The sequence below is a fragment of the Electrophorus electricus genome, chromosome 17 (genome assembly GCF_013358815.1).
Source record: "Electrophorus electricus isolate fEleEle1 chromosome 17, fEleEle1.pri, whole genome shotgun sequence".
Taxonomy (NCBI): domain Eukaryota; kingdom Metazoa; phylum Chordata; class Actinopteri; order Gymnotiformes; family Gymnotidae; genus Electrophorus; species Electrophorus electricus.
The window spans coordinates 11969985-12032991 of NC_049551.1; the positions used below are offsets into that span (position 1 = coordinate 11969985).

Sequence of the window (63007 nt, forward strand, 5' to 3'; positions counted from 1 at the left end):
ATGTTGGTAATTTTACTGGGTATTGATGTGAGTAAGATAAGCAGGATACAGGGAGGAGTTACGTTGAACAGAAACATAGCACGCAGGATATTGTGTTTAAACATCTACGACACAGGGAGGGCGTGGCCAAATTGACAAACACACACAAGGAGATGTTCAGGAGGAGGGGCTGTACTGTAACAGGTATACCATAGTGTCTTAGCTTCCACAATGTCTGCCTATCCAGGCTATCAAAGGCATTTTCATAATCAGTAAGATTGATGTTTAAAGATATGTACTCTAGAGCCTGTTTCACTATTTCCAAAGTTGTAATCTGGTCAACACATGACTTTTAAAGCCAGCCTGGTTGTCTCTGAGAGCAGGGTCAACAAAGTATTTCACTCTGAGAAGTACATGATTTAAAAACTTTTCCTTGTATTGATGAGAATATTATGTCCAATGGGTCTGCTGGTATTTGTCTGTTTTAAGAGCTCCTTAAAATGTTCCAACCATCAATTCCTTTGACCCTTTTCATCCACTATAGCTTTCCCATCCTTTGTTTTCTCTGGTCTTTCTAGCTTCAAGACAACTTATTAATAGTGTGGTACATGTTCAAGTTTCCTTAGTAAGCTGCTTCTTCGGCCTGTTTTGTCAATGTTTATAATGCTTCTCTTTTGCCGGCCTTGCTATAGCCATGCTGATTTTGCTTTTCTAAGTTCTAAAGGTGGCAGTGAGGATTCACATGGTATGTACCACTGGCAAATGGTGGAAGTGGCGATATGGAGAAATCCTACCACTGGCTGAAAGACTGGTTGAAAGAGTGCATGGAGGCACTACTCATGTAAGCACAGGAACAATACAATATCAATAGGGGCTGGGATCTACCATGGCAAGCAGGACCCAAATTGTAGGCACTGCAAAGATGCCTCTGAGACAATCCAGCACATAAACATGGGATGCAAGATGCTAGCAGGCAGAGCATACATGGAATGCAATAACCAAGTTGCTGGCATAGTATACAAAACCATCTGTGCTGAGTACAGGCTGAAAGTCCCTAGGTCAAAGTGGAATATGGCCCTGAAGATGGTGGAGAATGACCAAGTTAATATCCTACTGGAATTCCTGATACAAATGGAGCAGATGCATAAAGATGAAGCAGACACATGATCACATCAACAACTACATCTAGATTTTTTTTGCGATTCTCCAAGACTTATCATTTGTGATTGAGAGACCCTCAAACCCCACAGAACTTGATCAAATGATAGAATGCTTAGAATCAGTATTCTGCTGCATACTCAATGATGTTGCTCCACTTAAGAATAAAAAAAAAAAATTATACCTTGATATAATGATCACATTAGCATTTTAAAACAAAATGCTCAAAAATAGAACACAATTGGTGCCAGACTAAACTTGGTCTTCCAGCTTGCATGGAAGGAGAGCCTCCTCAAGTGTAGAAAGGCACTTATTACCACTCGAATATCTTCTTAACCCTTATAGAAAATAAAAATAATCCTAGATTTCTATTTAGTACAATTCCACATCTAACTAGGAATAAAACTGACACCAATACTCATTACATCATCACACAGTAGTAATGAGTTCATGAATTTCTTTAATATGAAAATTAAGCACATTAGAGATAACATTAAGATAATTAATGACATCAGGTAGCTGCATAGAGGTCAGAACCAAGCCAAAAAGGACTCTAGAATCCTTTACACCTATCCAAGAGCCAGAACTTACATCTCTGATCTCGCACTCAATCTTCCACTTGCTTACTAGATTCACACTTTCTTAAGGAAATCCTTGGCTATTTTCCTAAATCATTCAAATTAGCAGTAATCTGAATGCAGCATTTGACACTATACACAGAAAATGTTGCAATCTAAAGCCCATTACCCTCTGAAACCTTTTAGCCCTGTCAGATGTGTGTGTGTGTGTACACACACACACATATTTTATTTATATATATATATATATATATATATAAATAACCACAGGACAAACTGCAACATTGGCATTAGTAAACGGTATTACCCCAGATTCAGAAACATGACCCTAGCAGTATTACCTGTGATGGGTACCACCTATCTATGTTCTGCAGGCTTACTTGATGGTCCATTTTTAGGCCACACCGTGTAAAAAAAAAATGAGGTATGGGCATTAGGCGCAGGACTGGGCAGATGCACAATAAATAATATAACAGGCACACTGTCTGTTTGCCCTGCGATCCTGGGCACTGGAGTATCTGCAGCCATCATGTGGGTATGCAGTAGGATGGCATACTCCAGCCTACCCACTTTGATTGATTGTTAGTCATACCCATCATCAATTTCCCTGGAAAGGATATTGTACCCCAGCATTAACTATCCCGTCTCTGGTCATATATACACATTCGCAGTTGACATCCGACAGGACTGAAAGGTCCGTAATTACTGGCATTGCTGAGGTAGATGAGATCTCTACTGCTGTCTTGCAGAACCGCCTAACCCTGGATCTCCTCTTGGTAAAGGAGGGTGGCATCTGCAAGGTAATTAATGAATCGTGTTGCTTTGACATCCCTTATTACATTACTGACATCATTTTGCACATGAAGACTGCTATTGCTGAGCCTCCACCCAACGATGATTCTTGGTTCAGTTGGTTAACCAACCTTGTCAGCCCTTGGGGATCTTGGCTCATAAACATGTTTTCCCGTACACCTGATTTATTGTGTTGATTCTTGTTTGTAAACCCTGTTTGTTACTGCTGTCTTCTTGCATAACTCACATTTCTACCTCTGTGATTAGCATGATTAATTTTGCCTGCATATGAGAGGCCTATATATTGATGTGATTCCTTTGGACTCAAAGGGGGGAGTGTTAGATACTAGAGTTACGAAGATCTAATTTCGTGAAGAATTTTGTCTCTCATAGCTGTTCCAGGGTGACGTGGATGAGTGGTAATGGGTAAGCATGTTTTTTGGAGATCTGGTTCAGGTTACGGTAGTCGATGCATGGACGAAGACCACCATCCTTCTTTACAAAAAAGAAGCCTGATGCCAGAGGGGAAGTGGAGGACTGGATGAACCCTTGTTTCAGTGCCTCTTCTACATACTGATCCATAGCGCTTTCTTCCTCTTGAGAGAGGGGGTAAATATGTGCCTTGGGCAAGGTGGCACCCTCCAGGAGTTCTATAGCGCAATCGTAGGAACAGTGAGGGGATAACTGTGTAGCTTTCTGTTTGCTAAAGTTATTGGCTAAGTCCTGGTATTCTTTAGGAAGGGAAAAATGATGCTCATAAGCAGGACTCTCTATAATTATGGAACAGAGTGTAAGTGTGGGTAAGGACAAACAGGTCTTTTGACAATAATCTGACCACTGTTTTATCTCCCTCTGAGGCCAGGCTATACTTGGGTTATGCTGCTCCAGCCAAGGAAGGCCTAGAATAACCGAGAAGGAGGACGATGGTAGGACCAGGAATGAGATCAGTTCTGAGTGGAGTGCACTGATGGTGAGTTTTATCAATGTGGTCCGGAGAGATATGATCCCAGCTCCTACGGGTGATCTGTCCAAAGTGGCCAGTCGAAGGGGCTTGAGTAATGGTTTGACCAGGATGTGCAAGTCCTCTATAACACGAGCGTGAAGGAAGTTGCCCTCTGTACTGCAATCCACTAGGGCTGTGAAAATAGATGAGTGAGTTTGAAATCCAATACAAACTGGTAACATAAAAGATTTTGCAACCATACAGAGTCTATGCAATGGCCCTACCTGGACTTAAGGAGTGGAAATCTTGTTCCCTCTCTGTTTATGAGAAACACTGCAACGTGGTTTGAGATGAAAATCCCTGATTACATGACTTGTTGATCCACAATACAGACAAAGACCTTCCTGGAACCGATGTCTCTGTTCTTCCTCAGATAAACAGGATGAATCTCAATGCATGTACTCCACTCTGGGTTCTTGTCTGAATTCATATCTCAGACTAGGGTGGGGGTAGGCGGACTGAGAATTACCGGTTATCCATGGTCTCCGTTCCTGAAGATGATTATCCAGGCATATGGCAAGAGCCATAAGTTGATTTAACTTGAGCTCAGCATCCCAGCACACCAGCTTGTGCAATACATCAGAATTCTGGCCATGTTGAAATTGTACAATCAATGCGACCCTATTCCATCCACTACCTGCAGCAATGGTGCAGAACTCACGAGCATAATCTGCTACCATCCGGTTGCCTCGTCGTAATTTTATGAGTAATTCTCCACTTGCTCTCCCTTCATGGGGGTGGTCGAAAACTGCTCTAAACATAGTGAAGAAATCCTCATACGTGGAGTGCTAGCCAAATCTAGTGCTTTATCTGAAAGACGTGAGGTAAGCAATGTAATTTTCTCTTGGCTAGAGCCGGGGGGGATTACTATTGAAGAATATGGAATGTTTGTAATATAAAACCTCAACATTTCTCAGGTTTACTTACTGGACAGGTGGGTTGAGCACTAGTAACCAGGGTAGATGAGACAGGTGTGGGGTTGAACTGGGTTGAATGAGCTGACATCTGTAGCTTGGACATAAGTTCTCTAAGACAATGACTTGGCTCAGACAAATGTGTTTGTTAGTCTGCCTGTTGTTGGTAAGGGCTTCCTTAATAGCTTCTGAATCTACCGTCTGCATGGGGGCGAAGTATTCTCGGGTCAGGCAAAAACAGACACTTGCGGATAGCAGGTTGGTTTAATCATTGTTCAGGGGTTGTGCAATAATCCAGTGTGATGACAAAAAGGGAAGTTAAAGGGATAATCCAAATAATAGAGATCTTAACAGTCCAAGTCAGAAACCAGAAGAGCAATCACAATATAACCAGGCAGACAATCCAAAAGGGGCAGGCCAAATACAACAACGAGGAATACTAAGAAAAGGTACAGTACACAAAAAGACAATCCAGAATAATGGTCAGTATGCTTCTAGAGACTATTGGCAATACTTTGCAAAGACTTAGAGTTAAAAACAGTTTTATATAATCCAATAATCAGGACATACAGGTGAATTCAATATTCTGGAGACACTGATCCGATTGGACGCCTCCGTTTGGTTGAGTCATTGACTGGGTGATGAATGGGTTGCTGGGTATTGTAGTCTGTCAGGGGATTTGGCCTTATGACAGAAAGGCTATCACTCTTTGGTGGTAGTAGAACTGTTTTGGCAATATGGGTAAATTTAGAAGAATATGTAACCATACTTTCTCTGAATTAAATAGACATTTAAATATAATTACAAATACAAGGACTGCAATATAGATTTATTAAAAACCAGTGCAGTAGGAGCTTTTCAAACTTGAGCTGGTGATGGCTAAGGGCCACCATTTAATTGGCAGTGGAATTTGTCAGCCCTGGAGTTCCCCTGCCCGGTGCATTTGCAGTTTTTCACTAGTGATAACCCCTGTTTTATCTGGCAGTCAAGTGCCATAATAAACTTCTGAATAACATGTATCTAGAAAAACATTTTGCACAATGCTTATTAAGATGTTTAAATATATTACTAATTGCCTATAATGTAATGATTCAAGTAAACTAGTTCAATCAAGTATTTATAAATGTAGTAAAAGTGAGTGTCTACACCAAAGCGCTTAAAAAAATACAAAAGTCTCTTTTTCTTTGGTTAGGGAGTGTTGGAATGTGTGAGCAGTGAAATACCGTAAAATCGCGCATGTGGGCGCATTTGGCTTTAAAGTGCAGATGATTTGACCGTGAATCGGTAAAACACAGATAGCTTGGCCTTTCAGGTACTGGACTGATATGAAGCTCATTTTGAGGAAAAAATACATGCAGGTATGCTTATTTATAGTTGTCAATTAGTCTTGAAAATTCACCGTAGATATTTTTTTTTTGAAACACTGAAAATAAAACAATACAAATATATAATGTTTGTTTATTTTGGTTTTTGCATACATTTGATTCAACAGAATTGGTACTTTACCAGTCTAATGTACGAAAAATTCTTGTCATAAACATTAATGTTCGTTGATCTTCGCATGTTTTCATGTATCGTTTTCGTTTTATAAGTCATTTACATTTACGGCATTAAGAGCAGACGCTCCTATCCAGAGCGACTTACAAAAGTGCTTTGTCATTTACTTATAGAATACATCCTAGTAGAGTAGGTTAGAGTCCAATATCTAGAATACTGTAGAAATACAGGGATCAGTGCTGATGCCTAGAAGTACAAAATACATAAGCTCTATCTTAGACAATGATAAGTGCAATAAACAATAAGTACTAGAGTTTGTTAGTCAACATCAGTGTAATAAACAATACAATAAGTACTACTTTCAGCCGGGTCAGTGCTCATATAAATATTCCATGAATATATGGGTCTTCAGTCTGCGTTTGAAGACTGCAAGGGACTCTGCTGTCTGGACAGCAAGCGGAAGTTCATTCCACCATCTACGAGCCAGGAGAGAGAATAGTCTTGATGCTTGGCTTCCATGAGACTTGAAGCATGGTATTGCAAGCCAAGCCGTACTTGAGGTTTGAATTAATCAAAGTACAGATTAGGCTTTGACCATTGAACTCATGTATGGAGAGGCTGGTCCATTTTTGACTTTGTAGCTTTTAAATTTGACGTGTGCAGCTACTGGAAGCCTCAGTTTTAGAGCAGACAGTGTTAATGCAAACGTTTGCTTTAGCTGCAGACTTTGCTTGTGGAGCTACATGAACACAGTGAGGACTACATGAACGAAAGACAAATTATTCAGATCACTTATTTTTTATTTCAGTTTACATACGGGCTGGTAGTTCTGTTGAAATGTAACGGTTTTAAATCGTATTTATAGCATCTGATGTCCAATATCAAATAGGCCCACTGCCTATGGTAGTATAACTTATTTTGCAAATTATAACAGTGGTCCTGGAATACAAAAGCCTGAATGATGGAAACTCTGCCTGAGGGTGGCAGTTATTAAATGCATAGTAATATAAACAAGAGCTGTGTACACCCTGCTTTCGGTATTTTAAAATGAATGTTAACCACTGGAACAAGAGAAGCTGAAATCTCCTAGCACTTAAACGCCTGCAGTCCTATCTGGGGCTGCCAGGTATGCATCCAGATCCTCCCTGGCACTAATACCATAGACTGTCCTTTGGCACCACCTGCAACTCATAATACCCTTATGACACAAACATGCCGTTGGTATCAGTATGTTGCCATGTGGGGTTTACAAAACCTTGCCATACTGGCACATAGTGGCTCATGGTTTACTTTTTATTTGCATGAAAATTATATGATGCAAAGCATTGACCTGTTATCAGGATGTTTACAATAAAAGTTTTCTCTCCTCTTTGCAAGTACCTACATCTTTGTTGCCTACAGGCTACAAGTAAAATTACTGAATGTTTAGCAATTTAATCCAAAAACATGCCAATGATGCATGCTGTTTATACACTTAAAATGTAAGCACCACTGTCACAATATCAGATTTTATTCCATAGACAGGACAGACTACAAACAGTTTACAATATCATTTTCATGCACTCAGACAAAGCAGTCTTTCAAATGAAACTCACGAGGTATTACATATTTTACTGCGGCACACTGATTCAAGGAAGGATAGCAGGAGAACACCCAAAATCCATGGCACATACAAATAAAATTAAACAATGGTGAATGTACATAACAAATAAATACTGTATTTATGAAATAAGTAAACATTATTCTGTTAATTAAGTGCAACATAAAAGTTTACATTTACACAATGAAACTCTTTCATAAAACTGTCCCAACAATGTTCAGCCAATAACCAAAGTACAAAGCCAGGTGAGCAATACAGAACGTGTAGAAAGTTTTTTTGTTTGTTTGTTTTCAAACCAACTAAACAAATAGTAATATTGCTCACTGAATTTTTAAAACCTTTAAAAGATGTATACAGCCCCAACATTTGCAAGTATTACTGAACATATGGCTTCTCTACATTATGATCTATGAAAAGGACAATCACAGGGTAGAACAAAATCATAGCATCTTGGTGGTAATACTTGTAACATTAAGAGGAACCACTGATGTTAGCTGGCACATTTGCCAGTCAGTGAGATTAGGTCATAAAGAATTTACATGCAGAGATTTTTTTTTTTTTTTTTCCAAATCTAAGACAGCAGTGCTAAAATTAGTGTTGTTTTCCAGCATACACTGTAGTCCAGATTTTATGATTGGCAACACATCCACTCTGTCCACAAAAGGACTAAAGGTTTCCTCTAGTAAACTAATTAGTCACAATGTTATTTTACACATAAGGCAGCACATCTTATTACTGCAGTGTTGCAACAATTTTCACAACAATCTTTACATTACGGTTTGGCTACAATGACATAATGACCAAAAGCAGAGAAACAGAAGCATGAAATACAGGATCAAGACTGAGAGGTCCAGGTGTGAGTAGCACAGGTTGAGAAATCTGAGGGGGGGGATTGAGAGAAGCGGTGTTGAGACCAGGAGAAGAGAGGCTCAGTGTTTGGAGTCTCGAGGATAGAACTCTGCCAGCATGTTCTGTGGAATTCTCTTCAGCATCTCTTTGGGGAAGATTCGCATGAGCTGCCAGCCGATGTCTAGAGTTTCATACACACTTCGGTTCTCATATGCACCTGCAGACCAAAGCAGCATAGTGACAGCCATACATCAGATGACAGCACTGATTAATTTTACATTACCTGTGCCATAATACACACAAATACAGCACTATGCAAAAGTTTTAGGCCACCCAAGAAATACGAAGCTTATCATCATCATGACAGCAAGTATTTTTGGATGTGAAACACTATATAGTCTAATTCATTAAACTCTAATGTGATGGACATTTATTGGAAATAAACAATACAAATTAAAAAGTAACAACAATTAGATCATTGACATTTTATGGTTAGGAGACAAAGTTTATTTCCCCCAAACATCTCCTTGAACTCTTTGAAGACAACCCTTACCTACAGATAAAAACAAAAACAAATCCCTCACAGACTGGGCAGAACAGATCCTAGCTTTCAACATACCAGAAGATGGGTAAGATTACCTGAAACAGCTTTTAAACATAATTTCCTTGAATGGTCTGAGATATTTAAACAATACTGTTCTTTATCACAGAATCTCATCAGAAGGTCTCTCACATGCTTATGCCACTTACCTTGAGATATGAAGTTCTTCTCAAACTTCTGGAGAAACTCCAGGTACAGTAGGTCGTCGGCAGTCAGGGCCTCCTCACCTACCACAGCCTTCATGGCTTGCACATCTTTCCCAATGGCATAGCAGGCGTACTGGCAATAAAGGAGTATCATATGGCCTTAGCATTGTTCTACAGCATGTCTCCCATGTAAAAGAGTATCATACAGCCATACCATTTTTCTACAGCATCTCTCCCATGTAAAGGAGTATCATATGGTCTGGCCTTAGCATTGGTGTACAGCATCTCTCCTGTGTTGCCCTGGGCTGTTTTAAGCAATTTATTTTTAGAAAACTGCAGCACTTCATCTTTACATACTGAAAACTATTACTGCTTTTAGGCAAAGGTTGCTGTGAAAGCCAAATGTCTCTTGGACTGTACTGTTCTGTGATAAAAAACTTCAATGCAGTTCAGCTTTACTGAACATTTAGAAAACAAGGAGTCGGCCTGTCAGGTTATTCTGCATGTGTACACCGCATATATAGAAAAGTAAGTGTGTGCATGGTTTTGGACAGAGGGTCTTTAGAGAAAGGTTTGGATAAGTCCAGGTTAAGCTGGACTCCTTATGTGGCTTTGTCGGCAGAAGTTAGTAAGCACTGTGAAACTGACTGCAGCAGCTTTAAAAGGGAAGTTCAACCAAAATGCAAAAATAATCTGACAGTTATTAAATATATTGTGGATGTTTTCTAGTTGTGTTTAACAGTTTTTGTATCACTATAAAGTTAAGATTTGTATTTAACCATTTTTTGTTTGGCAAAGGAAGATCAATTTATATTTCTATGCATGCTAACTGGCTTGTTAATGTTAATTTTTTTAAATCTTAAAAAAAAAAAAAGTAATACATTAAAAAACAATTTTCTTTGCAGCAAATTGTGTGATTGGAACAAGCTCACTGGTGGCATCGGCAACATAAAGGAGTGTCACTGTAGGTTGAGTAAATTTTCCATCAAGAACAAAATTAATTTTCACCTGGTCCCATTAAGAGAGCTTTGTGGAAATTATATCTAAAAACAATATGACCCCCTGAAAAGTGGTCAAACTGATATGGCATGACAACTCCACGTTTAAAGTGACCCATAATCAGAATTCACCTCATAGTCATACTCTTCAGCAAATCTAAATATTTATATGAATATTGTTTGCCTAGCAACTTGGTGAATATTATTTACTGTGTAAGCACAACACATCGAGGAAGCAGCATGAATATAGTAACTAAAGTGCAAAACTGCTAATGTTTTTGCTAAATTTCTGACAAGATAATTAGCTTCAAGATGTATTTGTGTCCCAAGACATGTGTATAACTTCTGTAATAAGCTTTTTTTTTTTTAATTAACCTTAAAAATGTATTTAAGTAATTGATGTAAATACTGTCTGAGGTGCTGAGAAATCATGCAATACATAATTAGAAGGTCTCAAATGTGAAATAAGTCAATGTGAAAAAGTTGAACTTTGTTTTTGTTCCCCTACAAACTTAAAGTAGCATTAAACAATGGAAGAAAAATATGACAAAATAATTCTAATAGAAACTGTGTCTACAGTACTAAACATTTAAAAGCCTGTAGTCCAGGCTTGAAGTCTTGCTGCCACAAAACTCACCAGCTGGTTGGACACATCCGAGTGGTCCTTTCTCGTCATCCCCTCACCAATGGCTGACTTCATGAGTCGAGAGAGAGAAGGTAGAACATTGATGGGGGGGTAAATCTGCACACAGAACACTTTATATTAGCACATAATAGTGATCATTCATCTATGAAATAAATGAGCATGTGGCCCAAATTGTGGCATCTTGAAACATCATGAGAGATCATGGATGTATACCTAGTTGAAGGACATGGCCGTGGTTTCCATGGGGAATAAACCACAACTTTATCCAAGGGATCTGTCCCCATGACTGCTGGCCAAAAGGCTAACGTAAGTTGCTTTGGCTAAATGCTTCAAGCACCTACAAATGTAACAGGTGTTGACACTGACCTGTCTGTTGTGAAGCTGTCTATCAACATAGATCTGTCCCTCTGTGATGTAACCAGTCAAATCAGGAATAGGATGTGTAATATCTGTGGGAAGATGTAAAAGAGCTCACATTTTAAATTAGACTCCTTTACTGTCACTGCACAGAGTACATTGAAATTGAGTACCAATACTGATGGTGAACTCACACATAGCAAGCAACAATTAAAAACAGAAACAACTGTTCAAGTGTCTAATTCAAATTTTAAATAAATAAATAAATAAATAAATTTTATATATATATATATATATATATATATATATATATATATATATATATATATATATATATATATATATACACACACACAAAAATAAATACATCTATCTATGATAGATAGATAGATAGATAGATAGATAGATATAGATTTTTATATCTATCTATCTATCTAAGAGAGAGAGAGAGAAAGGTGTTTAGGAATGTATAAATAATATATAGGTCTTATTGAATCATTTCTAAAATATAACTATAAGCTGTGCAGATAATCACAGGTCCCAAACTGTCAGAGTCCATATTTGCGGTGCCAGTTCTTGAATGGCCCTGGGGTTGAAGCGGTTATTAAGTCCATTTGTCCATATATGATATGATGGGCATTTAGTGTCTGCCAGAGAACAGCAGGTCAGATAAAAAGAGTGTTTACAGGGAAAACAGATTTAACATTGCATTATACATATTACATTGCATTATACAATAAGCCAAACTTGATTAATAACATAAAACATAAGGGAGTATAGAGATTCTGTGTCCTTTCAGAATGATTTGTGTACAGAGCAGATCTATGTATGTATGTATGTATGTATGTATGTATGTATGTACACACATATATGCATACAGAGCAGATACAGATGCAGATGTATGTATGTATGTATACATACATACACACACAGCTCTGGAAAAAAAAATGAGACCGCTACAATTTTTTCTTATTTCGGCTTCTCCACATGTACAGCAGCCATTCCATTCAAGTGTTTGTTCTTCACAGACACACCTCATTCTACTTAATGAGATGCTGAATAGGTGATCACCTTTACAAAATCCTATTCTAACATGCAACAGTATAAAAACCATTGCTGCTGCCATCACTATTCTCTTGTTATAGAACCAGCTGGATGGGGAAAAGCAGTGCTAGGACTACCCAAAAAGTAAATGTAGTCAAACTACCGCTACAGATCATGACAAGCGTTGAAAAGAATGGTTCAATTGTAGTTTTACTCTCAGATGGATACAGTGAGCATCAGGTTGCTTCCATCTTGCAAATTTCAAAAACTATGGCTCATAAGAACAAGGTTAAGCAGCAAACACAGGGGCCAACAGCAGCTACAGACTGGCAGAGGTCGAAAACGATCGCCACCTCATTTGAATGTCACTTAACAACCGTAAGATGACGTCAAGTGACCTACAAAAAAAATGGCATGTGTAATTCACCCCAGCTGCTGCAACAAGGACAGTTTGAAACAGGCTTCTAGAGGCAGGGCTGAAGTCGTGCAAAACTAGAAAAAAGCCCTTCATCAATGAGAAGCAAAGAAGAGCCAGACTGAAGTTTGCAAAAGACCATAGAGGACTGGAGTAAGGTCATCTTCTCTGATGAGTGCAATTTTCAGCTTTGTCCAACACCTGGTCATGTAATGGTTAGACGGAGACCTGGAGAGGCCTACAAGCCACCCACTGTGTCTCGCACCCACTGTGAAATTTGGTGCAGGATCGGGGATGATCTGGGGTTGTTTCAGCAAGGCTGGAATCAGGCAGATTTGTCTTTGTGAAGGATGCATGAATCAAGCCACTTACAAAACTGTGCTGGAAGAAAACTTCCTTCTTCTCTGAAAAATGTTCCCCAACTCTGATGACCGTTTTTTTTCAACAGGACAATGCTTCATGTCACACAGCCAGACCTGAACCCCACTGAAAACCTCTAGAATGTGATCAAGAGGAAGATGGATGGTCACAAGCCATCAAACAAAGCCGAGCTCCTGGAATTTCTGTGGCAGGAGTGGCGTAAAGATACCCAACAGCAATGTGAAAGACTGGTGGAAAGCATGCCAAGACGCATAAAAGCTGTGATTATAAATCAGGGTCATTCCACCAAATATTGATTTCTTGACTCGTCATAAGTTGAAATATTAGTACTGTGTTGTTTATAAATGAATATGAGCTTGGTTTCTTTGCATTATTTGTCGTCTGAAATTTCTGTAACTGTTTTATTATTTTCATAAAAAAACATGCTCTGTAAAAATGTGAGTTCTGTTTGATTGTTAGACATTCTCCAGAGGGTGCCTCAATAATGCTTGTTAACACTGACCTGCAATAAAGGACGGGACCAGCTCTTCTCTTTGACTAATTCTGAAGTCTGCATCTTTATTTTCTATTTGAATGTTTAACTTTAAAACTAGCTGACTGGGGACTTAGGAACAACAGTGGGATGTGTCTTATAACATGTTGGCTGCTCGGCTGATGCAGCAAGAGCTGAATAAGTTCCCCACAAAGGGAAGTGAGCACCTGATGATCTCCTGGGTGGTGTTGATGACCCTCTGAAGGGCTCTCCTGTTCACTGTGCAGCTGCTGTACTAGTACATCAGCACATGCTCAATACAGCAGCTTCAGGACAGTATTCTTGTACTTCATCACACTCCTAATAAAGCAACTGGAATACCATGCAAAGACATTACACCAGCATACACTTGATAGAGCAGCTGGTGTACCACACAGATACAGTATGTCAGCACATACAGTGGGACAAGGACAACACCAGCTTCTCTTGTAGGTTGTTTTTCCTGAGAATCCTCAGAAGTAGAGTAGCTGCTGTGGGGTTAATGGGGTTAATGGTGCAGGAGAGGTCTTTGTGATGTACACACACCCCCGGAATCTGAATGTAGGAACTCTTTCCACACAGACTCCGTTGATATGTAGTGGACCAGGGTCTGTCCTGTTCTTCCAGATGTCTAAGTGCATTTTCAAAGGCAGTCCTCAAGTACTGCTGTGAATGCGAACAGATGGGGAGAGCATGGGCTGTGCTGGCTCACCGTCGTTGGGCATAGTGAGGATGGGGATCTGGGTAATGGAGCCATTGCGGCCCTCCACACGCCCAGCTCGCTCATAGATCGTGGCCAGATCGGTGTACATGTAGCCCGGGAAACCTCGGCGGCCTGGAACTTCCTCTCTGGCTGCCGACACCTTTGAAGATGGTTAAAATTATGTTTACAAATCACAGAGTTTTATACATATTTCTAACCCATGATGTATGACTGACATAAATGACTAGTCAATGATGGATGCAGTATTTTTTGTTTTATCTGAAACTTTAAGAAATGGGATGAGAAAAATAATAAATCCTGGGCATGAGACAGAACAAAGATATCATCAATGACTGAAGCCCTTCAATCTTCATGTTATACCTAGGATTGAGATTAGGATTATATTTCGGATTGTTTTGATGTTTATGGTGGTGGTCTGGATTAGAATTGGGATTGTGTTTATGGTGAGGATCAGTGCAAGGCAGGGTAGATAATTTGTTTAAGATTATCAATGTGGTTCATGTTGCAGTTCAAATTGGAGTTACTTCCAGTAGCAATGATTGACTCCCCACACCTCTCTTAAAGCCTCTGCGTAGGAGCTCATGTCCGTCAGGATTACCAGCACGTGTTTCTCACACTGATAGGCCAGGAATTCTGCAGCGGTCAGGGCCAGGCGAGGGGTGATGATGCGTTCAATCCTGCACATTAATCCCAGTTTATAGTGCACTCACTTTTGAACATCAAGGCCATCATTAAAAACAGTATGAAAAAAACACCAAAAGGATTTTTGAAGACTGAACCCATTATTATGAATATAGTAATATCTGAACAGATTCTGACTGAAATATTGGAAAACCTCCATATGTGTTTCAGAGAGCACTTACGTGGGGTCATTGGCCAGATTCAGGAACAGGCACACATTGTCCATGGAACCATTCTCCTCAAAGTCAGATTTAAAAAATCTAGCTGTCTCCATGTTGACCTAAAGACCAATTTAAGCAGTTAGAAAGAGTCTAATCTTCTAATCACACTGTAAAAACAGCATTTTAGGATGAATGTGACCCTCTATTTAAGTTTTCCCTCACCCCCATGGCTGCAAACACAATGGCGAAGTTATCTTCATTGTAGTCCATCACATCTTTGGACTTCTTTACTAGGCCAGCCTGACGGCAGATCTGGGCAGCAATCTGAATTTACAAGCAGATTCACAAATATATCTCTGGTGCTTTAGACCTTTGGAGTGTCAAACTGCAGATAGGGTAGAACTGTATACTATATTGTTTCTACTCAGCTCATTATCAAATAAGGTGACAGAGAAGGGAAACAATTTAATTATGCAGTGTTGTGCCAATGAAGGGCAGATGAATTATAGAAGAACTACTGTAAACTGGACATCAATAAAAGGCAAAGTTTGGAAAGGATGAGGAACTTTTCTGATTTAACCCAGATTCTAGTTTTCTTTTGATTCTTATGGTAATAAAGATGCTCAAAAATAAACACTGTGAATAAGACCTCATTATGAGGGAGACCAGCTGCAGAGAAAATGGGTATTTTCTGTCCCCTGGCAATGCTGTTCATGCCATCGATGGCAGAGATGCCTGTCTGGATCATCTCCTCAGGGTAGATACGACACTGTGGGTTGATGGGTTGGCCTAGAAAAAGCAAGAACATAATTTGGAGAACAAAAATAGGTATATTTCAACACTGAAAATGCAGAGTAAACAAAAATATAAATATAAATTTCTCAGCTGGAGGCTGAACATCACTCATTCTGATATCTTCTGATAGAAATTTTAGTTTGCATTTGCTGTTCTATATATTGTCCATACAGCTGTGAGTTTCAAAACTATTTATATCAAAATCACCAGTGCTGAATTAACATATACAGTAAAGTGTTCATTATATTCATTTGGACACGTCACTATCAGAGGTATTTCAACACATGGGATTTTGCAGGGAAGTCCACAAAGTACAATGACCAATCATATCTTCTCAATGGACCTGCTCTTTAAGTGCTCATTAATCTACAAAAACTGAATAAACATCTCAAATTGAAGATAAAACAGGCTTTGTGTTTACCCATGATGTCTAAATAGTCCTCTGCCAAAACAGCAGGACCCCGATCAATCGGCTTCCCTGAGCCATTGAAGACACGACCTGAGAACATATAGGGTTTGAACAAAATCTTATTTTTCAATTATTTTATGTAACAGCTATGATGATTGACTATTTTATTGTTCTTACCAAGCATATCCTCCGACACCGGTGTACGCAAAATGTCCCCTGTAAATTCACAGCATGTCTTCTTTGCATCAATGCCTGATGTTCCCTCAAACACCTAAACCATGTTAAATTAAACATAAGATGACGACTTACATCATGTACAAGCAGTTTCAGTGCTGGATTACCCATATGCTGCAAAGCTCCATAGCACTCGCTGATGCTCCTATATCAAGTCAACAAGGACTTGAAAATTAGCTGGATAGTTGATTAAGCCATATTGTAATGAACTAAACTGCATCGGTGTAAAGACAGAAAACATACAGATCATGAAACATACATTAACACCACAGGTTAAATGTAGGTTATTCATCACCTGGACTACAGCTTTGGAGCCAGTGACCTCCAATACCTGCCCGCTACGTTTGGTGCCATCAGGAAGGGTAAGGTGGACAATCTCAGCATACCTGGGAAACTTCAGCAGGTAAACGACTATCATTATCAAAAGACCAACTTTTAACATTACTTTTCATATACAATTAATTCTGACTGCTCAATAACTGAACTGAAATCAACTACAAGCATGTAGACTAGCACCAATTGCTGGCCCCGCAGATGTAGCATAAAAATGCCACATGGCCCATATACCATCAAAATTATATGAAGTCATTCAATCAGTTCAGACATGAGATATATTCTAGTGGTGAAAGCCATGTTACTATCATCATCACTGTGAAGCAGAGAGCAGAGCAGGGTACTTAGAATAGCAATTTAATCATAACTTTTACCACTTTTCCACCAACAAAGTGCTGATGCTTATGCCACAGCTGACAGTTCCTGCAAACTAGTGAACCTTTTAAAGCAGTGGAAGTGTGGGTCTGTTCTTAAAAGCCCAATATTTACATATTTGGATGTGTTCACGCCATCATCCAGAAACAGAAGTTGTAATACTTTGTATAAACTACACAGCCGTATCACAAGTAATGAGTTTGTTTCTTGTATGGACCACTGATGATTCATTATTGCTGTATTTGCTGCAGTTCTTGTGCTTTTAGTTGTACATTGCAGTAAGGCGGGTAGAGGTAAACAACTTTACAAAGCGATACTAGGATCACACCCTTCAGCCACTTGCATCACAGGTTTGTTGGTTTCACACCAGCAATATAATGGTGCAAGAACGATAAGATTTTTCTGGCTGAGAACCTGTGATTTTGCAGTGGAAAGGCGCAAGACTATTTGGGATTTTGGCAACAGCATCATGCCAGTGGAAAAGTGCTATCTGAGTACTAGCGGAATTGCATTATTTCTAATGCATAAGTGCTTTAAAGCAAGTTGGACCAATGCATCAACTTGGAGAAATGTTTCTCAGCCCAGTTCTAGATAGAGCATAAATGCAGACCATCTGAGGGACTATCCCAGCCATTAAGAATACTGAGTAGCCTTGTAAGAGGATAGCAGGGTGTGGGATCAAACAGAGTGAGATATAGGTGGTATTTATGCAAATGATGGGCATTTTCCCAAAAGTCCACTGACAGAGGGGCATCATGCCATAAGCAGACAAAAAATAAATTATATTTCAAAGGAAACTACCAAAGAAAAAATAAATTATCATTGAAAAACAAAACAAAACAATACAAATAACCCAAAGAAATGTAGCTCAACATGCATTCCAATTATAGCAGTACATCAGCGCTTATCTACCAGCTACCTCAGAGTGCTTCTTATATATACTCTTTGCCCCTTGGACCAGTCCATTTACAGATAATATTATCGTAATATTTCCCCCATATTGTCCAAGATAAAAGGTGTGTCATTTAAAACATTTTCCAGTTATACAAAATTTTCTTATTAAAATAAATATACACATATCCAAATATATAGAGCCGTTAACCAAGATATTGTGCTCCTTATTCTGCTTGGGAAATTACCTGATCTAACCTGGTCCACATTATCACTCTGGCTGTACTGTCTGTCAGCATGGAAGGGGAAGGAGTCCCGTTACAAGCCTGTAAAGGTGTGCTGCAGGCTGGGGTTGAGCGTATATGGTCTGGTAGGTCCCAAGAACCAGACTGAGAAACATGGAGTAAGGATGCTGATATGTAATAAGATACAACACCATTGCACAATACCTTTACTTGGTCCAAAATCACCAGTGGGCCATTGACACCAGACACTGTTTTATACGCTGTGGACACAAAATGCCAGTAAGTTCACAGTGAACACCCCCACCGCTTATTTGGTTCCAGTGTTACATCAAAATCAATGACCAGTGAATTGTGTGACCATCGCGAATGTTTTTCAGTAAATTTAGAGACTTTTCTTGTGCACAAGCTGTTTCAGCAGACTGTGCAAACTTATTAGTTAGTTTTCATAAGTTCTTGTTTCTCATGCTGTTTCAACGTGAGTATCATTTGAGGTGTCTTGTTATCCTGCTTTATACCTTACATTTCATTGAATACCATTTTATGGCAAATGGAATTCAAAATGATAAGCTTCACATGGAGAAATCTGCAATAGCATGTTATGTTTAGAAAAACAATCCAAATCTTTTTAGAGGACTCATCCTCCTTTCACTTTTTTAGACAAAATTACATTTATGAATACCATTTTGAACAGCTTGTCAGAAAATGTGACCCCGAGGAAGATTACAAAAAATAACAACGAAACACTAACCAAATCTTTTCAGATGATGTACCATCACTTTATTTTATCAGCCAAAAAGACTTACCTGACAATAAACATGCTTACATGAGTGTACAGAACAGCCTTGGCAAAGTGCTCACCATTTTTGACAAGAGAAAAGTATAATTTGACTTTAGTTACAAGTTAAACTTATAATTTTGTATATATACAAACAGTCAAGAGGGGTTAGAATATGTGATCCCAATACAACATATCAATGATACATAAACACAGATGAGTCAAAGCATTACATTCTTACTGGACCTTGCTTAATGGTGAGAACTCAATGCAATGCACATATCTATCTCCTGGGTTTCAACACCACTATAAAAGACTTGGTCAAGGAGGGAAGGAAGGCTGCAGGAGTAACACACAGAGCTTTTTAAATTTACCAAAAGAAAACCAAAACAAAAAACAAGCCCAAGATAAAAGATCAACTTTTCTTAATCTTCTTATCAGCAAAGATAATTCACATTGTAGCCAGGCTCTCCATGTGTGTTCTCAGACTGAGGTAGCCTAAAGAAGGGAGAGTTTGAAAAGGCTACCTTCAACTAGACAGAGGTGTGACCAATTTTAACTACCCACTGGTTCACCTGATTTCTCTCTCCACCCTGCAGATGACGCTCGGTCTCACCCTGCTGCAACATCACATATTCTAACATTAGCTGACAGAAATAGTGACCCCTGTGACACCTTGTCTATACACCTGCGTCACTAATGCTTTTTTGGCTCAAGAAGTGAAGAGATGTCAGGTCATCAAAATTATTTGTTGAGTGTTTTAATATTATTTATTGTAATCTTTCTGCAGGTCACATGTTGACCCATGAGCCTAGGCTATTCCGTATACTCCTGTCATGAACTCCTTTTAGGATGAAAAAGTGAAAGGACAGTAAGTTGTGTAAAAAGATCTGATCGTTGTTTTGCGTTTGATAGCTGGTATTACAGTGGGCTCACATATTCTGATGAATGTCAGAAATAGCGAGCCCAGTGCCATGGCTGTTTGAACTCGTCATTAATTATTTTTTGTGAATGTGAAAAGATTTAGTCAATGTTTCAACACAGATATCTGGTGTACAAGTCCACCAATGTTTCCTTTCTTAATGCTTTTCTTCGACAGTCTCAGATTTCGGTGTAACCAGATCCAATCCGTTCTGTGTCCTTAAATTAGTGAGCTAACAGACTCTAAACCCCATCGAAATGCAGTCGTACCGATTTGCATGTCTGATTGTGACTTACTGAATCAACACCAATGTTAATACCAATGTTATTGCAGTAGCCCAATAATGGCATAATAATAAACCACGAGGATGAACATATCAGTAACTCCTAAACGTAAATTAAGAAAATGCTTAAAAAAAACCAGCAAACATATATTCTTAGCAGACGTGTCATTTATTAGCTAGCTAGGCTTACAGTGCCGCTCATGAAGATAGATTACTGTGGTTTTGTGTTTTACTGGGATTATTCGCAAAAGCAGAGTCTCGCAGCTTTCACCATGTATTCTGCTAGTTGTACTAAACAGAAGTGTGGAGTGTGGTAGCTAGCTACCTTAACATGATTACTTGTCTTGACGCTTTATCTGATCTACTAGCTAGTGAAATGGCTGAGGTGCATAATCTCGGAAGAGGTTCGATACCCATCTTCTCCCGCTAGCTACAGAGCTGTCAGATTAGTAAAGGACAGTCTTCTGGGGCACATATGAACGTCACATAGCAGCTGCTCACAATTATACGTAAATCCATACAAACGTCAACAGGACAGTTAGCTAGTTAACCTAGCTACTTACTAAATCGCAGCTAAATTGGCTTCCAAGCAAGCTATCTAGCTATTTAGTTATGTAACCAGATGATGCTCTTAGGTTTACCTGCGTCCTCATGTTGTCATTCATTCATTCATTCATTCATTCACTCACTCACTCACTCACTCATCACCGATAGCTAGCTTGCTAGTGTTTATCGGGTCGCTTGTTTCCCACTGTAGCTATCTTAGCTGCTTGGCTGGCTAGCCAGCTGGCTGGCTACACGTTTTTGTAATAAATTCGCTACTCACTTAGTCTCGGTTGAGAGATGTAGTCACGACTCACGGCAAATGCATGCTCTCGAGCAGCAGGAGTCTTGTGCCCACTGACAGCCGATGAAATTTCACTTACGGCTCCACTAACCATTCCTCGGAGAGCCTTCATGATTAGCTAGCGTTAGATAGCTACGCTGGCAGACAGCAAGCAAGTCGTGACACTTCTGCGCATGCCCAGTCGTGCCTGACTTTCTTACCCTTCCCCTAAACTAGAGACAGTTTTCAGGCACCATTTAGTGGAGCCAAAGTATTAGAAGCAGATTTAATTGACCTTAACAATATTTTATGCACACATTTTAGAAGACAGACAAAATATTCAAATTTAAATTTCATACGCGTTAAAAATAGGTTCAGGAGTTTATTGTCATATGTACTGTACATAGTTACATTGCACACTGAAATGCTTACTTTGCTTATCCTCCAGACACCAGCAAGAAAATCAAGGAAAATAGAAACAGAAAATCTAGGTAATACACATCTAAACAACAAACTATATATACAACAAATGATAAATAAAAAAGGCACCTGTACAGAGTTAAACAGTTACTAGTCTATAGTGTGCAAAAAGGCAAGGAGCAGCATTCATAGGTGTAATACTGCAATGTGGTGTGTGAAGAATTGTGTTCAATGAGTAGAGTATGTATGTGCATGTGAGGAGTGAAGAGTGCAGTTCAGTGAGTAGTGTGTGAGCCTCAGTATTGAACAGCTTAGAGCTGTGGGGAGGTAAAGTGGTTCACAAGCCTGACTGCCGGTGGGTATAAGCTGTTCGCCAGTCTTGTTGTCCTGGCCTTCACACTTATATAGTGCTTGCCTGATGGTAGAAGAGAGAGAAGAGATAGTTTTTGGGGTGTGCTGTCCCTGATGATGATGTGGGCCCTCCTGATGACCCTGGTATGGTAAATGCCCTGTAGTGCAGGGAACACTGTTCCAGAATAAGCAATGCAGGTTTTATTACCTGCTGGATTGCTTCCCTGTCCTGAGCAGTACAGTTTCTATACCAGACTATAATGGTGCATCATCAGTGGATGAGTTTTGATGATATGCAAACTGCAGGGGGTCTAAAGTGTCTTGACTATTCTTTCAAAGCACTTCATCACAATCAGAGTGAATGCAATGGGACAACAGTTATTTAGGCAGGTCACTGTGATTTGCTTTGGGAGGGGTACAATGGTGGGGGTCTTGAAGCTAGAATGAAGGTAAATCATAAATCATAGTAATAAAAAAATCCCACCACTACACAACCCATGTAGTGGAACAGTGATCAAAGAGGTGGTTCTTAGATGCATGAGTTACTATGAACTGTATTCATTATTGTTTACAACCCTGGAAAAATGGCCACATCTACTCTCTAGAGAATAAACAGGTGCATAACTGGAAATGCCTGCCTTAATGCTGACCAGTTCAACAGAGATTTAAAGGTGCAATAATCAGGATTGATGAAGCACTATTTCTAGGGGTGAAGTAATTGGACACAATAACACTGGAACATTTTTTTTTTTTTTACTTTTGGCATCTGCCCTCCATTTCTGCCCATGAACACAGTGATGTACAGTGGCCAGCAGAGATCATTAAGTTTTCTACCATCACCAAAATTGCCATGAGTTCACTTTTGACATTGACATAGGCCATTTGAATTATTTTATTTTAAAAAGTTGTTAGCAAAAGTTAACTGTGTGGTAGCTATTATCTCAAGGAGGAGTGCTTGTATACAGAAGCCTATATAAATGACAAGCATCAGGTGAGGACTACAATGCTGGTCTATCAACAAGCAAGAATTGATTTATAATATTTGGCAAGTTATGTTGGCATACCATTACATTTCTAGAATTAGAAACCCATAAAGATTTATCTACTCAATTTATGTAAAGTCACTTGATACAGATCACATTTACATAACTGTCCAGGAGGAATGTTGCTAAATGTATGTCCTGTGTTCATCCCCTTTGCATGCGATAAAGCATATCAGGGTTTTACTAATTTAATTACGTTTCTTGTCATGAATTGTTTTGGCAGCATGGCATGTTTTTTTGTTTTTTTTGCCCACAGTACTTGTTTAAATAATAAAAATAAAAATTACCCTCAACTTCTACCTCATAGCAACCACCTGGAACATAATAGCATCCACTTTGCTCCACCAACAATCTTTGATCTGACAGCAAATGGTTAGCAACTACCCAGTAACAACGTAGTAACCATCTCGCACACCATAGCAACCACTAAGCAATGGGATAGCAGGTACCTGGGATACCTTTTTGTTTAACTTTTAAGTATCAACATCAGCTTTAATCATTTTAATAACAATGAGATGATGTTACATTTATACAGCAATTCATTTTACATTACTTATGTGTTGTCAACATTAAAACAGCCAGCCAGCCATTTATTCATTTCTAGCTGCTTTGTCAAGTTAATTCACAAACTTTGCCTTTCAAGTTATTATATTTATTATTATTATTATTAGATTATTATTCTTACTTTTGCAGGAATACACACATTAAGTAAATGTCTTCTATTAGTGCATTTTATAAGTTATTCTGGTTTCTTTTGTACAGTTTATAGATTATTACACATCAGAAATATCTGATTCTGACTGCAGATATGGAGTCTCTTCCCTAAAGATGGGACTGTGGTTTTCCTGTGATTCTTATCCAGTTGTTTGAAGTTACTCTTCTGTTTAGTTCATTCATTCATTGGTTATTCCAGTATTGTGACAACTATTATTTACTGACTTTTTTAGTCCAGCTAATAATTAATTTAGTAAATAGATTGGACTTGCTCTTTTGTCAATTATGACAAATGTTTACTGTTAATGTGGACAAAGCAGTTACAAAAACCATCACTATCAGTTATACCATGTATGACTATGTACATAACAAATAAACTTTGAAGTAAATATTTCAATATTGCAGATGCCAATTCACTTCAGAAATTATGGTACCTTTTCTTATATTAACTAAATGTTCATTTCTAAAGCATTTTAATGGAAGGTATTCCTTTCACATGTCTGCTCCTTTAGGGGTGTAATTAATATGGAATATGGTCCAGACAATTCTTTTGGAGTCTATCACCACACTACTTTTAATTCATGCTTGACTAGACACTAGACCTTGTAAAGCCTCCAACGTGATTTAAATCTTTTTACCTAGTGACTGTATATAATACATTGGAGTCAAATTAATAAGGATTAGCTATGTGCTAGGTCTTTGCTGCTCATTTCACTCATTGGTCCTCCACCAGATCTCTTCATCCCCAGACCTCAAATGACTGCTGATAAACAGTATATGGCCCATAACGTGCAGGTACTGTATTCAAGGTTGGGAGTACCCTACACCCTGGTACCTTTATTTACAACTATGGGTCTTTTCTGTAGATTTTGTGTGATGTTACTCAGAACACACACAAATGTCTTTGAAAGCACACTACTGAATGAAAAATGTGAATGATGTACTTTCTTAGAGTATCAGTTGAGGCAGTTGTGTTAATCATGTCTTTGCTGACTAAGATCTTATATAAAATAATTATTTACCAGTTGACCACTAAATGTACATTCAGAAAAACAATATAATACCCCAATTTCTCTTTGCGAAATTATTATTGTAGGGAAAACAGCTACATTTTCACAGCAGACAAGTTCTGCACTCTGTAACACTCAACCATGAAAACTGATCATATTTCAAAACTTTAACTTCAGTCAGAATTAAAAATGGGGAAACAACCAAAATCCTTAACAGCACACCATACCATACAGAGTTCATCCACACTGAATCCATAAACAACTGACATAGGCACTGAATCTGTACGTGAAGTTCAATCTGTAGGTGATATGACCTGCAAGTCTGTGTCACACAATATGTCCATATTTGCTGTCAGATTTGATGTATGATTGGGTGATGTAGCTGGTGCTGCTGGAAGGTGACTGCTTTTTGTGGGTTTGGCTCATCTGGCTATAGGCCACTCCGGAGCTTGGCCCACGGCTGGTTGAGCGGTTGTTTGGAGCTGGAGCATCCTCCCTAAAGGACATGGCAAACACACTGCATCACTTATCTAGAAAACAGTATAGCTCAGTATAACAGCAGCTTTGCACTGCAGGATTTAAGATTTCCTACACTGTAAACAATTTTTGCATTTTCTACTATTAATTACTATGTTTGTTTGAGTGAGTATAGTACTTTAGTATTATCGTAGTAAAGTAGTAAAGTACTATAGTATAGTAAATGTGATTTACAGTTTTATACAGGATCCTGTGTGGCATTATGAGAAAATATTTACAGTAGCGGCACACTACAGTATACAAGGTCATACTGCATGGCTACTGTAACATCACTGTGAGAATATAGCAGTAATACAGCAAACAATACAGTATTATCAGCTTTACATATAAAACCAAGGTACCAAATGTGTTGTTCTGAAACAGCAATGAATGCTTGTCTCTACTCGTCAATAATATTTGTTTTTCCCCCATTCCCTTGTCTTTCCATAATTTAGTTTTTTCAAACTTCTAAAGTGATCAAAAATTAATATTAGTGAACTAGGGCAAGTTTAAACTTAAAATGTAACAAGGGGTGGCTAATTTGTTTAATGTTAGTTGGGTAGCTACCTAGTCTGCTAACTGACCCAGTATCCTGCTGTCTATGTAGTAGAATACTAACCTTTTCTGATAATTCATATTGCAAACTGTTGCATCTTAATTTTACTTACATGTGAACATTTTAAACAGATTTTCTTTGGGCTGTGACTGATATCCCTCTAGATGTTTCACCTTTCATGCGTAAAAACCAGAATCAAAGACAATAGCTGAGCTAACGTTATCGTAGCAACTGCCTAGCTAGTTAGTAGATAAGAATAAACACATTTTATTGCATTCTTTTGTTAAGAACTTTGACTCTTTAAAATGGTATTACATGTATCTTATAAATTAAGAAATAAAATAGTTAAAATAGCGGGACAATTGTAAAATTGCAGTAATGGCCAAAAATGATTAACATTGGCCACTCCTGTAAAAATACAGTTTTACTGTATTTTTACAGGAGTGGCCAATGTTAATCATCAAATACAGCACAAGAATATCACTGTAAACAAACATTAATGTACAGTGTTGTAAATACTAATTACAGTACAGTGCAACACTGCTGCCTATTAGTTACTTTTAATTTAAAGGTTGTTTTTTTTTTGTTACAGTGCATGTTCTGTGACCTTCAAATATAAGAGCTAGAAACTCCTACATAACCAAAAGATAGAAATCTCACACCTACACATGAACAAGGATTAGAATTACAAGGTGTCAAATTTGTCTTTCTTGTAAAATGTCTGCCACCCCAGTACATCCTATACAACATTGCTGATACCTGATATCATTGGAAAGCTCTCGCTCATACTGTTTTCTTTCCCATCTGAAGACAATGAGCCATATGACAATGAGAATGATTATAATGAGCAGCAGACATCCAGACACAGTGCCAGCGATGACCCCAGCCCTGTTAGGAGCTACACACACACACACACAGACACACACACATACACACAGACACACATACCCATACACACACACACACACACACACACACACACACACATAGTGAGAGCAAGAGAGACAGAATATAAACACTTGCTGTATAAGTAATAGTTTATGTTGTGGGTGCTTGCACACTTACACTTTATAACTTGCAAATTGACTCTACAGTACTGTTTCCCAACAGCATTGGCTACCTCACATGAGTAGGTACCAGCCCAATCCATAGAATAATTGTAGATTAAGAGCTCCCCCAGGAAAGAGTCTGAAATTAAAGTTTGCAATTAAATTTATGAATTATGAATAGTTATTGTGAATTCAGAATTTTAATTTAATTTTAATTATCTGGAAATCAAATTATTTCTGATAAAAAGCACATTTTCATATAATAAGCAAGTCATATACTACTGATGCTAATTCTAACAATTGCATCTAAATTATTTCTTCTGCAGCAGTAACCTGCAACTATTCACAAAGATGTAGTAGTCTCCTGTTACGCCACTAGAGGTCGCACTCACTTGGATTAACAGAGGGAGGAAGGGGTCCACCGCTCTCTCTTTTCCACACATACTGAAGAGGTGCAGATCCCTCATCAGACTTGCAATGAAGTGACACAGGCTTACCCACTGCCTCATTTCCTTCCACCCAACACTTGGGCACTGATGGTCTCTCTGACAGAATAGCCACATGGAAACTTAAGATATGTAAACAGAGCCAGCCTGCAAAACTTAAACATTCAAAATTAAATTAAATTAAAAAGCACTGTAGTACCACATTTATTTTAAATTTAGTAACTTTCTAAATTTTCTAAACATTCTCTAACAGAGCTCGCCTATAGGGTAGAGACTAACCAACTAATAACCTGGTGCAGCCAAATTAACCTGCAGCTCAACACTTTAAACAGTGGAGATGATTGTTGACTTCAAAACTACACAGCCCCTCCCACCCCTGTCACTCTGGGTGACTGCCCAGTTGTCACTGTGGAATCTTCCCGCTTTTTGGGCAGACTGCAGCGCATCATCGGCTCTACTGACAGGGTGACTGGCTGCAACCTACCATCCCTCCAGAACACTGAGGTGAGCAGGCGTGATCATGACTGACCCCTCACACCCTGGACATAACATCTTCAAAACACTTCCCTCCAGCAAGAGGTTGAGGTCTGTTCTGACCAAAACCTCTTGCCACAAAGTCCCCCCCCCCCCCCAACTCTATTAAGCCTCATCAATAAGACCCGTGTCCCCCACTGACAAACTCATTGTACTGTGACTATATTGCACATCTTTTATCTATTACATAGCACATTTGTTAGCACATTTACAAGGCATATTATTAGGCATATAGCGAACCCTGCTGATCTAATTGAGTCCTAACTGAATAGTATAGTATCCCTCAATTGTGATTTCCTGAAAGATTCTTTGCTAGAGCGAGTCTCTTGTGCAAAAAGAACATTTAAAGAACAAAAAGGTAACAGACTTTAAAAAGAACAGGTGCTGTAGAATCTACAGGCAGAAAAAAAACAAACAAAAAACAGAAAAACGTCTCCCTTAAGGGATAATAAGAGACTGAAATACATCCCTGTAATGGAGCGTATTCTGCACTTTCCAACACCCCATTAACTTTTTAAAATCTGCTTCTAGTGACCAAACCCCGACAGCACGGCTTTTCTTCTCTCTCTCGTTGTACACATGGCCATAGTGCTTCTCATTTCCAACCAGTCCTTTACTCAAATCCACTCAAATGCAGACAGCGAAATCTTTGGATAGTGTCCCAATTTCATTCTTGTGGGTTCACTATGTAAACTGGATGATTATCTACCATGTATGGTAAGCTTCTTTTTTACCAATTGGGTTCACCGGTGGGTGCAGCCTATTCCATGTTCCATGGTACACCTGGCACCATCTTGCAGAGCAAACTGCTTTACTTCTCTTGTAGATGTCTTCATACCATTTTTCTTTCCAGTGTTTAATACAAAAGTTCAAATGCCTTTTGGTATGCTCATATTCTGCAGATCTCACTCAGCTCAATTATTGTTCTTTCAAGCCTTGATATTGAGCCATGCCCTGTCTTGTTTGCACTGATTCAGTTCTTGATAGATTTCAGATTATACATACCCCATTTCCAGAAAAGTTGGGACACTTTTTAAAAATGCAATAAAAAGTAAAATCCATAGTTTGTTAATTCACTTGAACCTTTACTTAAAAGACAAATGGACAAAGAAAATATTTTCAGTATTTTCACTGCAAACTTAATTCTATTTCTTAAATAGAATTTTTAAAAAAGCATCTGTATCAATGTTACCTTCACATATTTGTAGATCACCCATATCAAAGATGCTAGTTTTTGAACTTTTCGTTTGCACCGACAGTCTGGATGGTCTTTTTCATCTTTGGCACATAGAATCTGACATCTCTTTTCACCCCAAAGCAAGCTGAAACGTGGACTCGTTTGACCACAGAATGTTTCCACTGTCTCTCAGTCCATCTCAGATGACTTCTGACCCAGAGAACTATGCAGTATATCTGCGCAAATTTAATATATGGCTTCCTTTTTGTATAATGCAGTTACTGATTGCATTTCTTGATGTAGCAGTGGACTGTGTTAAGTGAATGCTTTTCCGAAGTACTCCCAAGCCCACATGGCTATTGTCCATCATGGTAGCATGATGGTTTCTCAAACAGTACTGCCTGAGAGCTCAATGGTCACACACATTCTGCAGTGGTTTCCACCCTTGACCTTTACACACAGAGATTTCCCCTTACTTTTTTTATGATATTATCAACTCTAGATGGTGAAAGACCGAAATATTTGCAATCTTGTGCCACGAAATGTTGTCTTTGACAACTGACAATTTTCTGGCACAGAGTGGTGACCCACAACCCATCCTTGAAAAGACTAAGCCTTTGGTAGATGCTCCTTTTATATTCAATTTTGATGACCTCACCTGTTACTCAACCCTTCCAGAACAGTGTTACTTGTATAACCTTTAGTCTCTGTTACAACTTTTTTGGAGTGTGTTGCAGGCTTCACATTGTATTGGTTTTTTTTGTTTGTTTGTTTTTAAATCTACAAAATACAAGTAGGTTTGTCAGTGAAAACACCAAAATGTTTCTGTACCCTTATCGGTGAAATAACAGTTCAAGCGATAAATTATAGTTTTTCTTTTTTTTGTTGCGTTTTTAGAAAGTGTCCCAACTTTTCTGGAAATGGTGTTTGTAGAATAGCATTGTTCCATCTTCTTTGAGAGCAGTTCTATGTTTTCTTCCTGCTCATCACATCGCTTGATGAGTGAAATTGTTTCTAAAACGATGGTGTTCAAAACCTCCTCTTCTTCCTGCTCAGAATTAAGGAGTATCTGGTGGAGTGTCTGTATCGCCAACCTCTAAGTCGCTTACTGCTGACATGCATCACCTCCATAACCACAGCAGTCATGTTCCTTTATATTTTTGGATGAGAGGAAAGATTTGGGTTTCTTCTTTATGAAAAAGATGTCAGCTAAAGAGAAGAGTCTGACAAGACTTTTGAGCATTGAAAAGGTTAAACAAAATTTGGAACCTAGCCACTAGAGCTCAGAGTACCATCTTCATCCCATCTTGCATGGTCCTTAAAGGCACTGTAGTTATTATTTTAAATCTGTGAAAGATTTTTCACAATTTAAAATAGCTGCAGTGCCTTTAAGGACCATGCAAGGGGGAAGAGATTATATATTCCAGTTACCTTCCCATTTTCCCCGTTAAACGATATTAAAAGGAGCATTTTGAATTTTCTGTTTGCTCTATCGCCTTTTAGCGTTCTTCTTTGTGGGCGTGGACTGCAACATATTGACTGACAGCCTCAGTGTCAAACGTAACCGCCCAGTTAGTCAGTATAACGCAGGCTGCGAACTTGAAGTTTAGGGCTGGGAGGAGTCTCAGTCAACAGCGGAATCAATGCTGTGTTTAAACAGAGGCATATCAAATTATCTAGTTAAATTAGAGGACGCCACCGTTCATATTTAAGAATGTATTTAGCGTGCATTTACTACAATTCATTTTTACATTAAAGTCATTAGCTAACATTAGCTAGCTAGCTATCTTATTTTTCTGGTTAACCAGGTCTAGCTAACAGGCTTTGACTATAAAGGACGGGAGCTAAACGTGGGTAAGTCAGTGAATATTGGCAGTTTCAAAAATGTCAGTGTATCGGATTATATAACGCTCTAAAAATAAGTAGCTCAGCTAAATTACATAAAATTAGCTAACTGTAGCCGGCACGTTATATTTTCATTGTTAGCTAGATTAGTGTCAAATGAAAACAATGATTGCTATGTAAAAATAAAGACTTAGACCATCCACATTGCAACCACTAACTGTCGGGAAAGCTTTCAGCTCTGGAACTGCGCTGAGCCCAGTTTTTAAACGAATATGCAGTAAAATGTTAACTGCAAACTCTTGTATTGGGTGTCACTTCAACCCCAGAAAGAAATTTGAGACGTCTCTTTTTCTGGAATAAAATGTAGAGAACAACCTTCTGCTTGGACGCAAATCAGCATTTGCATACTTTTATCATCTCTGTGTATACTGGAGTAGAGCCATGCAGAGTGAGTCAAGTGCGGCAGGGTCAGTGGATGACTGATATTCATAACTAGCTAATGTAGCTAAGGCAGTGCTAATGTTATTTAAATTAGCTGTTGCTGCTAAGGAGCTACTCCTACGGAATGAGGCCAAACATCCTCTTTGTCGCTGAAATGGGTTTTTGCAGGGTTGCTGAACACATTTGTATAATCGCTTAACCCGCTTCGTAATTTGAGATTTGACTTTCCGTTCCAGCGGCCTCTACAGAGAAAAACGTTACTCAGGTTGAAGCTCAGATAAACGTGTCACTGATAAGTAACTCGAAAATAACCGCAATGGTAAATTTGCAACTCTTTGATAGGCTAAAAATCCGATGAATCAGTTTGTCTGGAAGCAGAAAATGGAGATCTTCGATCCATGACGAATGTTTGTAAAATATGATGTATCTTCTTAATACAATTCTGTAGCATTACAAAGAGATACTAAAGAAAGGTCTAACAATCCGAGGAACTTTGTAAAACTTGCTGAGCAGCTTACAAGTTGAGTAACTTGTTCTATTGTGTGGTCAGTGTTTTTCCACCACCACAACCCCCTTCCCCCCAAAACAAAGCAACACAACAAAACCAAACAAACAAAAAACCCAACTGTACAAAGTACAAAACTGACAGGTCCTGTTAGTACCCGATTAATTAAAGTCCTTCATTTACAAGAAAATCTTTCAACAATTTTGTTGTGCACTCACATGTATAGAATTACATTTTCTGCACTCCTAAAGCATACAAACCAACAAACAAAAAGCACTACATTACCCATAACCACAAGTGACAGTTTCTGCATATCCACGCCAGGAGCTTTCTTCACTTTGCACTGGTATGTTCCAGCATGAGTAACTGTCACAGAACCAATGACGAGAGATGCGTCACCCTGAACTGGGTCGCTGGCCAAAAAGTCCACAGCATTCATGAATGATGGGTCACCGTGGAAATATTTATGGCTACCTGAGTAAGATATGATCTGGAAGAAAAAAAGACATACTATTGCATCAAAATTCTGTGCTACTTCAAATCTCTACTACTGAATATTAGTAATGTATATTGCATAATCTTTAAAAAAAAAAAATTCTGAGTATGCAACGAAAGTGTAAGATTCCCCCCTAAAATGTTTAATTTCTGCCATTTTGTTAAATGCCTTGTGTCCTTTTGTGCTTACATCAAATTGCAAAGACAAGAAAATGATTACAACAGATTTTTTAGATTATTTTTCAATTCGAGTGTGACATTACATTTACCCTTTCAAAAAAAAGAAAAGAAAAGGTATTTACAGCAAAATCCTAATTTTCCCCACATTCCAAATTTTCTCGCGTGAACCACCAAAGAGGCGCTTGCCTGGAGCCACCCAAACTGAATATTGTTAAGTTTTCCCTCTACTCACCACCTGGTCTTTCCTGGTAGTGTCTGGACAGACCAGTACCCACTCAATGTCCAGTTCTCCCATGTCTTCAGGATCAGGTGAGTAGATGCAGTTCAGTGTTGCCTGTTCCCCTTGGGCCACCTGCAAAGTTTGAGGCCCACTGGAGGTCACCGTCATTGCCAGAGTTACATCTGCACACCATGAATAAAGACATGGTTCAATTTCAAACATAAACTTAATGCTGTGTCTACAAGGCCTCCGGGTATAAGAATGTGCTTAAAGGACTGGCTCTCTGTTGTTTACATAAATGTGTGCATCAGGATTTAAAATAAAAAGAAGATAATGTGTTTATTGTAGGCTCTTTTTTGATGCAAGGCCTGAAGGGTTTCAGAGCCTCATTCTATTCTCTCTCTGCAAAGTAAAACCAGGTTCTATTCAAAATTTCAATCTAAGAATACATGTTTACTTATTGAACAAAATCATTTTCTCACAGAAAACAGAGGTCAGAGTCAATGGACGTGGGCTTAGCCAAAGTACTAATAAAATGAACAGCTTTTGCTAGTAACACTAATATCATTTAAAACCCACAGACACGTGCATGAGGAAATTAAGGATAGAGACTGCTGGGAATGTACCTGTACTGAGATATACAGTTACTGCATACAAGAAGGCAAAAGAGGACCTTGGAGAAAACCATGTGTAGTTAATGCTGAGCCTTCCTAGATATCTGTGCAAGATAAAAAAGTGAGAGAGAGAGAGAGAAATGGAATGAACAGAACATTTGGTAGCTACAAAAATTTCTGTGATGCTTGGGTGTTCTTTTTCCTTAGACTTCATCCCACTCAATCTCTTGGGGAACAGTTATTCCTGAGAAACTGAACAACAGAATAAAGAGATCATGTTCAAGTGTTCATTTTCCAGCATTACCCAGAGACACAGTGAGTCAGCATGCACTGATAATTAGACAAAAGGCCTGTCCAAGCACATTTCCATCAAGATGGAGAGCTCACATTAGCATGACAACCAAGCATCAAAACATACTTAGAACAGAATCTCACAAGAAGACTCCATCTACAGGGTGACTTGGCAGTTCAGGTGTTAAGAGCAATTGTCTAGCTATGAAGACATTTTACTGAGATGCGTCAGGTAACTATGTGCTGAGCATCAGAAGTGCACTTCTACATTGTGTTTTGTGGGTGGCAGTAAAACTATACACACATGCACACAAACATCACCCATATGCAGATACAATTTTATCCAATCGGCAAACATATGTAAAGAGACACCCAGAAAACAGAAACTAACCACAAAAGAGAGAGATCAGTATATCTGGGTGGAGTGAAAAAACAAGTTACCTGTTCATGTTCACAAAGATTTGATTTGAAGCCATTTTGTATAAAACCAAACCTTCTGCGTCCTGCAGTGACATCAAAATCATTCAGTCAAATTTCACTATATTCTCCGAGCTGTAGTTACAACATGCAGAGTCTGTGGATCTGTGTAAACTAAGCTTCTTAGGCATCACACAATTAAACAGCAGAAAAGAAAAAGGTTTGGGCTCCTTTTAAACAAGTTGCCTATGTCTCCAAGCTTCATTGCAGATTATGTTACACACAAATGATTTATTGAGGGAACGTGGGTAGCTATAGTTCTTGAACAGGTGTGATACAAAACATGAGTGCATTTTTTAAATATATATATTTCTAACACGGAAGTAAAGTATCATAAATAAGGATACTCACTGTACAGTTCTCATGGGTATCGCTGCTATAGACAAACAGACCTCCAAATACTTTGGCTGGATGCAGGAGCAACGTGCCGCCTGTAGCTTAGGACGGAAATAGTACCATGACGATAGGCTTTGCTTTTCTAAGACAGGTCTCAGGTGACTAACTCCACCCAGGCAGCACAAAGGTAAGAAAACATCAAAGACAAACTATTAGATGCCCAACACATGAACAATAGGAATTTAAAATAGGAATGATATGAGTTTTTCAGTTGTAGAAATGTAGAAAAAACTACATTTCGAGACGGTACACTTTCCGTAATCTGATATTACACAGTTACTCTTGCTCGTGAAGCCGACTATCGCGCTGCTGAAAATACGTGATTCCCTCCACAAAACCACCAATTCCATAAAGGTGGGCAGGCCTAAGCGAATGTCTGTCGGCTTACAGTCTTTAATAGTTATTGTTCAACACACGAATGTAGGAGTTCAAATAGAACGAGGACAAACAGATAACGCCTACCACAGGCTAGTCGAACTTTGCCCTCTAGTTTGTGGCGTTAGCAGTAAAGCATTTAGAGAAATTTGCAGAAAGCTCGCCTGAAGACTACCTTTGGTACACACACCCAGCAGCCGCTTTAGCGATGTCCGAGGAGAGCTGTGATGTTGTTGTAGTTGGCGCGGGGCTGTCAGGGTTCAGTGCGGCTCATCTTCTGAAGAAGAGACAGGAGCAGTGGAAAGTGTTAGTTTTGGAGGGCAAAGGTGTGGTCACTCGAGTATTTTTTGTGAAATATCTGTTTACGTGATATAATGGCGATATGCATGTTTAATACTCATGTTTTTAATCATCGGTAGGCCGCGTAGGAGGACGAACCTTAACGCAGCATCTCCCCGCCGCCCACGGCGAGGACATGTGGGACATGGGAGGTCAGTGGGTGAGCAGGTGAATTGAAATAATCGGCGGTAGCTCACACTACCCTACAAGAACTGGTTCGCTCTATACCTTTGTTTCAAATTAACAAAGACTTTACTTATATATTTTTACTTATATTTTATAATTTTCTACATTTTTATAGTAACTGAGAACCGGAGCACTGGCTCCTCAGCTGGCATTTCAGCGTTCATTCAGTGTTGAATCATCGTTTTGTTTAGATTTTGAAAAGTGAATCAAGGTTGTTTCAACGTCTTAAGATAATACTTTATTGATCCCGAAGGAAATCGCAGCATCACGGTACTGTTCAAATTGTACAAGATAAGGCATGCATTAATCAGAATAAATTAGGGCAGGGTTGAAGATGTGAGTTGTCGGAGTACAAAAATGCAGGGTTGTAGAAATGAGTTACAAACTACAAACGTGCAGTACACATGAACCAGCGGCTAGATGAGAGAAACCTTCACTTTCCGTGAATCACACCAAAATAATTTTAAATGTAGTTTATATTGAATAGGAGTATTAGAGAACATGCTGTCTTTCACCATCACTGTCCTCTTTTGACCTCTTCTTTCTTCAGTTCACAGACTCATGTTATGGAGCTCATACGAGAGCTTGGCTTGGAGGTCTCCCGACAATTCACAGAGGGCAAGAAGATTCACCACATGGGTGGAGCTAATGCTAAAATCAGAACCTACACCTCCAGCATCCCCTCCTTCTCCTTTCTGGCCCTGCTGGACTTCATCCAGTTCCTCTGGAAAGTAATTGAATGCAATTACTTTAGTGTCTCTCTATCTCATGGGGTCATGCTTCACAGATGGCATTAATTTCATATGGGGGAGATGTCAAGCTCTATTCCTTTCTGTAAGAACCAAGACTGTCCTATGAGCAGTGGTGCATTTCAGTATATCTTAACTCTGACACTCAGGTGTACTAATACAAAAACATGAATCAGGAATAGCTGAAATGGCTATCCCTGGATTAGGTCTACATATTATTCTAGAGTTTTACTGCTATAGTGTTTCAAAATGCCATACTTAATGAAATGAATCCCACTTCTTGCTTTTGCCAGTGTGTTTATCCATGCCAGTGTGTTTAAACAATGTTTTATTATGCAATGTATTCTGTTCATCAGATTGAACGTCTGTGTAAGACAGTATCTGTGGAGGATCCTATGACGACACCCAATGCCCAGCAGCTCGACAGCATGACCCTCCAGTCCTTCATGGACAGGAACATCTGGACCACAGGCAAGCCACCAGCTCTAAAGCAGGCAGTGGACAGGAGTGTGAGATCACTCAAGATAACATGGAGGGGAAGGAAAAATGCACATGGTTGTCAAGTTATCTGTAAATTTAGAAAAGTCATGAAAGCTGCTTCCTTTGTGCAGCACAAAGGCATTTATTGCTCAGTACATTTTTTTTCTTTGGCATGAAAGGAAGTGTGGTGCCCCCACACTGTGCTGCCTAAAGGGATGTGTGCTCTTAGTGTGCACTGCAGAAACAGGCAAAAGCTGTGGGTTTTACATATGCTGCTGAAAAACGGGGATAGGAAAAAGCAGTGTTGCATTTATTTAAAAAGTATAAAATATTATACACAGGATAAGATGTAAAATATCCTGTGCCAATCCATTAGAACTTCACATGACAAGCTCTTCTTAGGGGTCATCAGGTAGGCACCTCTGTTTTTTGGAGTTTTACTGAATGAATCCCACAACACCTCCAGAAGGCTCAGCAGTGAGATCTGGTGTCTCAGCCCCACCCTCCTCCCAGGTTACTTTTAATCCAGGCTGCACCTATTTAAGCATAAACCTAAACTGGCCTCCATGGTGCATAAGGCCAGACCCAGCCCTATTAACACCGCATGCTCAGTGCCACCAGTTTCATATGGGCTTTACACTCCTAAGTGCACACAACTGTGCTGACCGCACACAGCCAGTCACTTCCTAAAAATCCATCTTGGCCTCTCCAGGGACTAAGGCCATGCACAGCTGCACTGGCACCGTTAATGTGTACTCAATACCACCAGTTCCACATGGATTTTACCTAATGCATCACCAAGATTTCCACTTTGCTGCAGATCCATATTGACCTCCTTGGTGACTAAAAACATTGGCACCATTAATGCATGGTCAGTGCTACCAGTTCCTCCCCCACCTACCCAGACCTCCATGTTCAGCCACCTCAGCCATTCCACCTTTTATAGTCCATGTCCCCAGCTAATCTCTGCTCTCCTTGTCCACACCTACTTCTAATAATGCCTTCACAGCCATCTAGTTTACAGCCTCTAAAACTGAAATGCACAATCAAGGATGTCGCAGACTTGGGAACAAACCCTTATCTCTACTGGTCTAACACCCATCTCTCCTATTCTTATATGCACTTGGCACCCTTGTTTTCTCACCTCAGCCACCAAATCTGTTTACATCAGATATGTATACAGCGTCAGCATAGGTAACGCAATACACTGGTATACAGTAGTTGTTTTTTTTGTTTTGTTTTGTTTTTTACCTGCATCCACTAGCAACTTCCAGTCTTGTGCTTCACCCCATCTACTGATATTCATAGCCTGCACTTGCTGACCTATATGTTGCCCCAGTGTTAGATTTGTGACTCTAATAACTTTATCACAACTAGGCAGCGTGTTAAGCTCTATGCATTTACTATCAAATAAACACACTAATATGCTAAGCACTAAGCTACCTGTCTCCATGTACATTGTCCCTGTGACAAACTAACCTTACATGTTGAGAAAATATGCATCCTTGCCCACCTAAGATTATCATTTATCTTCTCTAACCACCATTTGGTACATGGCACAGTAGTTGTCAGTGTTGTCATGGCATCCATGTATGCCCTAATTGGAGGGATCCACGAACCATCCAGCAGCGTCTCCCCACCTACAACCCACTTAGAAGCTCTAATTATCACCTACATCACCATCATAAACACTTGCGATGGAATAGTACAACCAGCCATTATTCAATTGTGACCATTTTCCAATTGTTGCCAGGATGTAACATACTCTCCTGTATTAAAACTAAACTTAATATCTTCAAAATAAGCTATAACCAGCCTAGTAATTTTGTCTGGTCCCTGGAAGAATCCAAATATTTTGTGCAAATAAGCGGTTATGTGGCACTGAACCAAATGCTTTAGCTAAATCTAAGAAAACCACATGTAGGTCCCTACCCTCTTTCCTTGCTGGCTGGATCTGATGCCAGATCATACTAATATGCTTCAAACAACCTGCAAACCCTGCCTTTTGTACTGACATGTCAATTCATTTATGCTTTCAAGTATGTGTCCTGTCTCTCTGCTATCATATTAAAAACATAACCCTCCACATTAAGAAGACTTATAGGCTGAAACTCTTCTATACCCACAGAATCTTTCTCTTGTGGAATAAGGATACACCCTGCTCTGCTCTATTCTTTTGGAATAATAACCTTTTCCCAAATTGCAATCATCGTCTTCCACAAAAACTTCAAGACCTCAGATGCATTTTTTGTACACCCAATATGCACTTGATTAGGCGCTGGGGCAGAATCTGTCTTTGCAAAATGCACCACATCTTGAACCTTACTCCTTTTTGGTGGGCTAACATCCATCTGCCACTCTTTCACCTACTGGTGGACTATCTAGAGGCAACTCCAGCTCCTTTGCTTTGCTGTTAATGGTATACACATCATAAAAGTGCTCCTCCAATTCTCCTTTTCCAGCTTTTGAACTCCCAGATTTCTGCTTACTAAAAAGGTCATCACATAATTGAAAGGGTTCTTAAAGAAAGCTGCCCTGGCATGCTCCTTCCTCCCTTTTCCTCACATCCTCTGCTCTCCTCAACACCACCAGCCTCCCTTCAGCTCTTTCTGCAGTGTATTAAGACCCTCCCTTTCACTGCTTTCTAAGAGACCTTAGCTCCTGAGTGAGTCGTCTTCCACCCCTGCTCCCTGCACACTCATGGGGTATTGCATTTATCTGTTTCATCATAGGGTCGATGGGTTGCAAATGATGTTTTAAATAAATATTAGTTGATTTTATGGTTTTTGTGCATTCATATTGGCCCTTCTTCAGCAATTCTGCATAGAAATGTGCACAAGTTTGAATGACCTATGAAGTGTTGCAGGACTGATTTTATGAAATTCATATGACGAATGTTGATGAATCAAATCAAATTTAATTTATTTATATAGTGCTTTTTACGACAGATGGTGCCACAAAGCAACTTTACAAATGTCCAAGTCTGGCTATAGCTGCATGAAAACAAGCGCCAGAGCCTCATTTAAGTATCATTTTCAAACACATTATTTCAAACACATAAGTATTATTATTAAACACACCCTACTTCATCCTGTTGTAGTGCTAGTAAGCCAATAAAATGCAAGCATTAAGAAGATTATGATTAAGATGAACCTACAGAAGAAAATGAATCCATTTGTTAACAAGGCAAAGTTAGAGGTGTCTCATTATCTAATATATACTCAAATTTACACACTCCATCCAGACATGTTTGGATGGTTTAAATACACCAAGGATGATATTGATGAATAAAAGACTTTTGGTAAAGTTTGTGTGTGTTGTTTTATGATCAGATTTGATCATACACAGATTTTATGAATAAGGGACTGTGTGTGTGTGTGTGTGTGTGTGTGTGTGTGTGTGTGTGTGTGTGTGTGCCCCACCTGCAGAGCTAATAGAGGAGATTGGCCTTTGCAGCCGCTCTGTGTTTGGGGTGGAGCCTTCGCAGCTGTCCTTCCTCTATTTCCTAATGTACTCCACTTCAGCAGGGGGCATCATGCGCCTGCTAGAGAGCACGCCGGGATCTGCTCAAGAATTCAAGGTCAAGGTGTGTGTGTGTGTCTCTTGGTTAAGCTAGATGGGACTTTTTAGAAGTGTATTTCATTGAGCTATGTTTGCCTATTAGGTAAATAATTTAAGACTGACTAATAGCAGAAGTCAGCAACATTTCTATTGGACAGTCTTCACGTTTGGTCTTGCCAAATTGATGAGAAATCCTGATTTTGGAAATGTCTTGAAGATGAGTGGCAGATATTAATTTTTAAACAAAATATTTGTGATGTAAACATTTCCAATGATATGAATCAAGCACAATACAAATGAAGCTGAAATCATATTTGGTAAGTTATACAGGGAGTTGCCATAAAATATTTAGGTGCACCTTAAGCAAATTTGTTGTACTCAGCTGAGGCTTAAAATCACTTTAAACGATTCTAACACTAATCAGAGATAATGGGTTTTAAATGGCAGATGATGTATATGTCATACAGACAAAACTGATGAGGTGGGAGAATGCATTAGCCATATTAGTTTTCCCAATACCACTAAATACTCACGTCATATGCCCCTATTTTGTAAGGAGATATTGAGGCTGTGTGTGTGTGTGTGTTTCTGTTTCTGTTTCTGTTTTCCCAGAAGCAGCTGTGAGCTCTTATGATGTGTGGAGGCGTTCTCTGGCATTTCTGTTTCTGTTTGTATGCAGGTGTTCGATGTAATGCTTGTTTTTGTCCACAGGGGGGCACTCAGCAGCTGTCGGAGAGGCTTGCAGAGCAGGTCGGAAAGCACAGTGTGCGTCTAGGCTCGGCTGTGACGGCCATATGGCAGGTAACAACTCCATCAGCGAGGGATGTTGAAAGTACTCACATGAGACAGATAGTTCTGAACTGGGAACAAATTGCTCTGTGTAAGTTTCTATTTGAATGGGGATTTTAGAACAACTAGAGATGCTTTAGCAAAACTGGACATGCTCCTTTTCTTCTATTCATTTATAAATTTTCTCTCTTTCTCTCTGATAGTGTGAGAGAGAGGATGAGAACTTGTCAGAAGTTCTTATGATCTTTATACATTTGGACTGGCTATATTGTGTAACTGTTATGCAACTCCTGCTGAAGATTTGGTGACGTAAAATCTTGAGATCTTCTAAATCCCCTTAATTAATGCTAGACAGAGATGTAACAGCCTTTGTCCTTCTCCATAATAAGGCAGCGTGGATTCAGAGTATTGGAGCTTTTGCCACTGATATCTGGCTAGTTTTCTGGTTTCTCTTCTTAGAGGAAAGTTAAGCTTCGTTGAGCAATCAGTTAGCAAGCATCTTCCTCTCTGTTCTCTGTCTTCTGTCTGTGCATGAATGTAACCTCCTCTTTCTTAATTACTAGTACTTTACAGGGTTTGACAGAGAAGAGGGTGGTCTTAAACAAAAGTTGTCCTCCTTATGTTTGATTAGTGGCCATAACCATACTTTGAGGGGGAGTAGAGTGGCAGGGTTTGCAATGTAGAACAGCCACAAAGAGGTTCTACCTACCCAGGCATATTAATGACCTTACCACCACTATCAGCTTGATGTCTGAGTGGACTAATTAAGTGTGTGTGTGTGTGTGTGTGCATGTGTGTGCACACATGCATATGATGCCTCAACTTTGATTCTCTTTAGGAAGCTTCCCTTGCCGGCAATGAATCGTGTTCAGAATCAGTGAACTGAAAATGTAAGTTTGTTTCTTGCAGAATGAAGACCATGTGGAGGTGAAAACTGCCACAAGCACAATCAACTGCAAGGCTGTGATTGTTACCTGCCCTCCTCACATGGCAGGTTTGTGTGTGTAGTTATATATGTGTATATATTTGTGTTTGTTGCATTTACTTTGATACACACTCCAGGTAGTCTCCTTGCTCACAGAGGCATTGCCACCTGTCCAACTGATTGTCAGCTGTGTTGGTTTCAGGGTGAGGTTTGGAGGCCAGCAGATTGCTCTTAAGGAATTGACATATGGATTTTCTCATGTGATGGAGCTGTGGTTAACAGTCTCCAAAGCAGAGGCAAGCCAACAGCTGTCAGCTGCCTTAAAAATCACAGGATCTGCTGAGATTCAGACACCTGTCAAAATAGAGGGATAAATAATAGAGGCAGCACTGCTTAGAGTCATTGTATGACTCGCTATGTAAAATGCCACTTTTTCCATAAGCTGGAGGAAAGTGGAAAGATGTGTTTTTGAATCTTACTTATTTACAATGCAAGCCATGCAAACAAGTGAAAAAGAAGTTTCATTCTGAATATGCACAGTACACACAGTATGCCACACATCTACACCAGCTGCAGGCCAACAGCCCATATGTTGATTTGTGTCTTGTCTTCTTGAACTCCAGCTTATTAGTAATACTGTTGTACTGATTTTGCTTCACCTTACTAATTCTACAGAGGGGAAAACCACGTTTCCAAATGTTCCACTTTAGATGTTCTCAGGACATAATCTCCTTATTGTCTGCAGCATTTCCAGCCTGGAGCAGACACGTCAGTAAGCAGCCTCAGCTAGCAGAAGACATATATGGAGATAATGATGGGAGTCCTCTGCTATGGCTGCTCTAGAACGAACAGCAACCAAAAAAACCTGACAAATTACAGCTCACCTCTGTTGTCACTTATTCAAGGGTCTTTTTCCCTATTTTTTTTGTAAAGTACACTTACAGCGTTTAACAGATACTCTTGATGAGAATGCCTTACAAAAGTAATTTAATTGTGTCCTTATGCTATATCCTTATCCTTGTATCCTCAGCACAAATAGGTTAGAGTCCACAAATGCCCTAAATCTAGACTGCAAGAGTCAAGTGTCAATGCAACAACCTATAATAAGAGCTACAGTATGATGCTATAAAATACAACACAATTCAAGCCTAATCACTAAACAGGGTATAAGTGAAAATATAACATCATCTTAAAAGTGCCTGATTAGGCTTAATTAAGGTGCTTTTCAAAGTGATTGGGATTTGACAGTTACCAACAAGTAGAAGGGAACAGTTAAATTTTTGGCCTTGTAGACAAGCTTCAGAGATTTAGAATGTTTAAAAGGAAAAGCCTGCTTGTGGCATGATCTGAAAATGACAGCTGGTCATCCACAATTACACCACTGTTTCTTGCATTCTCAGATGGAATGACCAATGAGTTCTCAAAAGAGATGCCAAGATGAATGCAAAGACCTGTTGCTCTATGGAATTGTATCAGAGTATCAGCTAGGTCTTGCTGAGATTCAGTTTCAGATGGTGGGCTGCCATCCATGATGAGACATCAGTCAAACATGCTTAGGTGCAACTAGATTTAGAGGATTTGTTGAGCATCAATGCTGTAAAAATTCATATGAGGAGATTATATCATACAAGGAAATTGTAGCAGTTCCTACGAGGAGAATCCATACAAGGAGATAACATCACCAAGGGTATGAGTATAGACAGAAAAGAGAAGAGGATCCAGAACTGAGCCTCAAGGAACACTGGTGGAGAGTCTACATAGAGGGGATGTGGATTTTTTGGTTATAAATTTAAATCCTTATTCGTGTGAAATTCTTTGCAACTGCTTTAACACATGCATTTGTAATCCAGTCCACAGGGAGCCTGATCCTGTCCAGGTTTTGTTTTTGTTCCTGATCAGGTAACCAAGGGCTACAGCGCAGCTTTGCCAAGGCATGTTGGGTCTGAAACAGACCAAAATCATATTATGATTAGGGGTCCTTGTGGATTATATTGAGAACTTCTGCCTGTTTATCAACATCTCTACTTGCATTTTGTCCCTGTTTCCACTTATCTGTGACATGCATCCCAGACCGGGGAGCTCTGGGGTGTTTACTCTGCTCCATCCATCTTTTATAATGACTAGTGTCTGCTTCTGCCCTCTTCTCCTACATCCAGCTTTGCCTGACTGGCTTGTTAAACCATAGCAAGTTTAAATCATACCAGGTGATGTTTCTGTCAAGGAACTATGCTTCTCTATGTTTAGTTTTTACAGGCATTAAGGACTTGATACCTGGACATGTGTTACATCTATTCAGTGTTGAATCAGCACTGAAAATCTCTTAGTCCATGTTTAGGTGTATTCTTGGTCTAGGAAATATATTTTGCTTGATTGAGTACTTTATATGCTCTTGTGCTGTGCCCTTCCTCAAAGTTTACCTTAACACGCAGTAAAATACAGTAAGTGAAGTAGATACAGTCTGTGTGTGTTTAAGCAGTGGTCTAAAGTACTTGCAGGTGTCCATACAGACACACTTGTCACAGCAGGCTGTGTGTGTCAGAACTGGTTGGTACAGGCAGGAGATGTGGGTATGTTTTCTTTCACTCTTTGTGAAATGTGTGCTGGCTGCATTCTCTGGGCTGCAATATGAGAGTGGGTGTTCAGCTAGCTTCGATTCTTTTTGTGTGTTTCTTGGATCGGTGAGGACCACGTAGGTGATTAGGCAGGAGGCCGTGTGTGTGTGTGTGTGTGTGTGTGTGTGTGTGTGTGTGTGTGTGTGTGTGTGTGTGTGTGTGTGTGCCTGTGTGTAAACCAGCTAATGCCTCCGTGCTTGGCTGTTCGGGGGTGGGGTGAGAGGCTTTGTGGTGTGTGGGTATGTGCTTTCCTGAATGTTCCCGTTTGGGCTATATTTAGCCAGCTTTCCCCTTTTGCTTCCCCAAGCTGCTTTACCTGGCGGCACTGGATCTGCAGCTGTGTGCGATTGGAACTGGTCAGCAGCCGAGTTCACCACGGTTGCTACTGCCACCCCTGCTCTCAACTGGAGCGAAGGAACATCATTAATGACAGCCAGCGAGAGCTTCCCCACAGAAATGCCACTGAGAGTTTTTACTTAAGGTGCTCTTTATACTGTGAGAGGATAGTTAAGCATTGCATTAGCATCTGTTTTTCTGCCACAAACTATTTCAAATGATTTTTCTTCACCTGCAGAGGGCTGGGCAAATATCTAATCAATGCTGAGCTTTAAATAGCACTTTATTAAATTGGTCTTCTTGCCACACATTAAACCATCTTCTCAAGCCATGGGCTTTCAGTACAAACCTAGGCATAAAAGCCCTGAATGTCAGACATTACAGGATTGAGACACTGGGGCTGATTACAGTATGGGCAATTTTTGGGTCATTAAGTAAGTAGCTGCTCTTGTAGTTTTCTTACATCTGTATGAGGAATAGTGTTTTTTATGTGAGGATGAAGCATTTGTCATGTTTCCCCATGGATTGTTCCCTAAAGGACAATCGAGAGGAGTCCTGAAAAAACGTTGATGATGCTTCTGCTCCATTAGCCCAGAGCAATGTAAGCTCAGCCTATCCTGCTGTGCTCTGTCGCCTTGGTAACCTCCGTGATGAAGATGACTAACGGGGATAGAGCGTGAAATGCAGAACACGGTGGATGTGAAAGCGGACGTGGTGGGGGTGGGGTGTGGTGTTGCGAGACGGGCAGTGTCAGCATGAGGCTGCAGCTTCTGTGGCGCAGGAAAATGGCATGTCCGCATGTGGTTGTAGGCGAGCTGGCATAGAAGATGAGTCGCAGTGCTAAGACAAGCAGGCAGGCAGCCTCTGACACTCACCAGCACAGATATGATTGAATACCAAGCAGAACGCGATCACTTTCGGTCCATGTAAGATTTGCATCCTCCACCTTTTACTAATTCTGGCTAAATTAGAATTAAACTAGAATCTCTTGCTTAGTCTGTGAGGTCACAGTGTAGAAACTACATTTTCTTTTTTTTCTTTCTTTATTTTTTTTAAAGTACTAAGATTTTAGAATCAATGGAACATAGAAACAACATGGAAAGGCTTGCAATGTTACCATGGCCTAAAAGATTTGAGAGAGAGTGGGGATCATGCGTTAATGTAGTTTGGATGTAATGCTAAACAGTGTTCCATGTACAATTTGCAAGCAAACTATTTATTCTTGGTCCAGACAGAAGAACATAATTAGTTACATCCGCTTCATATCATGCATTTTTCCTTTCGCTTCCGCGAGAGTGGCATACGTGTTGTTTGAACGGGTTGGAAATGTACATATATTATATGAAGCACAAGTTAACAGATGCAATTAGAGTACATTTTTCTCTTCCAAGCATGCTAAATGCATATGAATGCATATCTTCATGCATATATCCAATCTGTTTTGAATATAATATAAAGCAAGTATTCCATTCATAAAATAATAATGTGTACATACCTTAATCACTACATTGTGTATATAGCAAGGATCTATTTGTTTACAATGCATGATTATTTGTAAATAGTTATATTTTGACTCCTTGGAGATGCTGTTGTTTTGACAGCTGTCTGGATAACCAAAATGTAGAGGACATTATGTGGTACCTCTGATTGATTTAAGGTACATTTAGTGGCAGGCCAAAAGCAACTTGAGATTACTTCTGCTCTTTCATAGATCAGCCAGGGATGTGGTCCTGGATCTCTCTGAAGTTGGTATAATATATCTGAAACAAATGTCAGCTTTCCAGACATATTGCTTCCTGTTTGTCTGCTTATACCTGTGGAGGCACGTGTGTTTCATTTGGGGAGGCGTCTGGACCACGTGTGTTTCCCTTGAGAGGAGCCTGGATCACACGTACATGGCTTTCTCTCCCTCAAGAAAAAGGAGAACCTGACTGGAGAGTTAACACTGTATGCTGAGAATATGTCAACTCATAATTACATATTATTTCCATTTTACATATTTCCATATATTTTTTTAAATAAATAAAGCTCTGCCATTTCACCTGTGCTGAGCTATAAGGGTGTGCGTGTGTGAGTGAGGGCGAAGCACCCACTTTCTCAGCTGCCAGTGCTGCTGTACATAAAGTTATTGAATGGATGTGCCTTAATTATGGCTTTTAAGAAACTATACAAAGAAGTAGTGTTAAATCATAGGGATTCTTTATAGATTGGTAATTTCGTGGAGAGCTAGTCACTTGGAGCATTCGATCCAATTTGCTAGAGTGCTGTTGGATTAGAAAGGACGGGGACTTGGATCGATAAAATGGGTTGATCAAAGTGCTATGAGTTATCTTTTCCAAGGGGTCTCTGTATCCTTATGTTTCTGTTCTCTTTTTGAATTTTCTTCATTTTTGACCTTTATCTGTTTGTTCATCTTAGTCTCTGCATGTTTTCTGTTTCCCCTTCTAGCAATATATATATATATATATATATATATATATATATATATATATATATATATATATATATATATATATATATATATATATATATATATAAAAACTTTCTCTCTGATACTTGCTGCAGCCTTGGTGGTTAAGAGAGAGATGGTTTCATCTTGGTTTGGTTGGTCTGTTTATTTTTCTGAGAATCTCAGTTTTCCTCTTTGATTGTGCCCTCAATGCACCTGCTGTCGCAAAGATGAAATTTCATCTTTTCACTCACACTCTTAAATATTTAAATGCTGAATGTTGATGTTGCTAACTGGGAAGCTTAAATTTCTCATCACCACCACACCCCAATACCCTCACCATGCCCCTCCTCATACCTTCACGGTTGCCTGACAGTGACCTCCTTTACCCTCTGCAGCTAAAATCTATTACAAGCCAGCCCTGCCCATGGAACGCCAGCATCTTACCCAGTGCATGCCTGTTGGTCATATGACCAAGTTTATCATCACTTATCCTACTGTAAGTAACATGTACACGTACAAATATACAGTCTCCCATACCGCTTCCCCTTTTCATGACATATTTTCCCTCATGTCATCTTCTTGCTCAACCTTTTCATTGCTGTCTCTGCTTGCTTCTTCATTCCCACTCTTCTCTTCTTTGTCCCTTTCTCTCCCTTTCGTCTACACCCGTCATCAGTCGGTCCAGCCTGTCTTAATTCCTCTTTCTCTCCCGTCACTCTTCCCTGTCTCTTTGTAATAATCTTATATGATGGTTCTCACTGGCTATTACTCACATTCAATATTGCCATTTTTGGGCCAAGTACTAAACACACTATAAGCATTGCAGATGTTACTAGCGTGCCTGTGCACTATATGTAAACTATTTTATAATAGTATAGTTTTTATAGTTTGATTACATCAGTCTTCATCAAAACTCAATTTTGAACATTTATGAGGCATGTGTATGAATGTTTGCCTAAGAATTAAAAATGCCTTTTTAATCCTCAGGTAAGTTTGGTAAACATTTAAACTTAACAAAATCTATACCTTCCAGATATATAAACTGCTTTAAATGGGTCAAAAAGACAACACATGAGAATTAAATTTGCCTGCAGCAAGCTTCAGTAAAAAATATTTATATTGCTTAAGTTTAACTATCAAATCAATGTTCTAACAAAGTTAGAAAACATTTGTTCAATGTGCTCAAGAAACATTGGTACAGGGATGTTTTGTGAAGCATAAATGCTTAGGTTTATGCAAACTAATGACTTATGTGTACAATAAAAGACAATTACTGATATGTAATTGATATGTGTACTCACTTTAATAGATAACACCACTTACAATTAATAGATCCATCTGCTATAGGTGCATTTTATTTGTTTGCATTTATAGACTGGAGCCCATGTGTTGTCGTCAATCCTCTACCCTACTGGTCATTGTCTCAGCACAGTAATGACATTAGAATGGTAGTGGGTGTTCTCCTGGAGTGTGTGTGTGTATATATATATATGGATATGTTGATAGAGTTTGTACAGTGAATATCACTGCTGTATTAAGAGTTGTCTGCAACTGAAAAATACCTATCCAACAGTGGTCTCATGCTCAGAACCTGACCATTGAAGAGTTAGAGAATAGCTAATAACATAAACTGTGCATGACAACAGATTGGCTACAATCTCTTAATGTAGGAACCTACATGCTGTTTTTAATAAAGTGGTGTGCGTGTGCGTGTGTGTGTGTGTGTGAATTTTTTGTTGTGATGCAGGCCTTTTGGAAACGGAAGGGATTCTCAGGGGAGATTGTCGCACGCCCCTCTGAGGATTGCCCTTTTGGGGTCACCTTCGACGCCACCAGTCACCAAGGGAGTGCAGCGCTGGTGGGGTTTATAGCCGGAGCACAGGGCTCTTCCTGGAATAGCCGGGAGGTGAGAGGCTAAAGAAGAATGAAATAAAGAGGAGGTGAAGAAGTCTGACTGTATGTGTGAGTAAAGGAGAGAGAGACAGCCATTGGTTTTAACAGAGCCCTGAACAACTACTGTGTGAGAGACATTGGAGGCTTAGAAGCATCTGTCCTAACGACTGCTACCTGCAACATGACGTGTTTCGAGCAATTGAAGGATATCACACAGTGAGATATGAAGGTTATGTGGTTGTAGTATTCATGTTTGAACCTCTTATAATGGTTGATTTTCAGTACTTTAAATGTGTTCTTTAGACAAGTTGATCGGTTGCATCTTAGTCATTATCATTATCATTGGAAAAGCACTAAGGCCTCTGAATGTTTTATGAATGAATGTGATTATGCTTCATCTGTCACTTATTGCTCACACACACAGTGTGTAGCACCATACTGTTCAGAAGCAGATGATCCCATCTACGTGGGCTCTTTTGAGGGTAAATGTTGGATAAACATGCTGTCTTCCTGCAGCATGCCAACAAAACAATCCATTATACATGTCTCTTTCCTTGTATCTGGCTCTGTCCTCCTGCTCTCTTATTTAAAATTTAGCAGCAAAATTAAGTTTTATGTCAGACAAGCCCATTTGCTCGTTATGGCTCACATGACATTTCAGACCTGTGTCCCTTTTCCTAATGTTTGGGGATCTTTTATAAGGATCTCCATCATACAGTGCGTGGAGAGATGCTTGCTTTGGATCCCACCCCCATTCCACGCCACCCATCCTCACTCACCCTTCCTGGCTCCTCCTTAGTACTCTTCTGATCATGTCTGACTGTGCATCTAGCTCCAGTTAGCCTCTGAGCTAAAGCTTGGAACACAGCATGCTTCAGCTGTGATCACTGGAATTTCACAGTCTGATAATGTCAGACTTATGTTGTACTACTGCAGCAGCAGGTGCGAAGCCTGATTTTGTTGACATCATTGGTGAGGGGGTGGAAGTTATCTTCACTGATCAGTCGGGACCCCAGCGCTCAGAAGTGCATTTTTATTCAGACGGCCTCTCCACAATTTTTTTCCCTTCCACTCTGATACCAGCACACCCCTATCACAAATTGCTGTACAGAGATACCTAAAAATGAGTGTTCTATTCTTGCTTTTGTTCAGCTGGTGGAGAGGAAAGATGCTGTCATTGCTAGCTTGGTGAAGTACCTGGGCCTTGAGGCAGCCTCCTACATTCACTACGAGGAGAAAGTAAGTGGTGAATTTGGCTTGTTGCACCACTTGTAAGTGGTAAATTTGACAGTTTGAGTCATCACCCACTCTACAGGGTCACGATCTGTCTTTAAACCCCATTTTCTCAATGCCTGTATTAATCGGTAGACTGTGATACTGCCCTGAACGTTTATTTGACAAAAGTCCTCTTGGGATCCATTTAAAACAAGCTTTAATGCTTGGGTCAAAGCTTTAGCTACCCAACTCCATGATAAATGCATGGACTAACTTTTCTGCATTATGTGAGGAGAGTATGTTCCTAATCTTTGCAATCTTCCTGAGGTGGAGAGAGGCAGTCCTAGAAAAATTATTTACAAGAGCTTCGAATAAGAGACTGGGATCCATAATCACTCCAAGATCTTTAACTGTTAGAGAAAATGTGATTGGGAGACCATTGAGGTTCATTGAGTAATTAGAGAGCGAGGACCTAGTTGTCTATGCACCTAATAGAAGAATCTCTGTTTTGTCAGGATTAAGTGAGAGAAAGTCTTATCATCCAGGGCCTGATGTCCTCAATAATACTAATTTGAGATATGTCCTCTGGTTTGGCTGAGACATATAGCTGAGTATCATCAGCGTCGCAGTGGAAACTAGCACAGTGTTTAGTATAATGTATAATTTGTGTTGGGGAGGACTGAGATTATCAGATTAGCCATGTGGCTGTGCAAAGCTTTGCTAGGCCTGCCTCTGATATGCCTGAGCCTCATGAATGTCTCAGCACGTGAAATCACTCTGTGGTGCAAGTTTATCATCTCCAGTGTGAAGTCGGGAGGAGAGAAAGATCCTGTTAAAGACAGCCAGAGTTCGTCACCTCACTGCAAACACCCTGTGGTCTCTGTCTGCGCTTGAAATTTGCCAGGACTGTCAGGAAGCAATGGAGCTGGTGCTGCCTTCATCTCTAACATGACAAAACTGTGGTGAATAATGTAAAAACTGAAAAAAAGGAAAGGTCTTTAAAAAGATATTGTGTACCTGAATGTGTACCACTGCCCATCTGAGGCAAATGATTATTTATTCCTATGAGAATTTAAAAAATTAAAAAACTCCAGGACAAGAACATAAACAATAAACCAAATCATTCTGTCAACTTTATTTTTGGGATTTACAACAACATTTTCAAATTTTTACATTGTCTAAAGAGGAGTGTATATAATATAAAAGTACTTTTTGTGGGTCAAATGCATATATTTGTATCTCAAATAGGTTATACAACTCTAGATTATTTCTGTGTATCTAGCGGTAGCCATGGAGATGACTAGGCCTATTCATTTGTTTGTTAATGAACTTGATCTTTCTCTGGCACAGAAAAAGTATGATGACCAAGTCATGTGCTTATGTTGGGACTGGCATACTTTAATTGTGAGGCATTTATCTGATGTTTGAACTATGGCTCAAAATAAGTAAAATAACATTTACTTGTGTGTGTTTTGTAGAGTTCCATAGTGTTTCTGAAATGTATTAGGTGGAGGGCAGGCATGAACTATAAAGTTGGAAGGCTGTCAGAATTCTTATCTGCAACTTGGAAGCACTGTTTTGAGAGAACGTTCACATTCAGTACCTCTTCTTTCCTGGTGAACATGACAACCAGACACAACTAAGTTTGCTACATTAGTTTTGGTGCAGTAGCAGTAATATTACATTTAACAATTCATTTTTGAGGTAAATTTTTGTCAGTCATGCACTCTGCAGAGAAGAGGTATATTTGTGGCATTTAGCTGATACTTTTATCCAAAGCAACTTACAATTATTTCTGAATACAACTTGAGCAATTGACAGTTAAGGGCCTTGCTCAGGGAGCCTATAGTGGCAACTTAGCAGTGGTTGGGTTTGAACTATAAATCTTCCAATTACAAGTCAAGTGCTTTAACCGCTGCGCTACCACTGTCAAAGTTGCTCAGGTTTGGAAATCAAAAGTCCCCATAGTTTTGTTCCAAATGCCTGAATTTATAAATTAATTTAAATCTTTTATAAATGAATTTAAATGAATTTTATAAATGAATTTAAATCAACAGGTATTAATTAGCCAAGTCAACTGGATAATGCAGAATCCTGGCAGGACTTTATGAATCTGAAATTCTTTACACACCTCTGCTGCGGAATTCTTTGCTTTTAAATTTGAATGCCTGAGGCAAATTTGTAGACTTACCTAAGCAATGAAATACATAGCCATAGAATGTCCAGATGGTTTTCTGTATGATAAATCAGATCAGAATAAGAGTGCATAACTGTCTACTGGGCCATTCACTGCCAAATCATTGCAGCATCACATTCCAAATCTATAAACTGTTGAATAAAGAAGTGACATTAAAAATGTGACACTAGTATAATTTTTAGCAAACTTCATTATTCATCTTCCTAAATATATAGAATTTCAGTTCATAATCTTTGATCAGTATGAACAGTAGGAAGAGCAAATTAATTAGAAATCTCATTAGAATGTCACATTAGACACAGAGTATCTCCATATAGCTGAGGAAGTAACCTCATCAGAAATGCATTTGCTAAGACCCACACAGGAGGAATCAGATTTTAATGAAAGGATTTCTGCAGTGTTACGTGGCAACTCTGCTCTTGTCTGTTTGGAAGGAATGCACAGATAGTCTTCTGCCATTACTCAAAGAAGCACAAATTCACATAATTTTTTAGAGCTAAATTGTATGTAACATTGTCATTACATTCTTAATTGGTCTAAATAGAATCAATCAGAATCTCATCTTATGTGGTTAATTAAAATTCTGAAATGTGTACAAATGGATTGTCTACAAGAGCTAAAGATGATAACCTGTCTAATAAGGTTCCATTTTCTTTAATATGTTGCCTACCTAAAGAGCTTCTTGTATAAGCTGTGGGAGGAAACAGCTCTTTAGTTGTGACATACCCATGACTTAACTGTTATTTTACCAGTTAGTTGTCTCTGACTGTGTTTCATGTAGAAGTGAAACCCTCAGTTCTGAAAAAGCAGTTGTTGACACTCTGGGACAATAAATCAGTTCAACTCTTATTCTGGTGTGCAGAAGTCAGGTAGTTGTTAAACAGTCTGCTATTGTCTCTATTTCAGAGGCCAATAGCTGAGCTCAAAGTGTTTAATACGAGCCCACTGAAGAGGCAACACAGAACTAACAATAAGTGTCTGTCAGTAATGTGTATACAGATAAAACATGTATCAGCAGACATACACAGCTGATGGCCCTCTGGATTTTCACCAATCTGTAGGTTCTAATTGTTTACAGATAAAAATTAGAAAGCAGCTTTACTGTAAAAGTGCCTAGGTATCAATTGTCATACTCTAATTAAAGTGCACAAATGAAAGTACTCTTAACAGACTCATAATTTGTTAATTATGTATGAGGCTAGATGTTTACTGGAATCTTAAATAATTATGATGTGTTCATTCCCAGTAAATCTTATATTTGTTATAACATTACAAGCATATTAAAGCCTTATAAATAAAGGAAACATGTTACTATGGAACGCCAAAGAAAAACAAATCCTACAGTCCTTGCAGACATATCACATAAAGAAAAATCACAGAGTGCAATCATACCTCCCTTGAAGTTAACTGTTAATGTTCAGTACTCCATTCTCTCAGATCTTTGCAGTAGTATGAACAGGAATGGCTGTTTGGCTTTTTCCAAGATAAAGGCACTCATAATTTTTCTACCATGTGGGTAATGAATCAGTGTGAATGGTGCTGTGCTGTAAAGTAATCTAGTGTCAGGTGTCAAGTCCACTGAAGAGATCTTGGATAGTAGTGTAGGTGCAGGAATGTTGTTGTCGCTGAAGGTTTTCCAGTTGTGTTGCACCCTCCTATCAAATCAAACAGCTCAACGTAAATCCCAATATTGTAATACCTGATTTCTTTTTCAAAAAAGGAGCTTCAGTTTAAAAGGAGACCATACAGACTGTGCACCCAGTTTAGCTATCTTATGAAGGCCAGATTAGAGGTCATAATACAGAATAGTTTAGCATGTTTTGATTCTTTCTTTGCTTAGACTCTGCCCAAGTTCTCATTCCAGGTTAGCACCTATGTTTTGCATTCACCTTTTTATATACATTCCTATACATATTCACCCGGTGTTGTGTTTATGGTGCTTGTGTATTGTTGGCTACATTAGTGTGCGTTGTTATTGTTGTATTATACACCTGTTTCCCATTAAACGCACTTAACCCTTACGTATGTGTGCGTTTTGCTGACTCTACATTAGTGTACTAGTTGTTCACATCCCTGCTTAGACCAAAGCATACCAGTGACTGCGTAACACCAGCAGCACGAGAGTGTGAGGTATAATTTCATATAAACCTAGCAACATGTCAGTGTGAGGTATGGTTTTATATAAACAATTCAGACAGATCACAGTAGAAATCTCACTGCAGTCTAATTATTTTAGGTTCATTATTAGATTTATTCAAGGTACAGAATGGAATTGATCTTTTGTGTAACTTATCTGAGTGCTTGTGTGTGTGTTGTGATGGCTGCAGGACTGGTCCAAAGAGGAGTACAGTGGAGGATGTCCTGTGAATGTCATGGTACCAGGCATGCTAACATACTACCATGCGGGGCTCCGAAAGCCTTGTGGCAGGTATAGCAAAGCACTGTTATAACCAAGCAAAAACAAACTCTCCTATATCTCTCTTTAATTATAGGGCATACCCATTCTCAGCTTTGGGCATGACCTCTGACCCTCTCTCTGCCTTCACTTGTTAGCACAGGGCATACATGAGTGTGCATTTGGAATAATAAGTGTTATTTAAGGAGCAAGGAGTGTGCGTGCATGTGCACATGCACACATGCTGTGTTTACCTAATCCTGTACAAGGCCTCAAAACAATGAACCAGAGGTCAACGGGAATGCTTCCACATGGAAAGATGTCAAATAACCCATTTGTAATGGGATCCGTTAGGTGATTGTCATGATTGAACCTGCAGCTATGAAGGAAGCAGAGAGGGAGGGGCAGCCATTTGGGTGGGTGGAGGTATGGGTAATCCATTTCCTTAATAGAATTAAATTCTCAGGGGAGGAGAATGTTCTCATCAAATGAAAGAAGGTTAAGGATGTAAAAGCTCCCCGCTCTGGCTGCACTGTGTTTACCTACTGAGAGGAACTGGTAATCTGTCCTTGACCTGTTTATGGACGTTTGAGGTAGGCTGCCACAAGAAGCAAATGGAGCTCTTCAAACACATTGAATCTCCTTCCACAATGCTCCAAATGTCACATATTCTTAATAGATGCAAATAATTAAAACAAACAGCCTAGAGGATGAATCAAAGAGAAAGATTCTGTATCGTGGTGCTCATCTGGTGTTTGATGTAACCCAGAGGAACGGAGCCCACTCAAATCCACATATAGCTAGACCAAAGGTGAAAGCCAGTATAGGTACTAAAAGATTTATTTAAAAAAAGTCAAACTCACGCCTGGGGTGGTTCAGGCACAGCTAAGTCTGACACATCCATAAAGCCCAAAGAATAAATAACAAGTATGGAAAGCCTTAGAACCAAAATAATAATAAAAACAAAATGCTACAGCAAGTCGTTTTTGATTTATGTGGCCAGTCTTGCCGTCTGTGTTCATGTTGTTTACATATTTTATAGATCAAGTCTTGGTCATTTTGTCTGGCTCAGTGAACAGTATGAATATAAACATGTTAATAATTCTGCAGTATGACACTGAACTTGTGCAGCGCCAGCATATACGTTACCATTGCATACTGCTGAAAACCTTTAATAAAAGATGGAATTACATATTCAGAGTAGGTTGGCATTAAAGTGGCTTCATAGTGCTTTATCTTCCTCTTATACTGATGAGCATTTCTGAAACTGAGAAATTGAAAACTGCAAGCTATTTTTCCACTTTGACAGACACTTGAATATAGTCAACGCAAAGCAATTGTATTAAACTATATACTGACATCTCTCATATGCACTGAAAGTTGTTTTGAATGATGTTTAACATATATGAATGTGATGATTGGGAAATAGAGCCCTAAGTCCTCCCTTCTCCACCTCCAGGATTTATTGGGCTGGGACGGAGACAGCTACCCAGTGGTGCGGGTACCTCAGCGGGGCAGTTCAGGCTGGCCAGCGAGCTGCCGTGGAGGTCTTGGCGGCGGAGTGTCCCTCTGTGCTTTCTGAGAGTGAACTCCAGAAAGTGAGGGCGGACATGAATCGGGCTCCTCAGGCATTGCAGCACTTAACTGGAGTGTCAAGCCACAGAGCTTCCCACTTCCGACTCTTCCTGTATCTGGCTGTGATGGTGCTTACAGTGGGGAGTGTCTTGTGGCTTGTGCCAGAATATGGCCAGTATTGATCGGCTGGGTTTTGTTTCTAATTCATAGGCAGAACTGAGGAATAGTGGGATCTTGAGAGACACATTAGCTTTCCTTTTGTACCCCACAAGTGCCTATTATCATTAAATTCATAATCTGATTTTAAAGTATATCTTAAAAGATAACATTTTTGAGCAGTGTCTCCCCTTCCATTTTAAGAAGCTGTTTTTTAATTGTTGCATTAGTACAAACTTTGTACTATTTGAAGTTGTATTTGGCAAAAGACCCTACATTTGATGTGATTTGTGTTTCTTTATGAGCACAAAAACCCAACCTTGGATGTCAGATTGAAAGCAGCTGCAATCTGCTAAAGTCTGTTTTAGTGTGAAGTGAAGTCTTTTGTATCTCCCTTAGCCCTGTGGCCCTCAATGTACTTAACTTGGAAAACAGAAGAGTAGTTCTGAGTTCTGGGCTGAATTTGCTTGGCAACTCTGCCTTTGTGACTTTGGTGTAGGCATTGAGAGAAAAGAATCTCCAAATGGTGGAAAAGCTTAAGCCCTGCTCTCGTTTGTTTTAGAAACTTTCAACTAAGCCCATCACTCAGACTCTGGAAAGAAGCCACCTGTCCTGTATGGTACTTCCACCCACACACATACTGTTACACATATGCACCCACACACATGCGTAGTGTCCATGCTTTGATGAAGGTGTGATGAATGAGCCACTTCCTCGACCTTAACGTGCCTGTGAAAGTGATTTAATCATGAGCTTGTGATTACAGCATTGATGAAGAGACTTGCAGTCATATGCAGGCACTCTCCCAGGAATCTCTAACCCACTCAGCCCTCCGAGCATGGAACAGCCGGAGCCGGCCTTGCTGCACCATATTCATTTTTATCAGCAGTTTCCAGTGGATCAATCCTTCATCCCACTGCTCTTGTGGTTTGGTTCTATCCCATCAAGATGAAATTTTACCAGTGACATTTCTCTGTAAGCAGTTCAGTACATAAGGGTGTTTTTTTGGGGGAAGACCACACAGGCCACACTTTCCTCCACCAACTCTGGATAAGGACCCACAGTAAAAGTGGGCATCTGCTGATCAGGAATCCAATGTTTCCATTCCATTTGCTAATTAACTCCGTTTTCTGTCTACCAGCCATGTTTTCATCTAGTGCTTTTCCACAGCGTAGATTCGTATTTATTTATCCCACAAAACCAACCATGATTATCTCTTAAGGAAAGCTTTTTTCTTTTTCCTGAATGCCAAACAACAATTCCCACAATGCCAAGCAACAATTCCAAGACGCTGACTGCTTATCCATGACAGGCATTGTTGGCTTCTTGATGTTTAAACAGCTGTTTGACTATCTTTAGATTATCTTTGTCCATGCCAGATTATTAGGACCCCCCTCTAGACATGTGCCTGAAATAATGGACCAGTCTGGACTGGTCACAGTTGGGGATTTCATGCGTGATGATATGCAGTGGTCTGTAAGATTAAAAGTCACATATTTACTTAGGCCTGTAGCACCCTTACTGTCACACTATGTGGTTACATTGAAGCAGAATTTCCACCTTTAACATAGAGTGATCTGGCTGATTTAATTAATGATACCGAAGCAGTTAATTTACCCGAAACACCTTTTGAGTTTATCCAAAGTCTATAGAACTGGAAATGGCTCAGATCATGTTTTATAACTCATAATAACAGTTTGTTCATGTTTAGTCTGCAGAAATGACCAGAGGACCACTATCATCCTAACAAAATAAATAAATAAATAAACAAAAAACAAATTGGGGCAGCCACAAGTTTGTTTGGGTAAATAATTTAATCCACAGCTTTAATGTTTTCCATTCCATCTGGTATTCTCACCTGTGCCATCTGCTCAACCTATGAGACCTCATGAGTAGTTTTATGGATGTAATGTGGCACAGTTTTGCACGTTTAACAGGCCCTTGGTGTTGTCTGAACATAGACTACATACTGCAAACATAATTTTGACAGGATAAAGCAATATCACAGCAACTGCCTATTAAATACAAGTCATTTCCTTTTGCAGTCCTGTATTTTTTATGTGCCTGGTTCACCACTAAGGGCAGTAAATAGGCAATTGCTGTATTTTATAATACAGTGTTTTGGAATCCAGGTTTGTTATGATAAGTGGAATGTCAGTCAAGGGTTGTGCTATTGGAAGTGCTGTCGTGTCATGCTTTGGAATCCTTCGAACCTTTGACCTGTTTTGTTGTTGATGAAATGAAATATACAGATGTAGTCCAATTTTTCTCCCTTCTGATCCCACTTCCATCTGTCAAAATTGCAGCGAAGTACACAAGGTTTCCAGAGAAACAGGACATTTCAGACAAATGTTCATCAGCTGTGTAAGCTTCTGAAGATCTAGGAGGTGGATCTAGTTTATATTAGAAAAAGTAGATATTTGAATCATAATATTCATTCCATGGGGTTCTAAAGTTATGGATCAATTCTTTTTTGTTTGTTTTCTAACTTTATTGCTGCCATAGTAACAACTTCAAAACAAACGGTTATCTCATTAATGCAGTGTCCATTAAAGTGCCTTGCCACTGGAAATGACAGATCATCAATTCTGATGAGCCGAAGGTGTTCAATGAAATGATCACCAAGCCTTCTCTTGGTTTCTCCAATGTAAAGCTGATTACCACTTGCAACACATACAGTATAGACAACTCCCACTGTAATGAATGAGTAGGAATGAGTGATGACTCGGATAATTGATCCTTTCATGCTAGTTATTGTAGTGGCTTTGTTAATAAATTGACAGGGTGCACATAGAGGGAGGTTGCAGGCTACAGTACAGCAACTATCATCCAAATGATAATTTATCTATCTTAACAATATCTTTGATGTTTTTGTCCTGTTTATTGAAAATTAGTGTAGGATCCTGTAAAGGGGATTATGATCTGCATGATCCTGGAGGATCCTGAAGCTTTTAAGGTTAATGCCATGTTGTGCTGTATTCCATGTAAAATACAGAGCTGAAGTCCAAGGAAGTGTCTGTGAGTCTTCTTGATTAAATTGTACCAAAGCATACATCAGGACAAGGATATCAAATAATATGTGTTTCTAGGACCACAGCAGCCTTAATCATTTTTGGAAGAAGCATGACACAATTCTCCTACAGTAAGCTGCCTGGCCCACTTGGGCATCTGGACTAGACAGACCTTGGTTGGGGAGGTAAAAAAGAAGCCAAAGCATACACGAAAAGTAAAAAGGATTATCTTGTCCATTGAAACAATAATGGACTTTGGTCATTATGTGTTGCACAGCACTTTATGTTGCCCATACCATCCCTACCGTGAAACATGGTGGCAGCACCATACTATGGGGACAAGACAGGGAGACTGGTAACAACTGAGGGACAGATGAATGCAGCTAAATACAGGAACATTCTCCAGAGCACAGGCAAACTCAGACTAGGGTGACAGTTCACCTCTCAGCATGACAAAGACCTGAAGCATACAGCCAAAACAACACTGGAGAAGCTTCAGGGCAAGGCATTGTGTGGCCCAGCCAAAGTCCAGGCTTAAAACCCATCAAACATCCATGGATATAGCTGAGGATGGCAGTTCACAGATGCTTTCTCTCCAGTCTGACAAAGCTTGAGAGGTTCTGCCATAAAGAATGGGAGAAACTGCCCAAATCCAAGTGTGCAGCAGTTGTAGAGACATCCAAGAGGACTTTCAGCTGTATTTTGCTGTTAAAAAGAGCATCTATAAAACGTAGAATAAATATGCTGTATACTTTTGCGCATAAGAGATTTAAATTGATTTTTTATTAATTTTGAAACTAAAACTCCGAGATTAAAGCAGGCCCCCTTAATTTTAATACTCTGAATCTACTGTATATATAAGTAACTTGTCAGACACCTTTGTGACAAGTTGATGCAAATGCAGAAAACCACAGTGGTAATAGATATAGCAGTCACAAGTGATGGAAATATTTAAAGGAAGGAATATGAAAGATGGAAAAATACCAGGGACTGAAAGAGGAAATGGAGAGAATGTGAAAGGTTAACACTACTTTGTCCTAGTGGTGATGGGGACACTTGGGGCTGTAACTCCAAAGCTGGATAAGTCATTCCAGCAGATCCCAGAAATGAGGACATCAAGTTCAGTTTAGAACAGTGCACTCCTAGAACTATTGCACTGCACCCTCAAACTCAGGCATCTGGTAGAAGGCCAAAATGTGAGGAGTAAAGCTATGACCCTACACATCTGTCTCTTATATAATACTTTCCTGTCCCACTCTTCCAGTGTGTGGTCATCTTTTTTCCAACACAGTTGCATTTTCTAGCAGAGGCTCTAATAGCAGAGGTCATGCTCTAATTTGCGATCTCTTGTGTGTACTGCAGTAAGAGATGTAGAGAAACAGAATGTTTTGGACAGAGGTCCTCCAATAGTTAGTTTCTCTTACACATAAATAAGAATGATAAATAAGAATGATCTTTTCTTTCATGGAAGAAAACACACATACACACACACACAAAGAAATAGCCCAAAATGGTCTAAAACCAAAAAGAATGTTTCAAACTTGCCATTTATTTATTTGATTGCCTTCATTTCTTGATCATTTTGCAATCTAATTGCCTAGAGATTTGTGAGAGGACAGACTGTATACTTAGCAAAATGTCAGAAATTGTGAAAGAGAGAGAGCACAAGTCATTAATGAATGATTCAAGCGGAGTGCTTAGGTCAAACAATGCACTCACTGATTAGCAGTGGCTATAAAGAAAGCTGTGTTTAAAAAATAACCCAGAGCTAGAATAACGTCTAGATTTGTCATCTAGACCTAATAGCTGACAGGTTTATGCTCAAGAAATATTGGATGATGAATAGTCAGAGTCATTCTGCAAATGTTGGCTTGCTCTTTTTCTAAAAATAAAGAGAAACATTAGCTACATCAAGCACTGATTATGAAATGCATGCGTAAGACCTGTGCTAGGACATTTCATCTTGAGTGTGTGTTCATCAATCTGGCTCTCGCCTGCTCTCACGTGCTACTCACAGCTGTTCTCTCTGTTTTTGCCTCCACCACAGCAACAAATGTAATTTACCAGAAGCTCGCATAAACTTGGTCAACACACAGTGTGACAAAGTTGACATTATTTTGACACCATTATGACAGAATACACAATAAAACTGAGCACTTGTTTTATAAATGTATTTTATATCCTATTGTAATTAAAAACATTATACATGTGGTAAAGCTGTAGAGGTGCCATGCTGGTTTGGTAAGAAATGTGATTTAATCAAAACAGCCTAGAAAAAAATGAAAAGAAAACCCACATATTAAAGCACTGCAATAATACATACTATAAAAATAAGCCTGTTATATATTTATGAATGGGTTTCAACCTAAGGCTGCATGTAGGTGTGAGAATTGGCCGTACAAATTTATTTACTGTATCACAGTTATAGAATGATTGGTTCAATGGTTCAAGTAAAGCTGTAAATGAATTGCAAAAGTATTTGTAGAATATGACAGCAAGAGTCCCAGTTGGTTATTTTGGTGGGACTCCACCCATTTGTATCATGCAATGAACAATACAGTAGGACTACATCATGACTATATCTAGGTTTACATGCATTTTGGTGATAACCATGCACTAGAGTAATAGAGCTACGTCTACTAATCTGGTAATTATAATTAAGTCTTTCATGAGCTGAGCCTGATGTGTAAAAGTAAGGAAAGGGTTGTTTTTTTATTCCTGACAGTATATGCCTTATTTTTATACATCAAAAAAATCCTCTCACTAAATCTACTTAATGGGGGAAAAACATCCAGAAGCTATTTTTTTTTTTTTCTGTGGAGTCACTTTTATACTGTGAATTAATTCCCGCTGTTTTTGCCTTTAAGTTCTGCCATCAGTTGAACTGCCGAATAGCTTGTGTTGGAAGAAACAATGTAATATTATTAGAATGTGTCATTGAATTCTTGGAGCAAAATAAATAAGAAGATAATAAGACTTCAAATGTTTATATTGATTCCGAATGCCTGCCATTCATTCATCCATGCTATAATTCATTCATACACTCATGCATGAAGACTCCAGGACAACATTAGAAATCCACATCTTATCCTCTTAACTCCAACTTCTCCTCAGTGCCTCCATTTGGATACTCACAAAGGAAAGATGAGGTTAAGTATTACTGGAGAATTTATTTAATACAGACAAGACCCTTTCTTTTCAGTGCTACTTACTAAACAACCAGAGAGTTGTGGATTTGGTCTCAAATCCCATTGGCCTTGTGTGGATTTGGTCTTGGGTCCCAGTGGCTTTGTGTGCGAAGGCTATGGAGATCTGGTCCCACCCACTGCTTTAATAGAGTAAGTTATTTCAGGAGGGC

General features: G+C 39.3%; 3 protein-coding genes across 3 annotated transcripts; 1 reads left to right on the top strand and 2 right to left on the bottom strand.

The window, feature by feature from the left end:
• Positions 1–7413: 7413 nt before the first annotated feature.
• atp6v1b2 (ATPase H+ transporting V1 subunit B2) lies at positions 7414–21313 on the bottom strand. Its single transcript, XM_027008374.2, has 14 exons — positions 21124–21313; positions 18522–18577; positions 16769–16867; positions 16417–16510; positions 16252–16329; positions 15685–15824; positions 15258–15359; positions 15057–15154; positions 14747–14870; positions 14182–14332; positions 11128–11210; positions 10753–10857; positions 9121–9250; positions 7414–8587 (listed from the first exon to the last, which is right to left on the bottom strand). The coding sequence occupies exons 1-14, from the start codon at positions 21254–21256 to the stop codon at positions 8451–8453; spliced, it is 1530 nt and encodes a 509-aa protein (XP_026864175.1). The 5' UTR covers positions 21257–21313; the 3' UTR covers positions 7414–8450.
• A 3441-nt stretch (positions 21314–24754) lies between these two features.
• Positions 24755–34714, bottom strand: vsig8a (V-set and immunoglobulin domain containing 8a). Its single transcript, XM_027008284.2, has 9 exons — positions 34359–34714; positions 33972–34033; positions 33252–33343; positions 32638–32807; positions 32016–32220; positions 27175–27327; positions 26799–26921; positions 26493–26631; positions 24755–25157 (listed from the first exon to the last, which is right to left on the bottom strand). Exons 2-9 carry the CDS (start codon positions 34004–34006, stop codon positions 24989–24991), a joined length of 1086 nt encoding a protein of 361 aa, XP_026864085.1. The 5' UTR covers positions 34007–34033; positions 34359–34714; the 3' UTR covers positions 24755–24988.
• Positions 34715–34946: 232 nt separating this feature from the next.
• On the top strand, positions 34947–56956 carry si:ch211-127i16.2 (probable flavin-containing monoamine oxidase A). Its single transcript, XM_035535727.1, has 12 exons — positions 34947–35104; positions 35198–35285; positions 35854–36034; positions 36409–36523; positions 39961–40118; positions 40805–40894; positions 41792–41876; positions 47603–47703; positions 48955–49113; positions 50253–50339; positions 54840–54940; positions 56367–56956. The coding sequence occupies exons 1-12, from the start codon at positions 34987–34989 to the stop codon at positions 56662–56664; spliced, it is 1581 nt and encodes a 526-aa protein (XP_035391620.1). The 5' UTR covers positions 34947–34986; the 3' UTR covers positions 56665–56956.
• The last annotated feature ends 6051 nt before the right edge of the window (positions 56957–63007 follow it).

Coding starts and splice junctions, on each gene's coding strand:
- atp6v1b2 (XM_027008374.2), bottom strand. CDS start 21,256: ATGAAGGCTCTCCGAGGAATGGTTAGTGGAGCCGTAAGTGAAATTTCA. Junction 16,868..18,521: donor TGATTTTGGACCAAGTAAAG/GTATTGTGCAAT, acceptor TACCTGCTGAAG/TTTCCCAGGTATGCTGAGAT. Junction 15,360..15,684: donor CTGGTCTCCCTCATAATGAG/GTCTTATTCACA, acceptor TTGTAAATTCAG/ATTGCTGCCCAGATCTGCCG.
- si:ch211-127i16.2 (XM_035535727.1), top strand. CDS start 34,987: ATGTCCGAGGAGAGCTGTGATGTTGTTGTAGTTGGCGCGGGGCTGTCA. Junction 35,286..35,853: donor GGAGGTCAGTGGGTGAGCAG/GTGAATTGAAAT, acceptor TTCTTTCTTCAG/TTCACAGACTCATGTTATGG. Junction 49,114..50,252: donor CTTCCTGGAATAGCCGGGAG/GTGAGAGGCTAA, acceptor GCTTTTGTTCAG/CTGGTGGAGAGGAAAGATGC.
- vsig8a (XM_027008284.2), bottom strand. CDS start 34,006: ATGGCTTCAAATCAAATCTTTGTGAACATGAACAG. Junction 33,344..33,971: donor ATCTTTGTGAACATGAACAG/GTAACTTGTTTT, acceptor TATCTTGCACAG/ATATCTAGGAAGGCTCAGCA. Junction 26,632..26,798: donor CAATTTGCAAGTTATAAAGT/GTAAGTGTGCAA, acceptor GTGTGTGTGTAG/CTCCTAACAGGGCTGGGGTC.